This window comes from Microtus oregoni, unplaced genomic scaffold (assembly GCF_018167655.1).
Source record: "Microtus oregoni isolate MIOR12 unplaced genomic scaffold, Mior012 000233F_ref0000075, whole genome shotgun sequence".
Lineage (NCBI taxonomy): Eukaryota > Metazoa > Chordata > Mammalia > Rodentia > Cricetidae > Microtus > Microtus oregoni.
This window is the reverse complement of record NW_024544900.1, coordinates 122,756-185,327: the sequence shown is the minus strand read 5'-3', so window position 1 is coordinate 185,327 and position 62,572 is coordinate 122,756. Positions and strand designations below refer to the sequence as shown.

The 62,572-nt window shown below is 48.7% G+C and overlaps 2 protein-coding genes across 5 annotated transcripts; both read right to left on the bottom strand.

The window, feature by feature from the left end:
* Positions 1-2,510: 2,510 nt before the first annotated feature.
* Positions 2,511-24,015, bottom strand: Sema7a (semaphorin 7A (John Milton Hagen blood group)). 2 transcript variants are annotated; one of them, XM_041647783.1, is made up of 14 exons: positions 23,743-24,015; positions 10,509-10,651; positions 9,973-10,014; positions 9,554-9,646; positions 9,270-9,357; positions 9,010-9,120; positions 8,318-8,457; positions 7,633-7,817; positions 6,748-6,856; positions 6,458-6,656; positions 3,776-3,903; positions 3,436-3,590; positions 3,235-3,296; positions 2,511-2,919 (listed from the first exon to the last, which is right to left on the bottom strand). In XM_041647783.1, exons 1-14 carry the CDS (start codon positions 23,918-23,920, stop codon positions 2,558-2,560), a joined length of 1,995 nt encoding a protein of 664 aa, XP_041503717.1. In that variant the 5' UTR covers positions 23,921-24,015; the 3' UTR covers positions 2,511-2,557. The 2 variants fall into 2 exon arrangements, with proteins under 2 accessions (XP_041503717.1, XP_041503718.1); XM_041647784.1 differs by lacking the exon at positions 23,743-24,015 and adding an exon at positions 23,603-23,726.
* A 10,733-nt stretch (positions 24,016-34,748) lies between these two features.
* On the bottom strand, positions 34,749-50,841 carry Ubl7 (ubiquitin like 7). 3 transcript variants are annotated; one of them, XM_041647780.1, is made up of 11 exons: positions 50,762-50,841; positions 49,086-49,298; positions 47,351-47,470; positions 43,012-43,094; positions 42,302-42,386; positions 41,867-41,924; positions 40,899-41,032; positions 40,632-40,681; positions 40,244-40,414; positions 39,575-39,697; positions 34,749-34,996 (listed from the first exon to the last, which is right to left on the bottom strand). In XM_041647780.1, the coding sequence occupies exons 1-11, from the start codon at positions 50,799-50,801 to the stop codon at positions 34,859-34,861; spliced, it is 1,215 nt and encodes a 404-aa protein (XP_041503714.1). In that variant the 5' UTR covers positions 50,802-50,841; the 3' UTR covers positions 34,749-34,858. The 3 variants fall into 3 exon arrangements, with proteins under 3 accessions (XP_041503714.1, XP_041503715.1, XP_041503716.1); XM_041647781.1 differs by having other exon boundaries at positions 50,710-50,788; XM_041647782.1 differs by lacking the exon at positions 50,762-50,841 and adding an exon at positions 49,896-49,914.
* Positions 50,842-62,572: the final 11,731 nt, after the last annotated feature.

Genomic DNA, 62,572 nt, shown 5'->3' with positions numbered 1-62,572 from the left:
GGGGTTAGGGCCTTCCCAATCTTTCATAGCTCTCTAGAAGCTAGGTTGACTCACAGAAACTGTCCCAGATAGGCTAACCACCCCTCTCCAGCAGTTACTACTTCAGTAGGAAAGCTCCTAAGAAGCTCCAAAGACCTTGGTCCCTGCCCCAGATGGACAAAGACACAAAAACAAAATGGGGCAGACAGGGCTGGAGAGATGACTCAGTGGTCAAAAGCAATGACTGATCTTCAAGGACCCAGGTTCAATTCCCAGCACTCATATGGTGACTTATTACTACCCACTATCCAATGTAACTCCACTTCCAAGGGATCCAACACCCTCTTCTGGTCTCTGCAAGCACCAGGCATGCATATGATGCACAAACATGTATGCAGCAAAGCATCCATACACATAAATCTTGGGAGTGGGGGTGTTGTTGTTTTTCTTTTTTTTTTTTTCTCCCAAGACAGAGTTTTTTCTGTGTAGCTTTGGAGCCTGTCCTGGAACTCACTCTGCAGACAAGTCTGGCCTCGAATTCAGAGATCCTCCTGCCTCTGCCTCCCCAATGCTAGGATTAAAGGCATGTGTCACCACCACCCAGCTAAAATAATAATTTTTTTTCATGGGGTAGAGAAAACCAACCATAGGGAAGGTCATAAGGGGGAATATCTGGGCTCCTTTCTGAGCTGTCAGGTATTATCCCCACATCTATCCCGTAGCCACTGTCCTTAGTCCTGACTGACCTCCATCCACTGAGCAGCCTCCTCATTTCCTCCCCTTTCTCACCTGCCTCTGCTCTGATCCTTTCTCTAACAGGGGATGCTCGAGTTAGAGCAGAATGGCATGCAGCCCACTCTCTTTTCCAAGCTGCCTGACCAAGAGCAAACAACCATTCTTTGGTCCTATCCTGGCCCCACCAGCCTCTTGCACACAGCCTTCCAGCGTATCCTAAAGGTCCTCACTGGTCAGTTTCCCCTCTCAGATGGGAGGCCTGGTAGCTGCCTCTAGAGCCATTCTGGCCAGGTCTCCCAGGGGAAGCAGAGACTTGGAAGGTTAAGCCGTTCAAGCTATGGGAGGAAAGGGCTGCAGGCTTGAGGTTTGCTGAGTGGCCGCAAGTTCACATCCCCTGTTTCTTCCCTTCATTGGCTGAGGTCCTCTGAGTCGGCCTGCCAGCAGAATCACTTGGGAAAACTGAGACAGTGATGCTCGCAGACAAGAGGCACCGAGTGACCAACAGGAGGCTCACCCCACTCAGCGCCACAGACATGGAAGACAGGGAGCAGGCAGAGGTAAATAAATAGCTTGTTTATTAGTAATATGTTACATTATTAAAGTGCATTGAGAAGAGATAAGGGACGGAAGCTGGAAGGCCCCCGGCCCCAGGCCCCACCCCAGACACAGCTGGAGAAGGGTCAGCTCTCTGCTGAAATCCATGGACTGGGGGCAGGGAGGCCCACTTGGAGAGCTCGGCCTGGGCCATCTCCACGGGAATTTTCACAGTTTAGCCTAAGTTAGGACATGTCCTGAGCTGAAGGTGGGAGGCTAGGAGCATGGAAGCACAGCCCCTGGGGAAGGGGGCTGAAGGGAAGGGAGGAGTCTCCCCCTGCCCCCCCAACCCCCAACGCCAAGGGCAGAGTCCTGGAACCTCCCCCTGTGGACCCGGCTCCTCCTTCAAAATGACCACGGCAAATCTACCTAGGGCTCAGTTTTCTTCTTCGCTCTCCCCTGTCTCCCTCACCCACCCCTCCCTAACCACCCCATACTGGAGGCTCATGCCCTCAGACTGGGCTCTCGGGGCAGAGCCAGCTCATGCCACGCTCTTCAAACCCATGCCTATCCCTGGACTCCAATTCCATCCCAGGGAGCCCCAGCCTGGGATGAGCCCCCACCCTCCCTTCCCAAGCCCTCCCTCTACCCGCCCCCCAGCATGTAGTTTTGGTATTTCATACAGATGCAGTCAGAAGTAGCTATACATGAAATAAGCCTAACATAAAAATAGAGCTTTTTCCGTCCTTCCGTCCGGAAAGCAAACATCCTTCAATAAACATGCAAGGCGCTGTCCGGTGGGACCCAGGCTGTGAGGGAGGTGCAGAGGAGCAGCCTGGGTCTGCAGGAACACTGGCCACCCAGCAGTGGGGCAGGGAAGGAAGCAGTTGGGCACAGTGGTCCCAAAGGACCCAGGCCTGGGCCCCAAGGTCCAGAGATGAGAGCCCCAACTTCCTTCCCAAAGCCACTGCCAGGCTGCTGGGCTCTCAGGCCAAGTGCATCGCTGCACGAAGTCAAGTGTGAGGAGATTTTGAAAAATAGTCTTGGGAAGATAAAGTCTGGGGTCACTGATGGCCCAGCTTCACAGTCGATGCCTTCATTTTGCAGTCCCTCACTGTCCCTACCCCACCTGGGCCCCAGCAGCCGCCTGCGGCTGGACATCTCCATGCCCTTTGTCCCCCACTGGATTATTTAGTACCCCTGGAAGAATCGGTGGACAACGAGCTCCCGGGCCGGCCGGCTGTGAGTGTGACTTATTCTAGTACTCCTGGGTTACAGAAGCCTGGGGTGCCCCACGCTCCTAGAAGCCCTAGTGAACCAGCAGGCCAAGTATGAGTGTGGGCAGGACTCCCAGCCAGAAGGAGGCGGCCAGGGCCCGAGCATGGCCCATTAGCTGTTCGGCAAGGGCTCTGTCCTCAGGCAGCAGCTCCCAGTGCTGAGCCTCACGGAGGTAGGAACCCTCTTGGGCCTCACAGCGGTAGTGACCATACTGACGGGCTGTGAGGTTCTCGATGAAAAGGATGCAGCTAGGGCTTTGGTGGCCTGGTTCACAGCTCTGTTCCACATTCTCCTCATGGCGCCATAAGTAGGTGGCGTGGCGGGACTCCATGGGGCAGGTCAGGTAGTATCGAGAGTTTCGGGCCAGGGAAACCTTCTGCAGTGGGGCATCGTCTGCGGAAGAAGGGGAAACAGGCATGAGGAGGGGTCAAGAGCACCTTGGGAGCCTCTGAGTTCTGCAGATGAGGCTTCTAGAGCAGGCTTCTGAAGGAACAGGGTAGAGAGGGGTGGATCCTGACTTTTAGGTTTTCTTTTCTTGCATTCTCCCCCACCCCCACCCCTCTCAAAAGCACCCTATATCACGTGAGTTCCCTCAGCAGGACGTGGTACAGGGCCTCAGGTCAAGGCCATGCCTTCTGCAGATCAAGGGATCAAAGGTAACTGAGGCGTAGCTCTGCTGGGGCCCAAGGGTAGGATTAAATGAGATACCTGGTTTGGGGTTGGGGCAGTCTTTGTGTGGCTCAGCTGGGTTAATAGACTGCAGCACTGACCTAGAAGGAGGAGGAGCAGATATCAGCAGATGGGAGGCTGCAGCGCAGCACCCCACTTATCCTCATGTGACCCCAGAATCAGTGCCTCCCCATTCTCAGTTCCACCTTTCCTTGGGGCAAAGGGATTTGTCCAATGTACCGTTGGGAACTGTAGATAGACACGCAGCGATCCTGGTCCCAGCCGCAGTAGGGATCTCGGGACATGAGGCAGCCATGGCAGCCCCCGCTGTAGACCTCACACATATCCAGGGGCACCTGGCTCACTTCCCACTGGGAGCTCACGTATAGCTTCCGCTGCAAAGAGAGCAAGGCTGGGTCAGGCCAGAGCCCTCCACTGGGTTCTCGACCCTTGACGAGGGGTCCTGCCACCTTGGAGGTCCTTGAAAGGACATGCAAACTGCAAACAGAGTAGCCCTTCCCCCACTTCCCACAGCTCTCTGGGTGGTCCCAAGGGTGCAAGGAAGGGTGGGACAGCTCACCCGGTCAGCATCCAATGATATGGCCTGGATGGCAGCTGCACGGTGGAAGGGCTGGATCTCCATGATGTTGAAGACGAAGCTGTGTCCCTGGTCCCCTGATTCCACCACCTTGTGAACAGTGCCCCTGTCTATGGGTAATAAGCAGAGGAGAGAGTCAACATCAGCCAGACAGCCTTCTTCAAGGCTGGGCTGCTAGGAAAAGACACTGGCGGGGAGGGTTTAGGAGTCATGGCTCAGGTGAGTGTCACAGGACTGGGGTAGGGTGGGGGTGAGGACAGCTGAGTGAGAAGGAAGATAGAGGCCAAGGGCAGCCTGGAAGTTTCCAAGGCTGATCCCAAAAGGCCGTCCCCTCCATGAGTGCCCCCAATATGCCAAAGGCTTATTGGAGGCTGCACAATTAACAAGCACGACGGGATTGGCACCTCACATTACCTTGGTTACTCCTTCCCTCCCCTGCCCTTTGAGGTAGGCGTTACCTCCCTTATTCTGCAGATAAGGGAAGGGAGGAGTTGAAAAACTGCACTGTTTGCTCAAGGTCACACAGATGGTGAACAGCGGGGAGCAAATTGGAACCCAGATGGGTCAGAACCCCACCTCTGGCTTTCTTTTTAACTTGCCTGCCTCTGAGGTACTTAGGGGGATACACTGGCTTTAATTGTTTATTTTAGGAGTAATTTTAGATTTTCAGAAAAGTTGCAGTGATAGTATAGAGTCCTTGCCTAGCCTTCTCCCAGTTTCCCCAGCTGAAGATCTTACATAACCGGAGGGAATTTGTCACAACTAAGCAATTGACACCAGTGAGTTCCTATTCGCTCAACTACAGACTTCATTTGGGATTCTTGGGTTTTTCCACTGATGTCCTTCTTTTGTTCCCGAAGTCAATCCAGGATTCCACGTTGCTCTTAGTCTTAAGGGATATTTTAATTTCTGTAAAAATCTTAGATCTGAAAAGAACCTTGAATTCCATATGAGGGCTCCCAAGGTCACATAACCAGACTGTCTGTCTCTCTCCGTTGGCACCTGTTGGGGACTAATGGGTATTCTGACCCTGGTCCTCCTAATCCCACCTCAACTGCTGTCCCAGTTTCTAGAATAGCCGCTTTCTTTTCTCTTACCATCCCATTTCCCAGGGCATTATCTGCCCCAAAAAAGCAGTCAGATGATACCTACCTGAGACAGTTCCTCTAGGCTCAGTGTTTGAACTGGCAGGCTTTGAGATGTGGCCAAACACTAGTTGGACCGGACAAAGCCCCAGACACAGCCCCTGCTCTCACCCCAGACACACAGACACAGATACATACAGACAAGCAGACACACAGCTAGTCCTCACTGTAAGAGTTTCCAATCTCTGGTGAGGACCTAGAGAATTTTTTATTTTTATCTGGCCCCAATATTTCTAAACGCTGCAGGCTCTAAACTGGTCTCTCCCATGGGCCGCCAGGAAGATAAGAGATTCCCTCTCTGTTCCCTGAGTATGCTTGCAGCCCAGGCATGTAGGAAGGGAATAGCAGGGCTCCTTGGGCCCAAGTCCAGCCTTCCCCATCCTGCACTGTGTGACCTCTCTTCCCTTGTCCCCAATGTCCTGTGGGAAATTCCTCTCCCTAAGATTTCCAAGAGCCAAACAATGACCCAGGACTTTAGCCTCCAACCAGGCCAATGTGGCCAAGGAAGCCCCAAAGTGAAGCAGCAACAGGAAGCCTCTTCAAAGAGTGTGAACAATTGAAGGATGGGGCCTGGGCCCTGAAGAATGGTCCCAGAGGTGTGGGGTCCTTTCTAGTCTCCAGGAAGGCCTATGGCCAGGCCCACAATGGTCTCCGAGGCTATTTTCAGGACACCACCCCTGTTTTGACCAAGACCTGGGATGAGGAGGTAGAAACAAACTAAGCTCAGGGTGTAGAGAGGCTTTCTGGAACAAAGGAGCACCTCCAGGGCATTCACTCAGCCTCCCTCAGGGAGGCCTCTCCAGGAAGGAAAAGGGAGATGCTATCTCAGGCCTCTATGAAGCTTTGCCTTCAGCAACTTCTTGTGCCCTACCAACTTTTCAAATGCTTCCTCTCGCCTGCATAGCCCCAAAGTCTAATGGAAGGCCCATGCTCCTTATTCTGCAGGACAGAGGCTCCCAGGAGGTCCAGCGCTCAAGTCCCTCCCCCTACACACACACCCAGCTAGCTTTCCCTGTCTCTCCTGGTTCCTTCTCCGTTGAGAGAGACACCTGGGCCAGAGCTGTACCTGGCTTTGCTCAATCACCGCATTTCTGCCTCAAGCTCTAGTGCATGCTTTTCTCTCAACTCAGGAAGCTTCCCCTTTGCCTCACCCCCTCCAGGAAGCCCTCCCTCTCGGCCTGAGCGTCCACAGCTCAACACACTAACTCCTGGTAGCTCTGTCCACTCAATTCTCTGTTCACACCTAAAGGCCCACATAAATGTTACCTACAGGGTTCTTTATACCGTCCATAACTTTTGTTTTTCTTTTTTTAAAAAAAAACAAAACAAAAAACAGGGTCTCACTACATAGTATGGGTTGGTCTGGAACTCACTATGTGGACCAAGCTGGCCTTGAACTCACCGAGATCTACCTACTTTTGCCTCTTGAGTAGTAAGATTAAAGGTATGTACCATAACAAAGAATGGTTCCTATCTATTTTTACAAAGTAAATCAGAGAGTTCTGGGACAGCCCATCACCTGTGGTTAGATAAAGGACATGGAAGGTCTCTCTATTGCTGGCTTGCATGCGGTGGACGACCACCTTCTGGTAATGGTACTTAGAGTGGAACAACGGTGTTTTCAGTGGCCCCATGGGCTCCACCCTCTGTGCCACCTCTGGGTGACTATCAGCAACCTGGAAGGTTTCCGTTGGTATGGGTTGCTTTTTGGGGAGGCACTGGAAAAGAGAAAAGAAGTAGGTTAGTAGGGGACTGGGAGGTGAGACCAGGAAGGGCTGGGGTCTGGGCCGTGGTTGGTCAACAGCTCACCATGCCAGGTCGAGGGTTGGGAAGGCCCATGTGATAGCCCTTGAGTGAAGAGGTACGGAAGACTTTGTCGATGTCACCAAGAGAATACACACAAACAGCTGAGTAGTTCCTGCAAGGATAGACAAGCCACCTTAGTAGGGGGCCCAGAATACACCCACCTCCACTTACCCTGGTCAGCCCCATGCCAGACAGAACACAATCACAGTCCTCGGCCTGCAAGCTCTATGAGCCAGACTATTTCTGAAGCAGAGCCCAGTGCCTAGCATATCACACAAAGTAGAAACAGGGGAGGAACAAAAGGAGGGAGGGAGGCAAGTTCAACTAAGTTCTCCCCACTGCAATCTAAAACCACAACCTTGGGTTCTGTTACAGCATCAAGGAGTTCAAAGGTCGCCTTTTCTAGTCCACCTAAAGAAAGAGGAACCCCACCATGGGCTAAGTAAGTCATTCTCTGGGCCCTCCAGTCACAGGCTGCAGGGTGCTAAAGCCTCAAAGCCCCGACCTCCATGTCCTAGCCAGTATGTGGCTCCATCCACACATTAGCCTAAGCAGGGTTCTTCTCCACCCCCAACACTTGTTTGCTTTGTTTTCAATCAATGAAACTGATTAAAGAGTGTGAATTATCAGGCAGTGTTTGAGCAGGTGCGATCTCACCCAGCACCCCAGGAGAGGGCTCTCAGTCTTTTCCAGGCCTAGTATCAGCTCTGAGCACACACATGCCAGGACACATAGGCAGGAATACAATCAGGGCCCAGGGCCACACACCGTGTGCACAAAGGCAAAAACACAATAGGACACACATCACATTGCCTACGACAACCACACCTAGTAACAGCTCAAGCCTTACGCCTGCTGTCTCTGCTAATGTCACTAACTACTCCTCACCAGGGGTTAGAGAAAACACCATAGACCCTGGTGTCCCTCCACTGGCCACTGGGGTCAGGGAGCAAGAAGACATCCTGCAGTCGATTGAAGTTCCTGTTGGTGGCTGGGTCACTGCACACCAGCATGGCTTTCAGGAAGGTGTTCCACTTGGAGGCCGACAAAGAACTCTCACCACCCTGGTCGCCCTGGAAGGGCAGAAGACAGAAGATGCTCCTCAGTACTTGCCTGGGCTGCTTGGTACACCAAAGACAACTGCTGCACCCAGGCTACTGAGGAACAAGGCAGGTTACCAGGGGCTGATACCTGTGGAGACTTAGACAAGCTTTCAGGTGGGCTCCAGCCTGGTGTGCCAGGACCCACGTTGGGGTCTTGCGGGTGAACATTCTTGGGCCCCCCATAGCAAACATGATCAGACACATCTGCTACTTTCACCTATGCACACTTGTACAAAAACACAATACAGCAAATCCACACAAACACACACACACAGGTAAACACACGGGTACTTATGAACTCATATATTCGTATATCCGATATGCACAGACGCTAAACCACATTCATTCACAGGCACACAAATTCCCACAGGGCCATGCATGCAAACACACACATATGCACACTCACCCCTATTGTAGATATACAGACACATTTCTCACTCACCCAGCCACCCCTCACATATCTGGCTCACCCTGCACAACTGGGCCACTCGGGACACATTGAGAGGAGCCTCTGGGTTCTTGTCAGGATTGTCCTCCCGGAAGAAGTAGTAGATCTTATCATCATAGGCTTGGTCTTGGTGCACAATGGTGGCCTTGATGAACTGGGGGTCTGCCAAGGACATGGGTGATAGGGTATGAGGCCAGAAACTTGTGTGGGGTACACATTAACCTTGCACACCTCTCCCAGATATATATGAATCGAGAACAGCACTTAAGGCCCCATGGGGCCCTTGATTCTAAAGCAATACCCCACACCTGTTATGTCCTCTTCTACAAAGATGTCATGGGCCCAGGAGCAATGACTTCATGCCTGGGGACTGCAGGAAACCCCCTGGGGTGCCCATGTCACTTCTGCCTAATCAACAGAGCCTTAATGAGGAAGATGGGGCCCTCTGCCCAACACAGGCTCATGAGAAAGATGAACTTTGGCTCTTGAGCCTCGTGCTAGGTCTGAGCTTCCCCTGTGTTTGTTCCCAGAATAATTCAGACCTCTCTGGCCCGACAGCCTCTTTACAATTCCTCCTCCCAGAAACTCAAACTCCTCAGTCCTGGCTGTCCAGGTCTGTGCCTTTCAGGGAGTCCTCTTGAAATATATCAGGATAGAATCTGCCATCCTGGACATTCGCACCCCTTGGTCCACCCTCAACCCAATCTGACTCACTCTGCATGACTGTATCGCTGGTATACAGCTCACTCTCGCCCCGGATGCGGCGGAACCGAGGGATCTTCCCATTGTATTCCTGCTTCCGGATGGTAGAGTACACTTCATCCCCTGGAATAGTAGGAGGACATGTGGATAAGGGCAATAACTTCTATAAGTCCTCCTCCCAGGCTCGGGCCACTGAACAAGGGGCTGACCCTCCTACCCCAAGCCTGGTGCATTAGCCCCCTCCCAGGGCCCCGGTGGCAGTGCTGTTCTACCTTCAAACAGAACCAGGGAGTTCTCATCCGGGCTGAAGGGGGCATAGCCTTTCATCTCACCAAGTGGCAACACCACACTGTCATTCATCTGGAGGAGATCAGAGGTGCAGATGACCACGTGACCACCAGCCACTGCACCCAATTTCCCAGCCAGGACCCTATTTTCCCAGAGACTGTGCTCAGGGTAATGCTGGTCTCAGAATCCCCCATCTCTGTCTGGCCGTAAAGGGCTGACACCAACCCAAGAAATGAGGGCTGCTCGGGCACATGGGAAGGGTTCTCACCAAGTTCCAGCAGCTGGGCTTCCGGGCATTGGTGCCACAGACCAGCAGCCCATTTCCCCGCCTCTCTAGGAGAGTGATATAGTTCTCGCAGTCCTGTGTGGGGTTAGGAGACTGTTAGGTGGGTGGGAGTCGCTGGCAGGCCCAGCAGACACTAGGACCCTCAGTCTTAGGAAAGAAGACATCCAAAAGGCTGATCAGCCTTCTAGGCCAGCTGACTCTCTCCCCGCTCTGAACAAGGCCAATGTTGGGGGCCCATGTCTCCCCCTCTGACTAGGGGCCCTAAGACTTGACCAAACTCCCCCAACCCCACAAATCTGGAGAATACAAGGCCAAGCAATGTTTCCTCCCTTCCTCCAACTCTCAGGTTCTTTTTCTTCCCAGGGTCCCCGCCTTTCCCATGGTCTGTCCCTCCTGCTCACCTGCTTGTCCTGGCAGGACCCCTTCGGAGAGCCGATGTTCACCTAGAGGAGGGGAGAAGCGTTAGTCCCTCTTCGAGGGATGAGACTGTCCCTGAAAGGCTGTCCACGCAGCCATAGGACAAGCCCTGGATGAGACCATTATTCTCATCTTCCAGGAAAGTAATTGAGACTTGGCGAGGGTAAGCAAATTTCCCAAGGTCACATAGGCTCTTTGTGTGATACCAGGGAGCAGAGCCTAGCAATCGCAAAAGGCTGGCTATGGGTTCCAGAATCCAGCTTCCCTGCCTGGCTTCCCCCATCAGCACTACCTGCCTGGCCATGTGTTAGCTCCCAGCTTTTCTCCTGATACCCTGACTCCACTCCAACGTGGACTACCAACAGTAACTTCCCCCAGGAACCGTGTGTGAGGTTATGGAGATAGAAGGACCTCGGTAGAAAGATGTCCCAGCGCCTTCACACTCCCTCAGGGCCCTTACCAGGACCAGAAGCCTGGGATGAGGAAAGGGAAGGGGAGGGCAGAGGAGACCCAAGCTCACCGTGCGCACAGAGGCATTCTTGCCCTCGGGGAAGTTGAAGAGGTAGACCTTGCCACGTCCACCCACCCACACAGAGAAGCTGCCCGGCTCATGGAAAAGCACGGTGTGGGGCTCAGGCTGGCCAAAGTCCACATGGTCCTGCCCTGTGCAGGAGAGAGAAAAACACCCTGAGCCAGAGAACCCTTGAGCTTCCACAGGTATACCAGACTCTGCCGGTTAACTGATGTTCCACGCTCAGAGCCCTGAGGCTCAGAGACAAGGCCTCTGAGGTGAGCCTGACATAAAGAAGGTCACGGCAGGCTCCAGAAACCATGCGTCCACACCCAAAGCCATGGTCTTTTCCCCCACAGTGTGTGTTTTCTCAGAGTGAGGGGCATTTTAGGGACCCCGGGGAGAGCAGACACCTTTTCCAAACATACACACATTCCTGAGAGGCTGGGCAGGTACGGGAAAACCATCAGCTCTGTCCTGTGAAGGAATCTGTAGGCTGGTCCGTCTCACTCTCAGCCTTTCCAGAAGCCAACAGCACCCCACTTAGAGTCCCAATTCCCAGGCAACCATTGCATTCACAACTCCAAATCTTCCTTTGAGAAGTTGTCTCTAACCCCTCCTGGCTTACCCTCCAGCCCTTAGTGGGCACCATTACAGCCCTGGAGCAAATCTCAACATCCATTCCTCCCCATTATACAGTATTATACAGTCGGGAAACAGACCAAGGAGCAGACAACCCAGGAATACATGAAAGCGGGTGGGTAGCACCCCTAAACCAACAGTCCTGCTTCTGTCTCCTAAGCTAACCTTTAACCTGATTTCATCCACCCAGATGCCAGCTCTTTCTGGGGCTCTCTTTCCCAGCAGCTCTGGGACAGGGGACCTTCAAAAAGTACAGCCTATGCCTTTCAGAAGAGGGCTGACCAGGGCAGTTTTGCCCAAAAAAAGAAACTGTCTACAGCCGCCACCTCCAGAGAGAAGCTGTCTCATCTCTAAGGACATTGTTGAGGTTGTCCTGGTTGCAGGACTAAATTACAGGGATGGGATGGCCTCTGGCTATGCCCTGGGCACTCAACCATAGCCTCTGTCCCCTGACTTCTGATTAGCCTGGGCCTCACCCCTGAATTGTCTAACCACTGTTTTTTCAGCTGCTGCAAACTCCGAGACAGCCAGCTTGGCAGTAACACCCAGGCAGGACATGACCCAGTCCGAGCAGAAACAAACCTGCCGGTTCCTCAAGGTCTGCCCTGCATCCTCCTTGCTGCCGCTTAAGCCATTCCTACTGATCCTGCATCCATCCGGAGCAAGGAATGGGAAGAACATACTGCGTACGACTCGTTCCCTCGTTCCCTGTCCTGAACACACGCTTCTTCACAGCCAAGTGATCCCAGACAGACAGTAGGAGTCATTCAAATTCTGCATCTCTGCTGTGGCCTGGCTGACGGTGAAGAGGGGAGGAAAAGGAGGCCCCCTGAGGGACAAGGCTGGCTGGCCAAGGTCACATCAGCAAGCAGGACAGATTGGCTCGCCCAGACGGTATCAGCTCTCAAGAACATTCCTGGAGATGTGAGCCTGGCTGGCTACCGAGTGAAGTGCTGAGTCTGCTGCCCTCTGACTGGCCTGACTCTCCTGGGGCCATGTTACCCACAGCTTGATCCAGCAATGGGGGGGGGCGGTCAGACACCCTACCTCTTATACCCTGGACCCCAAAGCTGCCTCTCATTAGCCCCAGATGCGCAGGGCAGGGGATGAGAGCCCAGCTCTGTGCTGCTGTCCGCATAGAGGTGCTTAATGGTGAAGATCCTGGGCACTGTCCTCCCGCTCTCTTCCAGCTGGGATAAAACCGTGAAGTTGGGGTCAGCAGCTGGCAGACGCTCGGTCTCTCCGACTCACAACTCTCCTTCCACCCACAGCCTAAGCAGCAACCTGAGCAGCAAGTCCCAGGTGGCACAGATCCCCTTCCACTTCCCGGACATGCAGTCCAGGAGCCGGGGGGGGGGGGGGGGGGGGGGGGGGGGGGAAGGGCCACATCAGCACCTGGGGATGCTGGGCTACTGAGACCCACAGCCCCAACTTCAAGGGAAAGAAACACTCGCAGGCCATGTTGACCACCAGTCAGTCTCCTTAGCTTCTGAGCACCTGGATCAAGGTCACACCCCCAGGCCTCAGAGAAGAGCCAGGCAAGGCGAATGCACAAGTCAACTCAAGCGAGGTAAAGGCAGCAGCAGGGACGATGGAGGGAGCCTTTTTCTAGGAGGTAGCAGGGCTACGGAAAAGCAGTCCTGAAAGAGTCAGAGGCACCAAGGACAAAGTATGAGGGGAATACTTGGCTTTGCTCAGAAGTGTAGGTATGAGGCACCCACACCACAGAAAGCTCACTAAGCAGATAGTCCCAGGAGGGAGCTCGGGTTGCTCCCCAAAAGACCCACAGAGACTATGAAGGTCAGGGGTCAGGACAGTGTCAGCAGCTGAGTAAGGCCAGCACTCCATTGATCTGTGAGCCCGGTCCACTCAAACCCTGGCAAAGTCAGAGTGGGGGAAGGCAGGAACTGCTGGCCCCATTTTACAGAACAAACAGGAGCTCCTACGCTCTCCCAGGACTCTCATCAGCCCTCCAATGACTCCCAGGTTCCTGTCCCTCCCAGATCTGTGTCTGGTGATGTGTTACGGACTAGGGGAGGAAGGGGATGGCACCAGCTCAGCCCAAGGACAAGACCTTGGCCGATTCTCCACCCCGGCCCCAGCCCAGGCTCCCGCACTGCCCGAGGCCCTCAAAGGGCCTGATTGTGCCCGGGAAGTGTCAGGGCAGCAGTTCCATGAATACATGAAAGAAAGCTTTGTTCAGGTCGGCAGGAGCGGGGGCTGGGGGCTCCGGGCAGGAGGGCTGCCTGGAAGTGAAGGCAACAGCAAGGCCTCATGGCAAGGATCACCTCAGAGAGAGCTGGGCCAGGCGCTGCCTAGGTAGGGCTGAGCACACTGGAGTCTACCTTTAAAAGGTTCAGGCTCAGTGTTTCCATCCCTAAACACTTTCTTTTGGCTGCCTTGTGAATCCGACGATATGGGGAGACAGATAAAAGCTGGATTGGCCAGGAACGGGGAAGAGCTATGCAGGCAGAGGAAAGAGTGTGAGCAAAGATGGGGAAGCTGACTGTGGCAGGAACAGAGGACAGAGGCCACATGCTGACACCTGAGAGAGAAGTAATGAAAGAAGAATCCAGAAGGTTAGGCCTCAGTGGTGGGGCAATGGCTCCAGTTAACCCAAGGACATACTGACCCACTGCCCATCAGCCTCCCCTACTGCTTGCTACCAAGGAGCAGGGCCAGGAGTGGGAAAGTCTCCCATCCTCTGGCAGTCCCCCACCTCCCACCTCCTGGCTCCCCCTGCTTCCTTTCCATCCTGTGTGTCTAAAAGGAGCACCGTCTGGCACCGTGTCTCCCCCCTCACTCCCCAGCCTGACGCATTAGTGGCTGACTAAGTGGTAGCTAAAAGCTCCCAGAATAACCAGGGGTTCAGGCAGGGGAGGGGGCTAGGGGCACACAAAGAGGACATGGCCTCAAGGCAGGCTGGGCACAAGAAAGGCCACCTCCACCCCATGTGATTCAGAGCCAATCCTGGCTCTCCTGAGCAGAGCAAGAACATCCCTAGGCTGTCCCGTACCTAGCTGGACTCCATGGTTCCTCACAGTATAGGGTTCATAAAACCTAGCCCCAGTTCTAGCCAAATATAAGTGCTGGGAGGATGGACTGGGGAACTGACCCCATGCAGACACAGCACCCCTGCCAGGGAGTCAATGAGGCCTTGACTCTGTTGAGGGGGGGATCAGGCTTGATTCCTTCTGGGAGCCACTCCGCCATCACTGTACCAACAGCTGACGGACTATAGGAAGTACGAGTGTTTCCTTTGGGGAAGCGGTGGGCTTTCTTATAGCATGTCTGCCTGATTAAGGATCTGCCCTGCTCTCATTCACTCGGGATGCTGTTGCCATCTGCTTCTGTCATTCCCCATAGCCTGGATGCTTGTGAAAGAGGGAGGGAGGGTGGGAAGGGTGGAGTGAGGGGTACCATCCACAAAAGGAGCAACAAGGGCTGGTCCTTGACCCACTGAACCCATCAGCCTTGAATGCTGACCTCCAAAAGCCCTTGGAAAGTGGGCAGAGAATGGCAAGAATGTGGGCATCCCAGTAGGGAATGCCTGAGTCAAGTTGCCAAGGAGCAGGAGCCTGGCCAACCACAGACTGGGGACCCAGCCATGGTTGGCAGGGACCTCCTACCACACTTGTGTCCCGTTTTGCATTTATGGGCCCACTCCCAACCTCACCTGACCACACACGGGCAGAGTAAAGAACGAAGAGCTGTGTGGTGCTCAGGAGCCAGCCTGCAGACTCTCTGCCCTTTGGAACATCACTCCACACAAACAGTCACCAAGCCGGGAGGCTCAGAGGCCAGGGAGGCTATGCCACTGGCCCAAGGGCTAATACCCAAGGGCGGCTCACAGACCTGGGTGCCCGTCATGCCACTGCATCTCTCGAGAACCACACTCAGGGCTTCTTTGAGAGAACAATGTGAAGAGAAAGAAAAACTGCCCCCTCCCACTTCTCTGCATCACCCTCTTCCTAGCCACCCCCTCCCCAATCACCAGATGCAGAGTCTCTAACTTGATGAATGAAAGAAGTCATCCACTCACCTCCCTGATCTCCCAACGGGCTTTGGTGACCCAAAGGTATGTCTAGTGAATGGAATTGTGGGTGCTGAGCAGCGCGGTGAAGAGAAACCCTTCCACTGGTGGCAGAAACCCAGGGACAAATGTTTCATTGGCTCTGCCTCTGATAATGGCCAGGAAAGAAAGGCCATTTTTTCCAGATGGCACCAACCTGGTGCTAAGAGCCGATTATGGCTACTATCAGGTTCCTGGCAACACCTGCGCAGGGCTGGGCTCTGGCAGCTGCCAGATAAGTGCTGTGCCAACACAGGTGGCAGTCACCCTTGTAGAGGAATGAGACACCCACCCTTATTATCAGCAAGCTGTAAGTCACGGCCTACACCCACTGCCAAGGTCAGCCATGAGTATGTCTGAGGGTGTCTCAGGTGTTGATTTGGGCTTGGTTCTAAGACACCTCCCACCGTCTTTGGCATCCAGGCAGCTGGTTGTGGTTGTGAGCTGGGGCAGGGCCTTCCTGAGTTCAGTGTCACCTTCTGCGGCTGGTGGGGATGGGGGTTACTGGTTTGTTGTGGCCTGGGTTTTATGACCCATCATAATTCCAGGAACAAACACAAAATGGTCAAGACTAAGCTCACGTCATTTGGGGAAAATATGAGTCTATGCGTGCTGAAGGAGTCAGGTGCAACCTTCTGAAAGTAGAGGGACAGTAATAACAGCATTCTCATCGGCTTCCACTGGCTAGCCCAACAAATCCCCACCACCCTACCAAGAAGGCAAGGCAAAGGTCTGCATCCCCATTCTACAGAGAGGAAAACTAAGGCCCTTCCCAAACCACGAAGGGCTGGAATCGCTTGTATACATCACTGTGACCAGAGGATCAGAGGGCTTCGCTGCTGGACAAAGGAGTTGAGACAAAGTTCTAAAGAGAAGTACATTGTGGGGGAGGGGATCTGGACTGAGCAGGAGTCAAGGGTTCAGGTGGACATGGAAGGCATTCGCAGAGCCCAATCAGAGTGAAGAGCGGCTCTAAGTTCAACCCCAGGAAAGGCAGGAAGCCCAGAGCCAATGCCGCACCGTATCTAACTCCTATCCATTCTTTGGCCTAGCAGATTCCCAAAGCCCTAAAGGTCAGCTAACGGCTACTTCAAAGCAGAGGATGGGCAAAAATAGAGAGTCTGCTCTTGGGCCAGAGCCCGGGCTGGGGTGGCAGGAGGGCAGAGAATGGCTACCTCAGGCCAGCAGGGAGGGAGACAGGTGGAAGACTGTGGTGAAACAGAAGGTTCCCAGCCTCAGCTTTAGCCTGGACCAGCAGGGGACACAGTATGAGGGCAGCCAGCCAGCACAGCCCGTTAAGGAGAACTGGCAGGGGCTAGGGTGCCAGAAATGCATTCCAGGAGAAACCAGAGATGCTGCAGGAGGAGGAGGAGAGGGAAAAGGGCGGCAATGATGAGTGAGGCTAGCCCTAAGCCCAGTGCTTCAGAAACACCACCTATCTACCAGGTACTACCCTAAGTGATTTTTAGACCTATTAACTCAGCAAGTCATATGCTGCCTAGTCTCTCATTATCTCTGTTTCACAGATAAGGGGTATGAGGCCCAGAGAAGCTAAGAGACATATCCAGAGTCACACAGCAGGCTGTGTAGTAGAACAGAGGTTGTTGACTTGACACTCGTTCCAGACTAACCCTGGAACTTGGGCTTATCCTGCTGCACTCCAAGGATGGACTTCCAGAGGCAGTCCTTTCTATACAGCCAAGGAGACCGGAAGGAACAGAGGGAGGCTAGAGCCCGGCAAAAGCTACTTGTCATCAGATGCCTGACCTCTCTACTGTGACAGCTTGGTGAGTGTGTATGAGTGAGCATGAATATATGCAGGTGCAGGTGGGGCAGGAATATAGGGTGCAGCGAGTCACCTTCACCCTAAATGCTAGCCAGTATGACTAACTGGAAAGTTAAGTCTCCCGGGTTCTCCGTCTCTAATAGGAAACTTTGGGGCTGGTATGCACACCAGCCCTTCTCTACCACATACCCACACAGGTTCCTAGCCAGCCAGCGCTCACTAAAACACTCATCTTTGCCACCCTGACTCTAACCAGGAATTCACCACAGCTCCCAACTGCCCATCCCAGCAGGGCCCAGTTCCCCAAAGCAGGGCTGTCAAGGCTTGCCTATCTCCGGGCATCTCTACTATGGCTGATTCCCATCTCCACACAGCCCGCACTCACTGCCCTTGTCCTTTCTCTGCTGCGCATGGACCTCATCCGTCCTTGAACACCTAGCCCAAATCCCCTAGCTCTGGGAAGTGTTCCAGGCCGATGCAGCCCTCACTACGCTGCCCTGTACTCCCTGACTGTGCTCCAGCCACCATTTGCCCTTCTCTTAGATGACACTGTGTCTGGTGGGATTTCGCCCGAGGTGTAGGGTACTATGAAGAAGGGTCCATTGCCCATTGCCAGGGCTGGACAAGGTAACATCGTTCAGAGGTAGGAAGGAGCAGCCTCCTGCTACTCTTCAGAGGAGCAGACATCTCAGAAGAGGTTCCTGGGCCATCTATGGGGTGCAGTGCTTATCATGGTGACCCTACTTGACAGGCTGAGCCAGAGGGCGAGCAGCAGCTATGCCAGGCCCTGTGTCCCCACCCCCTTGCTCTAGCCTGGCTCTTTCCTCTCCTCTCCTTGATCGTATCACCCACACCAGCTTTCAGTTGCAGTCTTGGCTGTGCACTCCTGACTTCCCAGGGGCCCCTTTTCCATCACAGGCCTTACCCCTTAGTCACTAACTGCTCCCTGGGGGCAAGCACAGGGTTTCTTTTGCTTTCAATTTCCCAGGAGCTGAATCTAGGTGCAGGCAGGGGTCAAGGGCTGGCTGCCCTCTACAGTGAGGGTCCCCAGGATGCTGGCCCAAAGCCCGGGGTCTTGATTAGAAGCAGGGGTACAGGATCAGCCTAATCCCCAGGCTGCTGTGGCGGTTAAACCCAGATTAGCCTAAACCATGACACAGAGCAACCCGCCCCCTGAGACCTAAACTCTGCTCAGCAAAGGCCAGACATGAGGTCCACGGAGCCGGGTCAAAGTCTGAGGGTCTACAAGGAGTGTGTGGTCTTGGTGGATGTGGACAGAAAGTCTCTGGGCTCAGTTAAACGGCCAAGGAGGTAATAGGTTTTCGAAACTCTCCACCTAGAAAAGCACGTGTGTAGATGGGACATTGAGAAGGGGCAGACAGTTGGGCCACCAGTCAGCTCGGAGCAGAAAACGCAGCCCAAACTCCAGCTCTCCCTATTTTGCCAGTGACCTCGAAGCAAGTTCTGCCATCTCTGGGCCATAGTTTCCCCATCTGGGGCTGAGGTGGTTAGCCGCTTCTCTCTGACATTTTTTTCCTCACACCCTGAGCTCTGTGTTGTCAAGCTGGGTAAGCTGAGGACAACTCGGAAGGTTCCTCAATGAAACCGAGAAAGAACTGCCAGGGAGAAGAAGGGGGATTGAGGAGGAGGGTAGGCATGGTACAGAGAAGCAGCTCTGGAGCAGCAGTGACTGCTGGGAAGGAAAGGAGAGAAGGGCCACAGAGTGCCCATCAGGCTCAGTAGAATGTCACGGAGGAGCAGGGGGACCTTGAAGAGGGCAGAGTACAATCTACACATGGGACAGTGGGGCCAAGGCCTGCTGAAGGAAAGGTCCTGAAGAACCTTCCCTTGTAGGAGGGCAGCAACTTGGCTGACTAGGGAAGGTAGAAGTCTCCAATCTCTATGGGGCCAGGACTGTGGCCCTCCACTTTCTCCTTTCTCCCCATCTGCCTGGTTCACTGAGAGCCAAATGGTCATACACTTGACAGCCAGGCCTCCTTGCAAGGCCAGGGCAGGTCAAGAGTCAAGTCTCCTATCCCCAAAGAGTAGACAGGCTTCTGGGATAACCAAAAAAGGAAACTAAGAAAAGCAGAAGCCTTTTGGAGCAACTAGCAAGAGGTAAGGGAAGTATGGTCAGTCTCTTATGACACAGCTGCCCTAAATGAGGGGGTGTAGAATGACGATGTAGGCCAGGATGTCAGATGAGACTCCAGCAGGAAACTCTGGGGTCATCCATTCTCATGACTGCCCCCTGCAGGATGGGCCTCTCAGGCCACCTGGTCTGGTACGCCTCAAAGAGAAGTGTGCAGCTTATTCTGTTTCTCATCTTCAACCTAGAAAGTTATCTGTTCTCAAAGGCTCCCCCGGAAAGGGAAGCTGGTCAGAGGAACCGCGTCTGCTCTGTCCGCAATACAGGGCTTGGATACAAGGGGATTTCTTCTGCCTCAGAGGACACGCAGAGAAAGGGCATGGCAGGCCTCCTTCCTGAAACACCCTCCTCATAGTCAGGAGTGGATGGGGAAGGTCCTACTGTCCCTGGACCCCACCACGACTTCCCTGCCACTGTCTTCCTCCAGAAGACTGCCCAAGCAGGACAAGTGGCCAAGCTCAGATATCATCCCCTTCAAGAAACCTTGCTGAAGCCAGCACAGGATGTACATGCCTTTAGTGGAGGCGAAGACAGGTGGATTTCTGGGAGTTTAAGGCCAGCCTGGACTACATAGGAAGTTCTACGCCATCCAGGGCTACATTGTGAGAGTCTGCAGAGAAAGAGAGAGAGAGAGAGAGAGAGAGAGAGAGAGCTTGCTGGACCCCTGGCCAAAGCTGACTCAACACTGTCAAACAAGTACTTCTTTTGCCCTTCCTCATCCAGCCAACTCCTGTCTCTGCCATCTCAGCTTTGCCACTTCATCTAGAAAGCCGGCTGACTAGCAGACTTCCTCAGCCCCCATGGCAACCCTGTGCTCTAGGTCCTGTCTCACCTCTTCAGTGTCTGTACTGGTTTATCCACCCACTCTCCCTATCTACAAGGACACCACCTCACTGAATTTCTCTGCTGGACCCTCACGCCCAATCCCAGAACCAGCACAAAGCTGGACTCAGAAAAAGCTTGTTGAATGTGCGTCTACCCTTGAGGCCAGAAGCCAAAAAGCCGTTCCCTGGAACTGACCCTTGACTTCCGGCCCATGATAGCAAAGAGAAGAAGGATCCAAGACTCCAGGATTTCCCCCTGATTATCCACCCGGCAGTTTTAGTCACTTAACACTAAGATCTGAATGGGCCACCTTGGTCTCTGCTCCGCCCTCCTCGTCCCAGAGCAAAAGGAATCTGGAGGTATTATGGCCCAGCAGTGAATGAGGCATTACAGACATTACCTGACTGTTTTGGACATGGAAGGAAACTGAAGTTCAGAAAAAGGCAAGGACTCCCCCAAAGACACAGAGCAAATGAAGCCAGAACAATTAAGCCAGAACCAGGCTTCTGACTTTCCACCCATTTCTACCCAAGGTGCCAGGGTCAACTTGGACCTGTTCCATCATCTATCTGCGGCCCCACCCCCAACACCTGCTCTCAGAATCTTCAGTGTTCAGCACAGACCCAAGACAAAACTTAGCAGGGAGCTTCTGGGGACACCACCAAGCATCTCCTCCAGCTTAGGAAACTCCCTCTCCTCTTGGGGATTGCCCCCCCCAGTTCTGCAAGGGGGGTTCACCTTGAAGGTGATGAATTCATCTAAGTCCCCAAGAGGACAGGGATTTCCACTGGAAATGCTGATGCTTGGGGAGCCCCAGCTGTGACCTCATCCCCTGGAGGAGGTGATAACAACCCCCCTGACCCTGGGGAGCCACCCCTTAATGGCTACACAACAGCTCCCAAGTCAACAATAACATCCTGTTGTTTAATTGGGCCAGAGCGGGAAGAACCAGCTGGGCAGGTAGACTGGAGATTGGACTGTTTGCCTTCTGTGGACAGGCTCGCTTGCTCACTCTGACGGGGGAGTCACGACCTCCGTGGGCTTCTCCTTCAGTTATTGGCATACACGAGAATGCAGGCCTCCTGCCACCCACCATTCACTCATATCCCCCCCAGTCACCCACCCCCCACTCATACCCCCCATCACCTGCCACTCACTCATCCCCTATACTTCCCACCCCCACCTGAAGGAAGACCAGAGTCACACATTTACATGGCCAACTCTGTAACTCATGTGCTAGTGATGCGCTATGGGGACATCCATCCTCGGGGCTCTCCCTGCTCCGGCAACCTTTGGGGGTCAAAGACAGGTGCAGAGCCCAAGGAACCCAGCAGCCTGCGATGGAACATCCTTCCCCCTGGTCCATGCTCTTCTGCACCAGGAGTTCATCTGGTTGCAAAGGCAGCAGCTCTCTTAACAACTGCAGTCTGTCTGGGACCCTCTCAGAATCCCCTGTTTTAATCTTTCCCTACGGCTTGGAGTGAGGGTGGGGGGCCAAGCAAAGAAAATAAAGACATTTCTATACCTATCCAGTCCCTATTCTGTCTTAATCCAAACATGAAATCTAAATATATGTCTTGTAGAGGAATGGCTACAGGGCTATATCACCATCCCTAGGTCTAGTCATCCCTAAAGATTCCTGTCCCATCCACTGGTAGACAGAGCCCCAGGCGTACAGTAGAGCTTGGGAAGGTCTCCCTCTCATTCCACGCCTGGCTTGGCCCTATCCAATCTCCCTACTATCCGACTGCCATGTGTTACCCCATAGGAGGCAGGAGGCAGCTGTCAGTCGGGCACACTATCACCAGCTGGTGGCCCTAGGGGGTGGGGGGCAGGTGAATGGCAGGGCCTGTCTGGCCAGTGGGGCACCTGGCACTTGTGAAGGAGATTGCAGACTGTCCTTGGACAAGATTGGTGAGAGTCTGGTGGATCCCAGCCAGAGGGGGTCAATAGTGCATTACCAGTGTGGTCACAGCCGTGAAGAGCAAGCAAGGGAAGCGGGGCATAGGATGGGCTGGCAGAAGCGGGTAAGAGGGCTGAAAGCAGCTTTAAATAGCCCCGGGGTAAGTAAGGACTAAGTGCCGGGGATAGAAAGGTATGCATTAAGTGCTAACAAGTGGCTGTGCATTAAGTATGCGGTGGGGAGGTCAAGCAAGGAATTGGGGGGACAAGCGCAATCAAATGAAAGGAGTTTGGTATAGAGGGAGATTCCAGAACACTCAGACACAGCCATTTGTCTCCTCCGGAGTACTCGTGTACTATGCTGTCCGAGACACAAGGGGACAGGGGCAAGGTAAAATGCTGGCAGGATGGAGGAAAAGAGACTAAGTGGGTATAAATGCAGGTTGTGCAGGTGTCCAGAGCTCCAGCTAAGCTGTTCTTCTTACACTGAGTGCATCTCTGGCTGGATGGCGAGTTGGAGACCAGACTACCTCATTTATGGTTGGAGAAGCATCTAAATCCTTCTCTTCTCCCTAAGTCTGGACCCGGACAGGTTCAGGGTCAGATCAGAGCCCCCACCTGCACAATGAGCGCCCACACTGCCCAGTGACCTTGGGCAAGTCACACTCTCTCAGCTGCTGCAGCAGTTCGGGTCACTCATTTTATGTGGGTTCCCCCCATACCCTGCTAAGAATACCTGCCCCAGATAATGTTCAGACTTCCGCAATCCCTGAAAACTGCCAAGGCATCAAAGGGTTCCCAGTAGGGACAGACAGGACTAGTACCCCCCCCCCCCAGTCCCCATGTGAGTCTCCCTTCACCACTAGGGGAGGGGCTGCAGAGACGCCAAATTTGGGTACAGAGCTGAGTTTGCCTGGGGGCGGGGAGGCGTTTGTGTGCAATGCAGGGGAGGGGAGCTCCGTCCCTAGCGGCAGAAAGCCTCCAAACCCAACCTAGCCAGCTTTCTGTCCCACTGTACTGAGGTCTGAACTGAGATGCCCCAGGGGAAGACTCCAGTCTGTCAGGTTCTCAAATTCACCACAGCCCTAAGGCTGCACACCCCCCTCCCTATATATGCTGCTTGGGGGTCCCAATGGCCTTGCCCCACCCAATGGGCACTATCCCCCTCCTCGTGCTAGCGCCAATTTCTGGTGACAACTGCCACGTGCGGGCAAGGGGGGAGCGGCTGGTCCCAGCATTAGGGAGACAGCGCCCAGGTGCCCCGAGCCCCAGCACTGCACCCTGTCCGGGATAGCCGCAGGGTGCCCATCCCCTTGCCTGGCCCGCGCTCCGGGCCGGGGCGGGGGCGGGGGCAGGCGGCGGGGTCTTTGTTCCCGCAGCCCGAGCGCAGCAGCGGCGGCAATGGGTCCGCGCCCCCTTCACCAGCCCAGCCTGAGCCCCGCGTGCCAGCAGAGCCCGCAGCTCGCAAGGAGGGGGTTGGGGTGAGGAAGCTGGCCCGGGGAAGGAAGGGTCCCGCATAGTGGACCCCGCGGCGGAGAGCCAAAGCGAACCTTGGCGAGAAAGGGGCCCGCAACCTCCCCCCGCGCTCAGGCGCTGCGGCTCGGGCTCGGAGCTGCCGTTGGACTTGGAGCGCCACTTAGCCGGGCCCGGGCCCCAGACGCTCGCCCGCACGCTGCAGCGCTCCAGCCCGCTCCGGCGTGACAGGACGCACACTCACATACACTCACCCGGACCCACACGCTCCCTCCGGGGCCAGCTCAAGACCTGCAGAGCTGCGCACACGCACTCTCTCTGGGTGCCGCACACTCCGCAACCTCCCTGCACAGCGTCCGATCCCGCGCCCCGCCGGCCGCGCGGCGCCGCCTACCTTTCCAGACGGCAGAGATGCGGGGTCCACTCCTCGAGTGGCCTTGGGCGGAGGCGGCGGCCACCCAGAACAGCAGCAGCAGTCGCTGCCGCAGCGGGAGCCCGAACCGAGTCGGCGGGCTGAGGACGCGGGCGCGCGGTGCGCTGGGGGCGGCACGTCCGGGAGGAGGAGGCGTCATCCCGCAGCCCCGGAGCGACAGCGGCAAGCAGCCGAGACTGAGCCAGCGCCCGGCCGCAGGCAGAACCTAGCGCCAGGAGGCGGAGTCAAGCGCCTGACCCCACCCCACCCCTCCCCCCCGCCCCTCGCAGCCTTTTCTAGCTTTGCCTGTGGCCCCTAGCTTGTGAGGTGCTCGCTGCTATACGAGAATCTTTTCTTCGCCACCCGCTCTCAAGCAACTCCACTGGGAGAACCCAGCTGCGAAGAAGACAGACTTGTGATCTGTCATGAGGAGTAGGCCCCATCCCTCCTCTGGGCTTCAGTTCCACTTCCCTCGCCCCAGTGGAAGGAGAGGCCTTGGAAATCTATAAGGACCTCTCAGCGCATGGATGAGTCTAACACCGGACAACCCGACTGCTGCCAGCTAACTGGTCTGTAGTCAGAAAGCCATTCTCAGAGAATGGGCTTGCTGGAGTGGAACCCAGCTCTCTGCAGATCCTGTCAGCCCGGAGAAGGAGGTTTTCCTCTGTGGAGGAGACAGAGGAGGTGGATGATGTGTGGGGTGCCCACAACGCCCCACTATTGCTCTGCCTGAAAGAACACTGGGAATTTTTCATCTTGGCCTGGCTCCCTCCTCTCCCTCTCCTTTCTCCTCCCTTCCCCAGCCAGCAGCCTTCTGGGCTGCCTCCCCCCAGCCAGCTGGTGTATGCTCAGAAAATCCAAACTCATTTCCATGTGAGCTGAGGGGGATATAATTAGGAAGGCCCCTTCCCCAAGAAGAGCGCAAGGGGCACATCCTGCATGCCCAAGACTCAGTCAGGGAGGCAAGGTCAGACCATTTGAAGGCATCGCTTTCTCTGCCTAAGGCTCAGCTACCTACCAAGGGCAACCTGATGACTCGGTGGTGGTGGTGGTGGTGGCTCCCTCAGAGGGTCCAGGCCACAGTCCCTCTGCAGTCACTTGAACAGCCCAGGGAACTCTGTCGTTAGCTTATGGACTTGGAACCATTTGCCCTTTGTAAAAGGGTCTGCTGTCTGCCTTGGGCCAGAGATGGCTCACCTCTGCTTGTACCCCAGGGAGCCATGAGTGAAATCCATGCAGCCCAGCAGGTTCTTACCTAGTGCTTAGTGTCTAAGGTGGACAGAGTGAGGGAGAGGGAACAGAAGTAAACAAAGGCTTGACCTTCAGAACCCACAGACCTAGACATACTGAGCAACCTGCAGACACAGGCAAAGACACTGGGCAGGATACCCTGACCTCAGAGTCAGCCAGGAAGGTTTTGATAACATGAATCTTAGCCCTGCCAGCTGCACATTCTGCTTCTAGCCGTTCTCTCCGTTCCTAAAAGTCCCAAAGTACCCAAGCCAATAAGGTGATCTCCAGCATTGGTGTGTATGGAGCGGTCTAGAGACACTGAAGGTGAAGTGTAAGTTCCTTACACTATACCTGGAGCCACTAGCTCCATGATACCCAGGATCGTACAACCAGACCGAAGACAGCTGTAGACAGCCCTTGAACTCCTTCCCAGGCCTGCACTGAATCTTGTGGTCCTAAAGCTGGGAACCTAACTGAACCTGACCAGCCTGAGGCAGCTTCTAAGAATGCCGCTTGCTTTCTAGCCCAAGTACTCACTTGCTGGACAAGTATGGTCTCCAGTGTCATTTCTGTAAACGATTGAGGTAAGTTAAGAAATCACCTATCCCTGCCTTTAAGAACCAAGAACTCGAGCACATCTAAAATGAAAACAGTACCCATGTGCACAGTAACTCATAAAATGCAAAAAAAAAAAAAAAAACCACCGCTTCCACCTAGATCATTCCTGTCAGACCTACATTTATCTCCCTCTGAGTAAGAAAGCATAACTCCAACTTAGGGAGGAAACCGAGGCATACAGGACAGCAGGGATCTGTCTGAGGTCAACTGGGAATGAGTGAGTGGAGACAGGAAGTCAAGTTTTCTGACTGTAGTAACAATTGCTGATAGTGTGGTTACTATTACATGCTACGCACATTTCACTGTCTCGTTCTAACTCAGTCTTCATGATCCCAGGCGCTAGTCCTCTCTCTCTCTCTCTCTCTCTCCAAGAAAGAAAATTAAGGCATAGAAAGGAGATGCAGCATACCTAAGCTTTCTCAGGTGGATAGAGACAGAGCTGCGACTTTAACTCAGGTGGTCTCTCTAGGGCCAATGCCTTAGCTTCCATCAGTATAATGTGCCCTTGCACGGCTACCTGTGGTATGTGGCTGCCGTCTGGGTCCAAACAACCTCAGAAGGCTGCAGACAAGGCTAGGTTACCACATGCTGTGCAGAAGGGCAGGACAGGGGCCAGACTCAGCCTCCTGAGCAATAGACAACAGATGGAAAGCAGGGGTATAAGCCAAAGAATTTTTTTCCCAGGCTGCATGCTGTAGTGAGATGTAGCGGTACTAAAGACCACCTCTCCAAGACAGGCCCTGGGGACAAAGGGCCATGCCAGGTGGCAGCCCACTTGTGGGCCCGTAATCAGAAACAAGTTTTATGGAGGGAAAAGCAACTGGAGAGAACAGGTACCAGCAACAGTTCCGGGGTTCCAGAGTCAAGCAGCAGTGGGAAATGAAATCAGAACAGTAGAGTAGTGATATAGTGATGGGCCTGCCTGCCTGCCTGGTCAGAGTCCAGCGCTGACCCCTGCGCCTGGACCAAGGCATAACCCTACTCATGACCAGTGATGGAAAATGACAAGTCTGAAGGGATGACATCCCTGTGCTTCCCCTTCCCTGACTCCAGAATTGGAGGAGTGGGAGACAAGGCTGATAGAAGAGATGATACAGGGCTGCACCCTGTGGGCAGAGGAGGTGCAGGAAATCCAAGAAGGGCCCTCGGGGAATTAAAGGATCAGGACACATGCAGACTGGAACTTAGTGACCCAGAAACAGCAGAGATCCTGGGAGATCGTAATATTCCAACAGAGACTCTCACCTTTCAGGGCCAAACTCAGTCTGCTTCTCTATTCCCAGGCTTTCATCAACCCCGATCCCACAGCTAGACACAGCCTTGCAGGAATGACCGACCCCAGCAAGAGGCCTACGGGAAGTGTAAGGGTTCGGTGAGGAGCTGTGACAGGCACATACATTGACCATCATCAACTGCTCGTTTTCACGGATACAATAATCTAAGAATCTAAATTCTTGAGAGTATTAGGAACTCCAGTCTTCTGTGTAGCCTCCTTATACAGGAACCCATCCCTGCTATTAGGAATCCACCCAAGCCTGCTATTAACACAGGAACTATTTACTCAGCTTCATGTCCCCTTATTGTCAGAGGTAAATAGACCAGGCAGGTCACTCATGAACTGAGTGGGCTGGGCCTGTGGAGTGATGTTTACAGGGCTGCTACTACTCAGCTGCAAACCATGGGGCCACAGAAAAGTCAGCACATAGGCGGTGGTGGGCTGGTTTGTCATGTGGAGATGAAACTGAAGCCTTTGCTCAAACTCTCTGGTTTAAAGGTATCATCAAATCAAAGTACCACCAAATAATTCAAAAAAAGTTAACAAGGATGCATAAGGCCAAATAAAAACAGGTTTTAGGAGCGAAAGAGATGGCTCAACGGTTAAGAGCACTGGCTGCTCTTCCAAAGGACCCACATGGTATTCTCAGTATCCACAACTGGGTGTAACTCCAGTTCCCGGGGATCTGATGGCACTGCATACATGTGCTGAACAGACATGTAAACAGGCAAACCATCCATAGATGCAAAATAATAAATAAATAAATAAATAAATAAATAAATAAATAAATGAAATGTAAAGTTTGAAGGAAAAAAAACAGGTTTAGGCCACATCTGACCTCCAGCACACCATGTCTGTCTGTCTCACAAGCATGGCACAATAGCTTTGATTATCATTGTCCACATGCCTAGGAGACTGAGAGCCTAGGTGTGCCTGAAAAGAGGTGCAGAGAATCCCTCTTTAGGCTCTACAGATTCCAGGGCCGTATCTCACTTCCTCTACCCCAAACCCCCACCGAGTTGTTCTCAAGCTCCTGCTTCCTCTACCTAAGCCAGACCGGAGCCTACCACTGCCAGCTGTGAATGAAAGACTTCAAAATCACCGAGCACTACTTAGCCCCTTTGGTCTGCACTGCCCAATGTCACCCTAGGCACATTTTACTTGACCCTAAATGGTTAAATTTACCCAAGTCTGGCTAGCCACGTTAAATGAGATTATAATGTAAAAACCCACGGAGGAATATTTAGTGAGGACAGGGAACTGGCAGAGAAGAGTTAGTCTCTTTCACCTTCCCTTAAGTCAGCTCACCTCAAGTATAACTGGGTAAGACAGCAGCTCAGCATCCTTAGATGACACTGGGTTGTGGTGGGAGCGCCACCTGGTGTCTACTCTAGAAGAGACAAGTCTTGGGGATTGAGGACAGAAACTCAAACCTTCCCTGAGAAAAGCTCCTCCCTCCAGCCCATCCCTATGCCACAAACCCATCTCTGAGCCTTCATTCTTGTTCTCCAGGGCCTGGAGCTGACATAGTCACATGAAGTCACATAGAGCCTATCAAATCTAACATCCCCTGACTAGATGGGGATGGAAGGTCCCTGTCTCGACCCAGCTGCTAAGTTATTAGGCAATGCCCTGTCCCAGGCCAATCCTCCAGTTCTCCTTCTTCTCCTCTATTTTCCTCCTCCTCCTCCTCCTCCTCCTCCTCCTTCTCCTCCTCCTTCTCCTCCTCCTTCTCCTCCTCCTTCTCCTCCTCCTTCTCCTCCTCTTTCTCCTCTTCCTCCTCCTCCTCTTCTTCCTCCTCTTCTTCCTCCTCCCCTTTCTCCTCTTCTTCCTCTTCCTTTTCCTCTTGGCTGGGTATTACTCTCTTGTAGTCCAGACTGGCCTCAAACTTACAGCAATCCTCCTGTCCCAGCCTCTTAAGTGCTGGAATTACAGGTGTGAACCACCATGCTTTCTTTACAAAATGAAAAGAACTAAAGCAGCTGCTTTCCTGTCCTTTCTCCTCTCCGGATTGGGACAAAGCATCCTCAGCCCTCCTTCTGCTCTCTCTTCTTGCTTGGACAACAGATTGCATGTACTTTTACTATGCTTTCCAAAGGATAGGGTCTCCTGCCCACCCTCCGAGGTCTGATAAGATCCTTGGGCTAGCTAGGGCCCTATCAGTGAGATCACATGTAAACTTGTGCTCCCCAAAAGCATTCACCTTCGCTCATGAATGCAAGACTCCATGAACCACACTCCCTGGGGCTCGAAGTACTACTCAAAAGGCACACATGCAGCCTAGCTTGGAGGCTCCTTACCACAGCCCTCCTGGTCTCACAGTCTCTGCGTGCATGTTTCCGGGGACAATGCACTCTGCCATGGAGCAACCCTGCCTATTTTCTGGAGCGTTCCACAAAGGCTTCTTTCTCAGTGGAAGAATACCAAACAGCAGTCTGAAATTCACCCTCTAAAGCCATACAGAGTGTGTCTATCCTCTCTTTCTAAAATACAGCCCTTTACGAATTTAGGTCACATCCTTTGAAGTATTTTTTAAAGATTTATTTGTGTGTGTGAGCGAGTGTTGTGTATACGCATGTTCGTTTGTACAGGTCTGCTCAGAGGCCAGAGGTGTTGGATTCCCTGGAGCTAGAGGCAGCTGTGAGCTGAATACTTAATACATAACCGCTGGACTTTAACCCCCCAAGTTTTGTTTTGTATTTTTTTTTTCAATCAGGGTAAATTACCCCAGTTCTAAAAAAGGTCCTTCATGAGGCTTCCCTTGGAGTCTAGTAATATTTGACATGGTCAGTCAGTTATTTAAAAAACTTCTACTTAGTCCCTTAGATCAAAACGCAACCGTAGTAGAGGCTGGGCAGTGAAGACCGGCCTCCTTGCTTCTGATTTAAGCAACACTGGAGGCACTGTCTTCTAAGGTGGAGAAGCCATGTGTCTGAACCCTATCAACTTTACTCAGAGGTCATCGTGGCCCAGTTTCTAACTATGAACAGTTTCTGTAATTAAGGACTCAGCTGGAATTGGGTCCAAGAGGAGAAGTGAGAACACATCTTACACAAAAGAAATTTGTTTTCTTTCTATAAGATTTATTCATTTTTATATGGATGAGCGTTTTTGTCTGAATGTCTGTAAGTGCACTGTATGTGTGTGCCTGATACCTACAGAGGCCAAAATAAGGCATCATGTCCTCTGGACTGCAGAAGCAGCCAGTGTTTTTTGTTTGTTTTGTTTTGTTTTGAGACAGGGTTTCTCTGTAGCTTTGGAGGCTGTCCTGGAACTACCTCTTGTAGACCAGGCTGGCCTTGAACTCACAGAGATCCGCCTGCCTGCCTCCCAAGTGCTGGGGTTAAAGGTGTGCACCACCACCTCCTGGCTCAGCCAGTGTTCTTAATCACTGAGCCATCTCTCCAGCACTTTAGACTTTCCCTGTCCTGTCTTCTTTGGTAGGATTCCAACTCCTAACCCAGCTCTGGAGTGACACACACACTGTCACAACCTATGGACATAGAGTAAATTGTCTAACAGGACACAACTGAGGCTCCCAGGACGCAGGTCATTTGTGGAAAAGTGAGTATGGCTGAGAAACCTGTTCCCCTCCCACACCTAAGCTGCCACTCTCGGGATGAATGTTTAAAAAACCCTTCGGCCCAGGTAGCTTCCCGACTGGAAGGGGAACAAGGCCCAGGTGAGTGCAATGATGGGATTATGTCGAATACACTTCACCCAAGTCCTAGAAAGGCTAATTTCCCATCAGGAAGTCACATCTCCTAAACCTGCTTTTCAAGGTTGTTATAAGAATGTAGAGAGATGGTACAGTGAGTCCCCAACTCAGTCCCAGCACGGAAAGAATATCTGATCAGTGAGCTATTGCACTGCACTGCAGGCATCTGGTTTCGCCAAGGCAGAGGCAGCTAGTGCCTAGGTCATTGTGAAAGACACTTCTGGTCTGGAGGAGACTCAATTCTGTAACTAGCAACTGCAGGGTGTATGGGACCGAGGCAGGGCTAAGCCCAGGGGAACCAAGAGTGCAGCTATCTGACATGGCCATGGCCTGGAGCCAGAGAAGGCCCAAAGTGTGGGAGTCAGGGGAGGCAAACAGAGAATAAACTCCCCCCAACATCCTCACCAAACAGTCACTGCCAAAGCCTGTGGCAGAGGAAACAAGAAGCCACCTCAGGGGAGGGATCTGAACTTGGTCTGGGGCCCAGGCCAGATGGGGCTGAGGCGAGGAGCAGAACCCGGGCCCATGTGCCCAGCAAGCTGTGCCAGCCCAGTCCATGTCAGCCCAGCCAAATTTGAGTTATATCAGGATAAAGGATCTGTTCAGAAAGCTCACCCATCTCTGCATATTTGCATATTCTATTTTGGGGTCTCTCTTCCTTTTTTTTCCCCCCTTAGCTTCCTAGAAAAGTTCTCGTCATCAATTCCAACTTCACCTCTGTTGAACTGCAAATGCTCATTCAGTCATCCCATCTCCTCTCCAGTTATTCACTCACCTCCCCGTCACTAGCAAGGGCAGCCAGGGATCCCTGACCTCCTTGCCTCCACTGCCCACTACTTATTCAGGGCCAGTGCTTGCAACTCAGCTCTAGCTTGGCTGTAACATCCCCCCAAGGTCACCAAAGCCCTTCTGTGACCAGGCTTGCCTAGCATGTGACACCACTGACGGTGTCCTCAGTCCATTTCCTTCTACTCCCCTTTGGCGACCCCTGTGATCCCCTTCCCAGAAGCAGACCTCCTTCCCACAGCTCCCAGTCACCACTTCCCATACAACCCAGGTCCTTTATGGGTATCTACTTTCCTCCACATTTTCCTGGAGCGATGATTTACCTCCTCCTATGATGTCAACACAACCTTGAACTTTAAATTTCCTGATGACTATCTCAGCCCAAGGACCACTGCCTGGCTGTCTTGGAGCACCTCAAGCTCACCATGTCCAAACTGGTCTTGCATTCTCCATTGTAACCCCAGTTCCTTAGTCTTGGCAGCATCAACATCTACCTACTCACATCCTGCCTCTTCCCCTTCCCCACCCCCAGACCTGGTCTGTCCTTCACACCTCCCATCCCTCCCTCTACCCAGCTCCTCTGCCGCAGCTTTGGTTGCAGGCCCTACAACGTCCCATCTGGAGATAACGAACCTTCTCAGTGGCTGCCTATCCGAAGTCTCACTTCCCACAAATCCAACCTCCACACAGCTGTCAGATTATCTCACATACAAATCTGGTCCCCCACCCCCATCCCACTGTCCTGCATTAAGATACTCAAGGCAGGGCTCCAGGCAGATTATGAGGCACCCAGAAGCCTGCAGAGTCCTGAGTCTTTTCTGTCAGTGCAAATACCTCTCTCTCAGCATCAACCCCAGGACCATCAAGGAAATTTAGAAAGGTCAAACATTGTCAGAGTGGGTCTCTTGAATAGTGGGTTCCTCTGAACACCCCCCTTTACTCTGAGGAGAAAAACCAATGCTCCTCAGCCCGCTACAGCACTCACCACCTACTCTTCCCCATCTCAGAGACCACAGCTGAGAAAGAACACAGCTGTGGAGTGAGTTTCTAGCTGTCCATTTCCTAACCGTGGGATCGTTGACAGGATTTCCCCTCTGAACTTCGTTGTCTCTGTCTGCTTAATGACAATGCTAACAGTACACTCTCCAAAGACGGGAGTCAGTTTTAATCATGGCAACTCTCCCCCAGTCTCTTCTACTGCCAGGCCAGACCCCAGGTCAATCAAAGTAACCTACTACCTCAACCTTGTGTCAATTGAGTCACCAACCCAGAAGACAGAATGACCTTTCTGAAATGCAAATCTGCTTCCCCTGTTAAAAACTTTTGATTTCCTGTGGTCCCCAACTTTCTCTCCATATCAAAAGGCCCACCTGGGTGACATCCTCGCCACTCTTAACCACTCAGTATGTAAGTTTCCTTGCCTGCCGCCCCTTCTTCCTTACTCTTCCAATCTAGCTCCAATACGACCTTCTCCAGGCGGGTTCTCTTGACACACACTCCTAATCTAAGCGAGCTTCCTTCCCCATGAGTTGTCCACCCAAACCTTGGACTTTCCTGGTCCAGCTCTCATCAGGGTTCAGTGGGCAAGGTCTGCCTGTCTTACCAATAGCACAGTTCTTCATGAGCAAGGAGGTCACCATGTTTACACAACACAGAAGCTCACTATTTGTTGAAAGAGTGAAAAGCACAATGGCGAGGAAGGCATCCTCAGACCACGGAAAGCCCCAGGCGCAGAGGGGCACTTATCAGGCTCAACATGCACTGTTTAAAATATGACCACAGGAAGCAAAGCCAATGTGCCAAGCCCTTGGAGGAAAGACCTGACAAACAGGGGAAACTGTTCGGCTCAATTCTGGGAAGCTGGGGAACAGGTAGCAAGCGTTGTTGCAGAGAGAGCGAGGACACACAAATGGTCTGCAGCAGAAAGGGACGAGTGAGCCGCAGGCAGAGGCTGTCGCAGAACAGACAGCAGCGCTAGGCAAGCTTGAGCAAGTGGACCGACCGGAGCGGCTGTCTCAGCCACACTGGACCACCACTGGACCTTTGTTTCTACCACAGAGAAAGAGATATTGGGCTCAAATAGCGCTTCTAGGCCTTCACTGCCATTCACAAGGCAGGGCTCCAGGCAGATTATGAGGCTCAAAAGGCTTCTTGGCACCCAGAAGCCTGCAGAGTTCTGAGTCTTTTCTGCCAATGCAAATACCTCTCAACATCAACCCGGGACTGTTGAAGGCAATGTGGAAACATCCAACATTTTCAGAGTAGGTAAAGAACGGGCTGCTGAGGGTGTCTCTCCAGTAGTGTGTTCTTTTGAGCACCCCCCCCCTTACGACTATCACTAATATAAAGGTCATACGGAACAGGACGTGCTGGGGACCAAAATCAGGAAGGTAGTTCAAAGGGACACATGGGATGACCAAGTACTAAGACTGTACTGGCGGAGAAAATGGCAAAGACCAGTTCCATGTGGCTCCATGTGGTAGAAAAGATTATAGATACATTCATGGAGGACTTTCTGCCCCAAGAGGAGGCAAGCAGGAGCCAAATGGCTATGAGTGGAGAAGGTGTGAAGGGAATGTGTACCGAGGCCAAGGCAGGGCCAGACCTCTGAGCTCCAGCCCACCCACATCAGTTCCGAAGGAGCCCAAGCACTAACAGTAAAGACATTTTCCCCAAGCAGATGTGAAGCCCACGAAGCCCTTCGTCAACTTGGACACGTCTATGATGCTGCAGGAAATGCCCCAGGGAACAGTCACAGGGAAGGAGGGCACAGACAGATGAGCAGCAGCTGGGAGCTGGTGCCCGCTTCAGTATTAAAGCTCAGCTTTTTGTACTGCTGTTGGTAGTATTGTTTTCAACTGCGTCTTTATGCCTTTAGGACACAGGAAAGGGACACGCCTCGTGGCAGGCTGAATCCTGGATTATAGCGCGTACATCTGAGGATGATTGCTAAAATACCGCCAGTGTAGGGAGGTGGAATCATTTGACAAATATTCTCTGCTGCCACACCCAGAATCCACCTGGTCACTCCCTAGACTTTAGCCACAGGTGGTAGTCTCTTCTGGCCTTATCTGAAACTCAGCAGCTACTACGAAACTGGGTTGTAGCCTGGCTCCAGCCTTAGACTCTACACACCAAAGCACATGGGTGCTACTACTAGGGACTTGTCTCTAAGGTATACATGGGTATACACTACCCCCATGACACTGGGCCGAAACTTCCTAACCAGGGCCCAAACCAAATGTGGGGGGGTCAACCTGATCCCTGATGTCACAGCACCCAAACCATACATCTTGCTTGCCCAGCTGCTCCCACCAGTTGAGATCAATAGGAAGGTCAAGCACTGGACACAGCAGGTGAGTAGACCATCAGATATATTGGAGGGTGGGGGAGCTGGAGGCAACTTCACAACTGCCTCCTTCTAGGATTCGCCTCTGCAACTTGCTAGGCACTTGAGTACAAAAAGTTCATGGGGCTCCTCCAGCAAAGATCAGCTCCAGGGCTGCTTGGATATCCCCTCCAGTGGCCTGAAGGGCGCGGACGCTCAACTCGTCATCCTGGATGCCCATGTCACGCAACTGCTGCAGCTGAGGCTGCCACTGGCTCTGTGGAAAGACAGGGAAGGTAAAGGTGTTATCTGGGCTCCCAATGGAACAGTTAGACTCAGAGGCTGTTTTCAGGATAGAAAGAAGAGACCCACAAAGAAACTACTGACACTCAGGACGGTACCATAGGTGCTTCAGGAAGACTGAAGATATACTGAAAGGTAAAGAGAACAAATGAAATTTTATAGTAAAGAAAAAGCGCTGGGCGGGGTGGTGGTGCACACCTTTAATCCCAGTGCTTGGGAGGCAGAGGCAGGTGGATGTCTGTGAGTTCAAGGCCAGCCTGGTCTACAAGAGCTAGACAAGCTCCAAAGCCGCAGAGAAATCCTGTCTTGAAAAAACAAAACAAACAAAAAAAGCACAGACTACTCATATCTAAATTCCCAAAACTTATTATCTATACAAACTTACACACACACACACACACACACACACACACTGAGGAATAAGTTTTGAAATTAGCTTTAAGTCAGAGGTGAGGTAAAGGTAGGGCATCCCTAATTCAAGCCCAGTGAGCCTTTAAAAAAAAAAAAGTAGCAGTAGAAGTCATGAAACTATGGAGAGGGCCATTGGGAGGAGGCTGTCCTAAGACAGGAGTAAAGCAGTAGGCAAGTACTATGAAACCAGAGACGGGGCACCCTGGGATGGAAAAGTTTAAACAAGGAAGAGGTGCTGAGACAGAAGGAAGCTGATTAACCAGAACAAAGGGCATGAAAAGTCACACGGAGACCTAGTAAGCATACTTTTCATGGCTGGGAAAAGCTGCTCCTAGAAGCTACTGGTTATTAAACAAAATACCAATGCCAAAGGTGGGATACTGATTAGGGAGTTATTGGTCAGGGAGGCTCCAGAGTTCCCCAAAACAACACAGGTTCTTGCCATCCCTCTTGGTTACCAACCAGAACTAGACAGTAAGACCCTATTGCTGCAAACACCACACACTTTGGTAGCACAATACAGAGAAATAATGCTGGGACTGAGCCGGAAGCTCCCTTCCTACCGGATAGCTTTCAAAGTTCCAGAAGGCACTATGCAGGCTGCTGAAGGGAAAAGGCATCAATGGTTTTATCCGTCTGTGAACCCTACAATCTAGGAGACCATCTGTCAGGTAAGATGCGCCCCACTTGAACAACAGTGGCTTTGCTGTAACAAGGTAAAACAACTGCTCTATGGTTGGCTCTGAGGCTTGCTTTATAGGAGAGTCTATGTCTGGTATGGTAAAACCTGACCAAAAACTGCATGCTTGGAAGATCATAAGCCCCAAGAGAAGGGGACTGAATGTTGTCTAGATAAACTGACAATGCACTAACTGCCTTCTACATACTTATGCTTATACATACAGACAAATGTTCAACTAGAGAAGCCTCTCCTTCCAGGGAATGGTGGTGCATGAAGAGAGTCACGGCTGTACATGGTGCTCTAGTGCTCATCTCTAAAACTAGACACTTACACCATCCCTCTAAGGCTCAGAGAACACTTCAGAAGGGTGGTGGAAAGAAATGAAAGCACTGGAAGGACTACAAAATGCCATCTTCTAGGCAAGACACAGTCATTGCAGTAATGAACTCAAAGCAGCTGTGGATGCCTGCACTGACTGTGCCTGAGCAGAAAGGCTCATGAAGACTGGTAAGATGGCTCAGTGGATAAAAGTGCTTGTCTTGTGAATCACATGATCTGAGTCCAACCCCTGGAATCCACACAATGGTGCAAGACACACACACAGACACACACACAAATGAATATTAAGTTAAATAATATAAAAACAAAAGCAAAACAATGGGCCTACCAATAGTCAGCCAGAGGTGGAGGGAGGGCTAGGGGGCATCTCTCAAGGCTGAACTATTTACTATTGATAGAGTCAAGGAGAGTAGGAGTCATTTAGTTGTGTGTCCACTGGTGACCCCAGGCTCCAGTGGACAGTTCCAACCCATTGCTTACACAGAAGGCCTAGTCAAACTAATGAGACACAAACAAAACCCAAAGTCCTGAGTCTGGGAAAGACTAATAATAGTGGTGTTGGGCAGGACTTGATGGGATGAGAGTGGGACACAGGAGGGTGCGAGGAGGGCAATCAGAGTTACATACATGTGTGAGACTGTCACAGAACCAATGAGGAGGGTAATCAGAACGTTATATACAATACGTGAGTGAAACTGTCAAAGAACCAATGAGGGTAATCAGAATGTTATATACAATACATGCGTGAAACTGTCAACAAATGAACAAAAATAAACTGGGATTTTTTTTAAGTTTTTCTTTTCTTTTGGGTATTTGATCAAGGATCTCATGTAGCCCAGGCTAGCCTCAAACTCACTATATAGTCAAGGATGCCCTTGAACTCCCCAACTCCCTGCTTTCACCTTCTGAGTGCTGAGATTACAAGTATATGTCATCACACCCTGCTTAAGAGTTTTGTTTACTATGAGAGTAGTGAAAAGTGATCTATGTTGGTACACTGTATTAGTCAGGGTTTCTGCTGCTGAGATACAATATTATGACCAAAAGTAACTTGGGGAGAAGAGGGTTTATTTCATATTACAGCTTTTAAGTCCATCACTAAGGAAATCCAGGGCAGGAACTCAACAAGACCAGGAACCTGGAGGCAGGTGGCCATGGAGATATGCTACTTATTGGCTTGCTCCCCATGGCTTGCTCTGCTTGCTTTCTTACAAACTTAGGACCACCAGCCCAGGTAGGCTGACACCCCCCATCAATCACTAATTAAGAAAATACCCCACAGGCTTGTGTATAGCCAGATCTTATGGAAGGAATTTCTCAATTGAGGTCCCCTCCTTTCAGATGACTCCAGCCTGTGTCAAGTTGACATAAAAACTAGCCAGCACATACACACAGACACACACACAAATTTGTTTTTGTTTTAAAGAGCATTCCTATGTATATATAACACAGGCTAGCCACCAACTCATAGTATTCCTACCTCAACCTTTTAAATGTTGAGATCACAGTGTACCACCACACCTTAATAAAAACTATTTAGTAAGCAAATAATATTCCAGTTCCCGGTTGGCTGTTTGCAGTTTTCTGCCATCACAAACAATGTGACTCTTTCAGCATTGTCAGACTGTCATTTCCATATACACAAACATCTCCAGGACAGCTTCTGAGAAACAGAACTGCTGGGAACCCTGTGTGCATACAGCCACACTTCCTTCTCAGTGACTAGTCTATTCATAGCCTTTCCCAGTTTTCTAGGAAGTGCTGGGTCTTAAGTTGCTCTATTTTAGGAGGATGTGCCACTTGTCTGATAGGATTACAACTGTCAGCCTTAAGACTTTGCTTGGTTTTGCTGTTGATTTTTCGGCTTTGGTTTTCTAGGAATGAATTTTCACTTTGACAAACTTAAAATTTAGAATGACTGTATATAATGGCTCCTGGATTCTGAATTTCACCCATGAGAAGTTTTCCCTGCTGTAAGGACTGAAAAAGATTTGCCCATGTTTTTTTCTAGTACTTCATAGTTTCATTACTGCCCACTTCTTCCCAGAAAGGAAATGTACAACTTATGGAAAACTTCCCATGTCAGGAGAAGGCAGTGGGGAAGAAGCGCAGAGGCAAACAAGGGTAAGGCTATGGAAGGCAGAGAAACGCAATATGCCATCTCAGCTTTGCTTTACGCCAGGTAGTCAGTGAGAGCTGGGAGCTTTGGAGCCCAGTGAACAGGCATCTGGCTGGAGATGACATTGAAGCAAACATGGGCTGTCCAACTCACTTGCACTGCCCATGAGCACCACACACAGTCATGAAAATCACATAGCCTTGTGCTCTGTTTTCGGAGTCCATGAGAATCAGGCGTAAAGCAAACAGCTCATACTTAAGGGTGAAAAATACAATGCTGACACTTCTCAGTTGCTAGGGCGACCTATTTTTCTTTAAAGCTTCTAAGACTCCAATAACTACCAGATTAAACCTAACCTCCTTGGCCTCTTACACCCAGACTTCTACCCTCTTTCTTTGATCCCATCTCAGGATGTTCTATGCCAACACGGATTTCTAACTATATAGCTTCGAGTACATCACAAACACCTATTTGCGTCTGTTCTCTCAAGCATTTGCCTCTGTCTAGAAATTATCTCCTTCCCATCACAAACAACCCTTCTTCCCCTAGCTAGCTTACCAAACTTAGCTCTATCAATCAATCAGCTTAGACCTCTCTCAGTTCTGCTGGACCCAGGCCCTCACTCTAAGCAACAGAGCTTCTCACCAAGATGTTTCTCAAATGTGTTACTGCGTGGCGCCCCTCCAAGGCAGGGACAAGGACAGGCTCACTTTGAGCTCACCAGCTCAGCCTAGTCCCGATATAAGTGTGCTCACTGCTCAGTCAATGCTCACTAAATTAATGATTAACTAAAACTTCCTCACGATCACAGGAGTCAGGCCACAGTCACTCAGGCAAGAAGGAAAAGCTACAAGAACAACTGCCTCTTCTGGGAAGGCTCACCTGTCACACCCTGTCATCTGCTCCTGGTGTTCCTAGAGGGAAGGACCTCCAGTGTGCAGAAAAAGGCTCAGTGTGTCAAAGTAGGAGACTACATGAAATCTCAAAGTGGGGTGACTCACCTGAAGGCTGGGCTGCCCAGAGGCCTGCAGGGCCTGCTGGAGGGCTTGGCTGAAAAGATCATTGGTGATGGGTGTCCCTGACTGGACACCAGAAGACATTGGCGAGGTGCCTGAAGAATGACCCTAGATTCAAGTAAATAGTCAGCATTGCTCCACAGCCATTTCAGTTTCACAGCAGAGTCAGTGTTGTCACATGACCCAATACTACTCCTGGGGTACCTAACTCCTGCCTCCCAACAGGGGTCTGTTATGAGACAACCACACTATATTATGGGGTACCTAAAAGCAATCTATGTGGACATAAAAGGTTCCATGCTCTTTGACTCCAGGGAAAAGGACTCTGAGACCCCAGGCCCAATCTAGAACCCCAGTATTGAGAGAGACAGCTTTGAAGATAGCAAATCACCATCAGGAACCTTACTCCAGTGATATGTAGTCCCTGTTGGGGCTAAGAAAGAAAGAACACCCAGGCCTGTACTAAAACTGGACTTCTAAAGGCAAGTAAATGAAAAGGGGAGTCACCTGACCCACAGTTGAGAAATCCCTACCGGGCCCCAGGACTCAGTGCAAGGAGACCTAGCACCCGGGCAGCAAAGGCAAACCTAGTCAACTGCAGGGAGTTTGCGGAGGGCAGCCTGGCCTTAACGTTCCCAACTCTCTTCTCCATACCTGGGTGCCAGGAGTTGGTGTGTGAGAGCTGCTCTCTGGAGTACTGGCCAGGGCCAGGGCAGTGGCCAGCTCACTCTGGGTGATGGGGCGGGGCCCAGCAGCTCCACTGTACCCCAGAGAGGCCGGGCGGGAGCTGGGTGTACTGCTAGAGGGAGTAGACCGGGTGGTGCTCTGGAAAAGAGGCATCCAGAATCAGGATAAAGGAACCACACCCATCCCCAGTTCCCAGGAAGACTTCCTAAGGTCCCGTCTTTCGGAAAGAATATCACATGGTCTTGGTCCCCAGAGGTCCCTGTGACCACTTCCTAGCCTTGGGAATAACAGATCCTAAGGAGAAGCTGGATCCCAGGACCATCTTCCCCAAGGGACAGGCTGCCATGCCACTCACTGGGTGAAAGTCGTCCTCATCATCCGAGAGCCCGTCAAACAGGAAGCCACCTGGAGGAGAGTGAACAGATTCCAGGAGGAAGAACAGAAAGGCAATAGCGCAGCTCCAGATCTCAGCTCAAGTTACACTCCAAATTCATATTTCATCTCTCCCCTTGGAAAATTACAGGACAGATGCACTTCCTGACTCATGCCCTATGCCAACACTATACATAGCTGCTGAGTAAAGCAAATCCCTGGGCCACTACCAGCTCCTGAGGGGCCTCACCTGGCATATCTCGGTACGAGCTGGAGGGCATGCTTCGGGAAGAGGAGTCAGCTCCTGGCATTGGGGTGCTGCCTGCTACCGAGTGCAGAACCAGGATGATGGCATTGACCAAGGCTGGGTGAGCAGGCACCAATCTAGGAGTGGTAGAAAAAGAACGATTAAGGAAAGAGCATCCTTTCCATGACAGTATGGGTGACTGTTAAAGCAGAGCCTGCCCTTAATCCCTAGTCTTCAGCATCGTTTGGTTTTTAGTTTGGGTTTTGGCTTTCAGATAGGGCCTCACTCTATACCGCTGACAGGCCTACAGCTTCCTCTCTAGGCCAAGCTAGCCTCAAATTTATTGTGACTGCCTCTGCCTCCAGAGTCTGGGATTACAAGTCCATGCCCCACATTTAGCTCACTCTTCAGCATCTTCTGATGATCTGCTCTTAGCAGTGTCAGAAAGGATCTAAAGGCAAGGCATGATGAGAAATAGAAACAACAGTTTGGTAGGCTCAGGGTTCCAAACTGGGTGCAGACACCACCTCCTATACAATGGCAATCTCTGATGACTCCTTTCTCTTCCTAGAGCAGGGTTCATTTCTTCACTTGCAAAATAAGGACACACGGCCACTCCTGTCTGTCCTTCCAGCTCTAAGATTTTATTGTCCTATACCTAAGTCTACTTTCCTTAGCTTACAATCCCTGACATTACTCATGAAATTCACCTGGAACACAACTCTCTCTCTCTCTCTCTCTCTCTCCCTTCTTCCTTCCCTCCCCACACTGCTTCATTGGAACATACTTTATGTGCCCCTGCCCTTGGGCTTTTCTATTTCTTAAGCAGTCCTTGCTGCTCCTTCCATCTTGACACATTTAGAAAGCAGACCTGGTGACAGACTGGCTCCAAGAAGAGATCCCAGGGCAACAACCAGGTTTCTAACTGACCGCATGAGGAATGTCCTTTACAAAATGATGGTTATACTTACGTATCCAGCATGTTAGGATCAGCAAAGACAGAGAAGAGGTCCTTGTCCTGGAGAACCCCTGGAAGACAGCAAGATTTCTCTTAGACAGTGGAAATCTGGCCATATCCAGAAGGAAGAGGCAGCATTAAATCTCAAAGCAAGCAACTCAACGGGACCCCAAACCAGTCCTCCTGAGAAAGGAAGAAATGAAGTCGAGGGCATCTTATTCCAGTGGGAATGCTCCAGCTGTCCCCACATTCTCCTGCACTTAGCACACAGAGCTGCAACAGTGGAGGTCTGAGAGCCCTTAGGGGCTAGGTTTGTGGAATGAACCTTCATCATGTTCCCTCGTCCCTCAACAGCAATGCTTCTTCAAAAGATGGTCAGAGCCCTCTTTTGCTCCTAGTTTTTTTTTTTCTTTTCCTTACATTTCTTTAAATCTTTTCTTGTACTTACCTAGGGCAATGGGGTCACTGCTGAGACCTGGGGTTGCCACAATGATCTGATCTAGAGATTCTTTATTGCTGAGCATCTTAAAGACCTGCAGAAGAAAACAGGGATGGCTTAGAATTCCACCTAGTGCCATACAGTCACCAAGTGCCCACACTCTTCTTGACTTCCTCCCTCTGAATGTTTGTATAGAATGCTTGCATACATACCACCACAAGGGAACAGTCTCTATGGTTCCCCACTACCATCCCTATACTTCTAAAACAAGACCAATAACTATTTCTCCAGATCCACGTTCCATACAATGACTACTTTACACTGGTAAATATTAGGAAGGACGTTCACAGCTGCATTAATTCTGCCTGTCAACAGCTCATTTCTCCAGGGGGGAAATCCATACTTAAGAGGTGACAGGCAGTTCACCAAGAGTCAAAGATCAAGACTCATCAGTAAAGGTACAGGGATTCTGTAGCAGTAACCATACTCGGTCCATAAGACCAGCCTGAGGAGAGGCTGTCTAAGCAGCATCCTAAGGAATCAACAACCAATGCCTGACTGAAACAGGCTCTTTGAGGAAAGACGGATTCTGCTGAGGCCCACAGACATGGCAAGAATTCTCAAAGGAACTCTTGGTTGTCGTGGTGATGTGCTGTCAGCTCCCAGACTGAACCCTGGCCAGTGACAACACCATCTCCTGCAGTCTTGGGTGAACTCACCGCCTCCCTGTAGGAGGAGCTGCTGTGCAGGGCGGTGTGCAGCACCCGGAACTCCCTCAGGGCAGTAGCTTTGTCCACAGGTTCTAGAGGAGAAGATGCGGTTATCCAATAGCCCAGGCACTGTCCTTACCACAGATGTGGAGACACTTGCTCTACAGAGTCCCTCCCCTCATCACCCTCCAAAATTGTGAGCACCACCTCAGAAAAACCCATTTGTGCCACAAGTATGAAATTTGTATAATCAATAAATTATCTTTGGTACATAAAACAAACAAAGTTCCAGCAGAGGGGGATCTTACCACATGAAAGAGGCTTTTCTGATCAACAACCCACTGCAGGGATTCTAGACTTTTTACATTTGAGAAGGAAGAATGTATAATCAACTCAGTGGACTCTTACGTAGGGACTTAAAATAAGTTCACTCCAAGCCATCTTAATGATATAGCACTATGCTGACACGATATGTTAAGAGGAAGAAATAGAACACAAAGTTGGATGCGCATTCTCTGGTAAAACTATGCAAAATATGTCAGTCTGCATATGGTCCAAGGCTGGAAGGAGCAAGATAAAGAATAACATTTTCTAAGAGGGATAAGTCCATGGGTAATTCTTTCTTCTTTGTTATTTTCTTTCAAATTTCTCTATTTCTTTTTAGGCGTCTTTATTCTTTTTTATTTATTTATCTTTTAATTATTATGTGTATGAGTGTTTTGCCTACATGTATGTCTGTGTACCATGTGAGTGCGCAGCCATCAGATTCCCTGGAACTGGAGTTACATTTAATTGCAAACTACCTGCAGGTGTTAGAAATTGAACCAGGGTCCTCTGGAAGAGCAGAAAGTACTATTAACCTCTGGGCCATCTCTCCAACCCGTAAGACTATTTTAATTCATAAAAAGAGAGAAATTGGGCTAGGTAAAGCATGCACCTGACAACCTGTGCTAAGTCCTGTTTTTGAACCTAAGCACCACAAATAAGACAAATAAATAAAAAGAAGCCACAATGAAAAGAATCCCAGTAAAGACTAAGGAAGCACAAGACACTTGAAAGCACTGAACAAACTTTTATCATGTCCCAAATAGCAACTTTATGATTTCTGGACGCTGTGATCAACATTTCCAGCAAAGTCTAGCAGTAGTCACGCTGCATTTGGTCACCTGACTATCATAACCCATTTTACAAGGGAGGAATCTGAGGGACAGGAGCAGGCAGGAAGTTCATCTTGGGTCACACTGTAGTATGGTATCCTTAGGATAATCTAGGCTACATAATCAGACTTTATATAAACTACTCTGTATGCCTGGAGTTTAGCACAGCCACGATATTGTGATCATGAGGGCTGTCTCCTTTGGAAAATAGATACCACACATGAATTATCTAACTTATTCAATAAACTGAACAAAATAAGCATTTATCTTGTATCTAGCTTTGGGCAAGTCACAAGAAGGCAAAAAAAAAAAAGTCCATCCCATTAGGAATTCTTGGGGCAGTAGGAGAATGAAACTATGAAACTAAATCCAACACACAAACATACAATTATGAAATGCCATATTAAGGTCCTGGGGAGAGACACAGAATGCCAGTAAAGGTGCTAGCCATCACTACAAGTAAGACTAGGGCCCAATTTGTCTCCTGGGAAACCATACAAGAGGGGAAATTGGTAGATATTTACTGGAAAGACGGCTTTGACGTCTAAGTGAAAATATTCAGAAATGTATGGGAGAATAAGAAATAAAAAATAAATTAAGTCAACATAGTGGCATATACTTCTGATCCTGGCCTTTGGGAACAAAGGAGAGACTACAAGTTCCAGACTACAAAATCAAGGCCTGGCTCAACACACACATATAAAATAAAGCGAGAGCCTTAGGAAACAGCAGCCCGCAATGGAGACCCCAAAGTGATTCAGCCAGAAGAAAGAGGCTGGTGGGTTCTCCTCCCACAGTGCCAACTCTGGGGCAGGGTGCTGCTGTTTGTTTTATTTCTATTGCCTGACACAGAGTCTTACTATTTAGACCAGGCTGGCCTTCAGTGAGCAGCCTTCTCCCTCAGCCTCTGTTACTCTGTGACCACAGAATCAGATCATCAAATCGACCCACTTTTGGAAGAAGAATGCCGCAGAAGAAAATATCTAAAATACTATCATTTTAAAACTTCGGGGCTGGAGAGATGGCTCAGCAGTTAAGAGTGTTGCCTGCTCTTCCAAAGGTCGTGAGTTCAATCCCCAGCAACCACGTGGTGGCTCACAACCATCTGTAATAAGGTTTGGTGCCCTCTTCTGGCCTGCAGGCATACATGTACACAGAATATTGTATATATAATAAATAAATAAATATTTTTTAAAAAAACTTCTTTTCAGAACTAAATTTAAATTCACCTCCGAATAAAAACTCCATTTGTTTCAAAAATAAACCTGCAGATAACATGGGGAAGAAAAGGTTCTAAATATCCTAAGCATAATCTCCTAAGGGTAATGGGTGTCTCTGTAATATCCTTTGGGAAAGAGGCAGCCAGGCCAGAAGAAAACACAAAGGCTTCTAAACCAGAATAATCTAGGTTTATATCCCAGTTCTAACTCATTTTAACTAGGTGACCCTGACTATCCTTCCCATCTTTTTTCCCCACATATAAAATGCTAGAATGTGATTAAGTAAGATACTGAACAAAACCAAAAACTAGCTTGCAGAAACCATAACCACTCATTTTCTTCCATCAATGTCCTCTAGCAGAGGGACAGATCTGTAAATGAACAAGCTGTGTTCAGTGCTCACTCAGAACATAAGAGGAGAATACATACCCCAAGAATTGCAGGGCATTTCAATCTGAGGATATTAGAAAAGTCAGAGAATCTGGGCTTTGATGGATGATTCTGGGGAAAACATAGTTTTGCTCTGGGGTCAATTTTATGATTAGGCTCTTAATAGCTTTATTCGAGAAGAAAGGCAAACCAGAGCAAGGTGAAAGCTGTAACGGCAGAGGCAGCAGTCACTCCCATCAGCCAGGGTGAAGGGGTATGTAATTTCTTGTGTGTCTAGAAACGGTAAGAATCTTATTTTCCACTCGATCCACGATGGTCTCAGAATGTCCTTGTCTGATAATGGTTAAGCCCCTTAACAGTGGGACTTCAAAGCCCAGCTGTGAATGTCAGACTAATGCTGGGACGTCGGCTGCTTCTCTCTCTCTCTCTCTCTCTCTCTCTCTCTCTCTCTCTCTCTCTCCCCATATGGATACAAAGATGCTTTTGTCCTTAGCATTTAAAATTTAAAAAGATAACTTTCAAACTGATAACTATTCATAGCAGACACAAACAAGATAAAAGTATGTCAAACTGCTAGTTTAACAAAGCAAATCTCCGGGTGGTGGTGCACACCTTTAATCCCAGTACTTGGGAGGAAGAGGCAGGCTGATCTCTGAGTTCGAGGACAACCTGGTCTATAAGAGCTAGTTCCAGAACATGTGCCAAAGCTACAGAGAAACCCTGTCTCAAAAAAGCATAAACAAAAACAAAACAAAGAAATATGCTGGGCAGTGGTGGCGCACGCCCTTAATTCCAGCACTGGGGGCAGAGGTAGGTGGACCTCTGTGAGTTCAAGGACAGCCTGGTCTACAAGAGCTAGTTCCAGGACAGGCTCCAAAGCTAGAGAAACCCTGTCTCAACCCCCTTACACTCTCCCCCCAAAAAAGAATGCACAGGTTTAACACGGAGGGTCCTATTTGTTTGGGTTTTTGTCCTGCCCCGGGTATCCCACAGCTGTTTAGCCCCAAAGAAAATCACACATAGGTCTCCATAAATTATAAGCTGATTGGCCCATTAGCTCTAGCCTCTCACTGGCTAACTCTCACATCTTGATTAACCTATTTTTTTGATCTATGTTAGTCATGTGGCTCAGTACCTCTTTTTAGTGGGGCAGATCACATCCTGCCACTTCGGTGGTCTGGGCAGGAGTAGGAGGAATCAGCTTCCTCCTTTCCAGAATTTTCCTGCTTTCATTACATCACTTCTACTTCCTGTCTGGTTTTTCCGCCTATACTTCCTGCCTGGCCAATCAGTGTTTTTTTTTTTTTTTTTTTTGGTTTTTTCGAGACAAGGTTTCTCTGTGGTTTTGGAGCCTGTCCTGGAACTAGCTCTTGTAGACCAGGCTGGTCTCGAACTCACAGAGATCCGCCTGCCTCTGCCTCCCGAGTGCTGGGATTACAGGCGTGCGCCACCACCGCCCGGCCAATCAGTGTTTATTTATAACATGATTGACAGAATACAGACAATTCAACCCGCACACAGGCTCTTCCCTTGGTGACATCAGGAAGCTCTGCTTATCTAAGAGGACAAACCCTCACTTACCAGGTTTCTGATCAGGCTCAGGCCAAGATTTGCGGAGAACATGGACTGTGGACCCAGGCTGAATACCATAGAAGTCAAGGGTCTGGTCATCTTTTAGCTTCCGGCCACAATAGATCAGATCTACAAAACAAAACTAACGACAACAACAACAACAAACCCAAAACCCAAACTGCCCTTTTATACTTTGTTTTCTGTCCTCTGAGAATCTTATTTTAATTAGATAGCTCTCAGGGTCTAAGGAAATAGCTCAGTGGGTAAGAGCACTTGCTCTGCAAGCATGAGGACCTCAGTTCAAATCCCCAGCACCCACACAAAAAGCCAGGCATGGCTGCATGTGCCAGTAACCACAGCAGCTGAGGGTAGAGGCAGGCTGAAACCAAGAATTGCTGGTCATGTAGCCTAACTCAAACGGCAAGCCTCGGGGTCGGTGTGAGATCTTGTCTCAAGGCTGTAAAGTGGAGCAAGAAAGGAAACCTGATGTCCTGCTATGGTCTCTTCAGATACATGCATGAGTGCATGCTCTGCACACACATACATGCACCACACACATACAAAAGAAGATATTCTCTCAGTTGCAGTGACACACATCTGTAATCCCAGATACTTGAGAGGCTGAAGCAAATTTGAGGCCAGCTTGGGCAACTTAGCAAGATCTTGCTTTAAGACATAAAAAAAAAAAAAATCATAGAAACAGGCTTTGGGTACAGCTCAGTGGCAGACTGCTTCCCTAGCATATACAAGGATCAGGATGCAAAAGTCAGAACCTGTACGTGTTGCAGGGATATCAAGAAAACACATTTGTTGCACGCCACGCCTTTTATCCCATCAGAGGAAACAGGCAAACAGTAAGTTTGGGCCAGTCTGGTCTATAGTGAGTTCCAGGCCCCTCAGGAGTACAAAGTAAGACCTTATCTCAAAAACAAACAACTAAAACCCAACACTTTTAACAACTGTTATTAAGTACAAATGCTTACTTAGGAAATATATCCACAGAAAAGCTCTAGGACTCAATACTGTAGAGAGTACTTAAATCTAAATAAATGGAAAAAACTTTAGTAACCAAAAGGGATGAATCTAATTCACCTGTGATAAGAAATATGTTTTTCACCAGTTGGAACCCTTGACTATCATAAATTACACTTATAATCTAATTTGACTAAACTATACTTAAATCCCTCCTTCCTCCACTAGAAATGCCCTGCCAACCTCATTCCTAATTGGCTGCCTTCCCTTCAATCTGCAATTAAGACAAAGATCCTTCTAGTTATCCCTTGTCTTAAGTGATAGACTGAGAAATCTTGTCTCATCAGCAACTGTGCTCAACCTACTTCTAATTTTGTTCTCTCAGAGAAAAGACCTCGACAATGTCATAGTTAAGAGTCAAAACAAAGGAGTTCAGTGTAACACCTGACTAAGTGACAAACAATAGTTTTGTCATAGGTTTTGCATTTCTGCTCATAGAAAACTTAGTCTGGAGTGTTACCATTAGGAGGCAACGAATCACAAGCCCTTAATTTACTCTTTTTTGTTTGTTTGTTTGTTTTTGTTTCTCTTTAGCTTTTGGAGCCTGTCCTAGAACTAGCTCTTGTAGACCAGGCTGGCCTCGAACTCACAGAGAAATACCTGCCTCTGCCTCCCAAGTGCTGGGATTAAAGGCACCACCTGACTCCTTATTTTACTCTTTAAACGCTTCTCCCGGAGGAGGCCAGAGCAGCAACCCAGCTCCAAGACTCACCAATCAGCTCCGGGTCTGGAACAGATTCCTGGAGCTTGCCAGCAATTAGCTGCTTTAGAAACGAAATGCTATAGCCCCCTAGCGAATATTCTCCCAGTTCTGTCTCTGGCAACTGAAGAATTGATTTGGGGGCGAGCGGCTGGTCAGCCAGCTTCACTGCCAGATGAAAGTCTGAGAGAGACATCCTCTCTCTTTCGCGTGCTCTCTTTCTCCCTAGAAAAGAATAAGGCATTAAAAGCTAATGGCCAAACAACCACCCTACTCACCTCCTACCTGCAACCAGGCTAAGTGAAGGGTAATTTCTGTGCAATAGTGCTACAGAGCACAAGGTGTAGCATTAGGAAGTTAAAACTAGCACCTCGTGTCCTCTTATTCCTCCTACAGAGTGTCTCAGTTTCTTCACCTTTCAAATGGACACAAAAGGCCATTCTGACGAGAATGTTGTGAGGTTCAAGCATCATCACCCAGCATCCCTTTTTACACACTCGATTTCTGTTTTTTTTCTTCAATTTTTGATTTTGCTACTACAACAGCTTTACCAAGTCCTTGCCTTTCTTGCTTCTCCATCAAAGATCCATGGCACCAGCCACCTCTTATTTAAAACACAGGTCTGGCAATGACTTAACTGCTTTGAAAGCCTTCCTTAACCCCAAAGCACCTTTGTGAACAGGTGTGAAGGCCACAGCCTGCAGTAAGGACCCATTCATTCTGACTCCTCCTTGCTTTCTTCAACAGCCCCAGCCCTGCCCCAGTATAACAACAGTAAGTCTCCTTCATAACAAAATTGTCCCCAAGTATACCTCTGCTCACCTCCTGTCTTTGCAAGTAAGTTCTCTTCCCTTTTTGGCCTCTTAGCAAACTCCTACCAAGACCCACACAAATATATCGTTTCCATGCCCTCTTTTTTTCTTCTCTTGGTCACACATTCCCTGTTCCCTCAAGGCAAAAGAGCAACACAAATCAATAGATTTGAGGATACGCGGCTAGTCAGCCAGCTTCATTACCAGATGCCAGCCTAAAAAAGTATCTTCTCTTTGCTGCTTTTTTACTTGTAAGACTTACTTCTCAATTTCTCACCCCTCCCCTAGGCCTGTGCCCCCCCCATCTTGAATACCTTGGAAGCCAAGACTAGAGCTTTTTAAATTCACTGTCCCCAAGCCTCACATATATGAATATCCACGAATTAAATCGAAAAACTCAAAGAGTGCAAAAGCCTTGCAACGCAAGACAAGTCCTTGTTATAGACACTAGTTCCAAAGACGCCTCTTGAGGTATAGACAAGGCTAGGAAAAAGCTGTCATTCTACCCAGCAGACCTCAAGATACTGTCTACTTTCGGCTTAAAGCGAGGAAGGAGTGGAGGGTTTTTTTTGTTTTTTGTTTTTTCTTTTTTGGTTTTGTTTTTATAGCGATCTCGGTCCTCACAGCTGTCCCCTGGGGCAGGCATTGTCAGCCATATTTTACAGATCAGTAATCAAGATTCAGCTCACGTCACTTGGCCCAAGGTCACAGATACCTAGTCGTGAGTAGGGACACTGTTGGCAACCCCACCTCTCCCGTGGGGCCAGTTAGCTACTCCAGACCCACGAGAGCCCCGCGCGCCCAAGGGGGCCCAGCGCCCTCACCCGTCCCGCGGAAGGAACCCGGCCGCAGAGAGCCGCCGGTGTAAACACTCACTCTGGCCCTCTTGCCGGAAACCGGAAGCTCCGCGCTGCATTCTGGGGGTTATAGTTTTCTCTGAGGTCCCGTCTCTTTTAAATGGCCGTCCAGTAGCTAGTCGCAGTGCTTCTGGTTCCGGGAGGCGGGACTTCGAGCAGACTGAAATTCTAGGCGCGCAGGGGATCTAATTTCCTGTTAGACAAAATCCTACCAGCTGAGGTAGGGAAACAGTATGGGGTTTCTAAAGCAGTCTGCAGTCCTGTGGTTCTCGCACTTTGCTGGGATATTTATGAAGCCTGTTGGTTATTCCGGGACGAACCACTCCCCACCCCGAGGGGGAACCGTTCCTAAGTGGACAGGCTCCCTGCGGCCCTTCCAATGAAGATGCTGTCCTGCTGCGTAGTCAGTCAGCCTCCTGTGTTTTTTGCTCCTTTCACCCAGGGAACCTACCTTGTGGTAGCGCACTAGGGCTCCAAAAGTTGAGTTCTTACGAGGAGTGATTAAGTAGGGATTCTGGCACACCGTGAACATGCAACAATGGGGTTTATATCACAGTCATTCATAGAATCAGTTTGGGGAGGGGAATTTCCATTGAACTTTCATAGAGAAACTGTTTACGATGACTGAGAAACTTCTACTCGATCAAATTGAATTGTGTTTGCACAGAAGTTAGAATTAGCTAAAATCAGAAAGTACTGTTTGGACTCAGGAAATTAATTCCAAAACTAAGGAACACAATAGCCGAAAAAGAAAAGAAAGAAAAGAAAAAAAACACCTATGAAACTGAAGTTGAGGGACCAGGGAGACAATGAGATGGCTCAGTAGGAAAAGGCACTGGCCTCCAAACCCCAGGGCCTCCTCCAAACATGGTGGTAGGATGGAAGGATAGAACTGACTCCACAAGACTGTCCTCTGCCCACACATTCCCACTGGCATATATGCACACACACAAAATAAATAAATAGATAAATAAATAGTAATTTTTATAAATGAAGTTGTTCATAGTAGCTGAACACTGATTCTGTGTACGCAAGCGTAAAAGCTGTATTCTTGCATAGTTCACTCTAGGATGGAACTAGAGCAGTAACTGAGCAGAACAGCTTGACAGAGAAAATCAAAACTACACATAATTACCCCCTCCCATTCTTATATGTGTGCTGGGGGAAGGTTTCACAGTTCCCAAAGTCCCTCTTCCCTATTATATCCATCCTGAGCTGCAGCTCCTTTTTCAGGAATTCTTAACTGAGCAGCCTTCTAGGCAATTTCCTATCTACTAAGGTACTGACACTTAAACTTTATACTTCATTTCATTAAATTTGGTTTAGTACTTAGCTTTAACTGTTTGCCAGACATGTCAGGAATTCTATCTCCTTTTGTGTTCTCAAAATGGAGCTGAATGCTCGTGAAATTCTTTTGGTTGATGTCATCATAATCTTCATGAAAAAAATGGAGACTGTCCTGTTTATTTTGTCTTCCATAGTTGACCAGGACCTGAAACATAGTAGGTTAGCAATAAATAGGTGTTAAATGAATAATCCAGGCCAAAGCTATTTATCAAATATGGCTGCCTTATTGTATGTAGCCTTTTGCTCCCAAGAGGAGATGTCAATTGCAAGTGATAATGTTGTAAGTAGGCAAATTAATGAAGGAACAAGCTAGGGTCAACCAAATAGGTTCTGTGGAAACCCAGTTATCAAGTAAGCACTGTGCTGCAAAGCAGAGAGAGAGAGAGAGAAGAGAAGAGAAGAGAAAAGAAGAGAAAAGAAGAGAAAAGAAGAGAAAAGAAGAGAAAAAAAACCTAGGCACAAGACAAAAATAGATATTTGGCAAGAAGGAAAGAGTTCAAGACCAGGTCCTTCAGCCAGTTCATATTTGGAAATATTGATACCCTTGTCAGCTCTAAGAAAATGCTGAATTCATTAAACATTCAAGAAATTATTGGGCCTAGTCAGTAATTCTACTGAAGAACAATTTGTAGGGATGGACATATAAATTTTTATTAGTATTATTAGGGGGGAATGCATTATGTTCTTGGGTGTAGGTGTGAATGGGTGTGTGCCATGGCAGAAGTGTAGAGGTCTGGTGAAAATCCAGGTGATGGTCCATGCCTTCCCATCCTGTCTGAAACAGGGTCTCTTCAATGCTTTCTAAACCAGCTCGAGAGCCCAGGAGCTTCTGGAGAGTCTCTTCCTCCTGTCTCCTGGTAGGGGTGTTCTGGAATTACAGATGCCTACACTGCTACCTCTGGCTTTCTGTGTGTTCTGGAGATCCAAATTCAGATAGTCACGCTTTTGTGGAAAGCAAATGCTTTTATCCACTAAACCATCTCCCCATCTCAACATTTTTATTTTTGAAATAATGTGTAATAAGCTTATAAAACATGACGATTTCTGAGTCTCACAAAAAAATAATTGTAACTCATCTATAATAGTTCCTGCTACAAGTATAAATGTTGGAGCTGGACAAATGAATCAACGATTAAGAGCAATGGCTTGTGTATTATTATTCTTAAAGGCTTGGCATCTCCTTCAGTATCATTGTCCATTTGTTTTTATTCAGATTGACGTCCTATTTGATATTTTTTAGTGTTGACTATTGTTTTCCTTCTGACTTTTTTTTTGAGGGATGCATTTTCTGCTCTTTTTTATGGTCTATCATTTCAATGAATATTTTTGTGTGTGACACTTCTTCGAATATATGGATGTTGCTAGAGCTATGCCAGTGGATTAATACTTGGTTTGTCAGGGACAGACTATGGATATCCCTGCATGGTCTTAAAAGTTTGAACTCAAGCGGGCAGTGGTGGCACATGCCTTTAATCCCAGCACTCAGGAGGCAGAGACAGGCAGATCTCTTTGAGTTCGAGGCCAACCTGGTCTATAAGAGCTAGTTCCAGGACAGGCTCCAAAGCTACAGAGAAACCCTGTCTTAAAACAAAACAAAACAAAAAAAAGTTTGAACTCAGTTATATGCAAAGTACAAGCTTGAGGGTTCACATGGTAAAGAAAGACAACTCACACAGGGGCCCTTTCCAGACCCCATCCTCAAAGCCAAGCAGAGAGAATGTCCCTTGTCTTCTTGTAGTGCCTAATTGCTTTTTTTTTTTAAACTAATCTGGCCTTTCTTTTAGCAACTATTTTAAGAGTTTTCACTTCATACTGAGATGATCGGTTTCAATCTCTGAGAGGCCCTGAGCCCCCAAACCAAAAACTCCCAAGCGCGATGTCCAGAACCACAGATCTTTATAGGGAAATACACATTACCTCTCACCTCCGCTGGTATTTTCACTTCCTCTTTTATCTCTGACATCTGAGAATTTCCTGATTATCCTGTAATTACAGCCATGTGACTTTTAATAAATGCATTTTGTATAACATCTGGGGATTTTAAAAATTTTGTTACGTGCATTGGTGTTTTGTCTGCATGCATGTTGGTACACCACGTGAATGCCTGGTGCCCTTGGAAGACAGAAAAGGATGTCAGATTTCTTGGGATTGGAGTTACAAAGGTTGTAAGCTGCCATAGGGATGCTGGGAATTAAACCTGGGTCTTCTGGAGGACCAGCCAGATCTCTTAACTGCTGAGCCATCTCTCCAGCCCAAATTTCTGTACCTTTATATTTTTTAAGATTTATTTTTTGCCAGGCAGTGGTGGCACATACCTTTAATCCCAGCCCTCAAAAGGCAGAGACAGGCAAATCTCTGTAAATTCAAGGCTAGCCTGGTCTACAAGAGCTAGCTCCAGGACAGGCTCCAAAGCTACAGAGAAACCCTGTCTCAAAAAACCAAAACACAAACAAACCAAAAGATTTATTTTAATTTCATCTGTAGGGATAAAAATAAATCTGTATAGATTTATGTATGTATGTCTGTATGCCACATACAAGCAGTGCTAGAGGAGGCCAGAAGAGAGCACTGACCCTTGAGAACTTGAGTTACAGCTGATTGTTAGCTGCTATGTGGGCGCTGGGAGTTGAACATGAGGCCCAGGAAGAGCCAGTGCCCTTAACTGCTGAGCCAGCTCTCCAACCCCCAATCCCTGTACATTTAAAGTAGGTCTTGATATCTGGTAACACAAATTCTTCAACTTTTTTTTGTTCTAAATCGGGCATGACTATTTCTTACCAACAGATGACAATTGTTACTTTTTTATGCTCCTAAAATATATATAAACTTTATTTTTGAACTAACTGTGCATGAGCAATATATCCAACTAAATATATGCAGTCAACAAAATTTATACTGCACATTTGTTTGGTAATCTACATATTTCACTTAACTTGAATATTTTCACACATGCTGAAATTGTCTTTTGAAAAAGTGATGTTTTTACCATTTTCAAGTTATTTCAAGTTGATAGTAAAGTTGCAAAAATTATACAAAGTGGGGGCTTCAGATATGGCCCAGTGGTTCAGAGCGCTTACTATTCATGCAGAGAACTAGAGTTCAGTTCCTAGCACCCACATGGTGGTTTATAACCATCCAAACTCCAGTTCCAGAGGCTCTTACTCCCTTTTCTGACTTCTGCAGGTAGAAGTCCAATAGGGTAAACATGCATGCAAGCAAGCACTCATATACATAAAAATAAAATATTTCAAAAATTTTACAAAATAACTTGTTCCTACATTTTACCCAAAGTTCCAATTGTTAAAATTTTAGTTTGCCGTATCCTTTCTTTATATATGTTAGGCAAGTGCTTTACCACTAAACAACATCCCTGGCCTTCTTCCCCCTACACACACACACACACACACACACAGACACAATTTAAATGATTTGTTTTATGTTATGCATACTTTACCATGTTTTTACAGAACATAAAGAAACACTTGAAAGCTTGACAGATGCCACTTATCAGCCATTGGGCTAGAACTCCACTGATTCTTCTTTTGGTTGGGGTCTAGCCTAAAACTAAACAACGAGATTTCAGAAATGCTTATAAAATGCAGAGAAATGTGTCGCTGTGTATGTGGGTCTCTTTCTTCTGTAGCTGGAAATAAAATGGGCAAAGATGTAATGAATGCCTTTTGGCTGGAATTTTCTTACCAAAAGAGTTTAGGTGCCTGTCTGTTCTATGCAAAGGCTCTGTGCCAGAAACTATAAAAAAAAAAAGGAAAAGAAAGAAAAAGAAAAAGAAAAGAGAATAAAAGAAAAATTGAAATCAAAAATCAAGTAGCTACTGGAAATTTCATGGCCCTAAAAAGGACATATCCACACATAAGCTTATGAATGAGATAAAGCAATGGGCTCCATCCCAGAACTACAAAATGTGAAACATGCCCTATTCTGTGACTCTCACATGCTTTCTGCTAATTATTAGGTGATTTATTGTATTGTCTTAATATTCCCTTTTCCTTCTTCATTGTGATGGATTATGTTGATGCCCAAATTATCGCCCTCCTTATATTCATTCCCTTTACCATATGACATAGCATGACCCTCTCCCTGTGAGTGAAGTATTCTGCCCCACACCTTAATCCCCGCTTCTCTTATGTGACTTGCTTTGGCAAAGCTTTGCTGGCAGATATGCAGAAGCAGAGTTTTGAAAGGGACTTGCACATTGGAAGGTGCCCATTTGTATCTCAGCCGTCACTCTGAGAACATGATAGACACATCTTGCAAAGCTAAATCTCCTGATTTGCCCCAGCTAAAAGGACAGCTGAGGTTAGGTGATTCCATATCTCATGTAGCTACATGAGGAGGCCTAGCCAAGAAGAGTGCACAGATTATAGTTATACAATTTCAGTAGTTTTCACAAAGTGAACACATTCACATAATCACTGCCCAGATACAAAATGAGAACCTTAATATCTGAGAAGCTCTTCCCAGGATGCCCCATTGTTATTCACTCCTGTTCATTGTCCATGACTTTTAATGCTGTAATTTATTTCGTTTAGTCCTAGATGTGTTCTAGCTGGAATAATACCATATACACAGACTTTTGTGTCCAGTTTTCATCCAACATTTTTAAAAATCATGCTGGAGATTAAATGTAGGGTCTTACATATGCTAGCAAGCTCTCTGCCGCACTGTCCTCATTCAGCACAAAGTCAACGAGATGTGTCCAGTTTGTTGAGAATGGTAACCCTTTTCTCATTTTCATGCTTGATAGTATACAGTTCAGTATACTTTAGTGTATGAGTATAATACAATGTATTCTCATGTTGGCAAACTGTTGGATTATTAACCACTTAAAGCTATTCTGAATAATGAAAACTCATATATGTGTTTTGGTGAGCATACTTATGCATTACTATTGTACACTATAGTATTATGTATAATACTATGATGTTTTTTCTTTTGTTTTGTCAAACTGACACAAGCTAAAGTCATTTGGGAAGAGGGAACCTCAATTGAGGAATTGCCCCAATTAAATTGGTCTGTAGGCAAGTCTTGGGGCGTTGCCTTCATTTAACGTCTGATGTGGGAGGGCCCAGCCTACTGTTGGCAGTACCACCACTGCGCAGGTGGTCCTGATTTGTGTAAGAAAGGTACCTGAGGAAGCCATGGGGAACAAACCTGTAAGTAGTGTTCTTCCCCAGCCTCTGTTTCAATTCTGCTTTGAATTCCTGCCCTGACTCCATCATGATGGATTGTGATAGGAATGTGTCAGCCAAATAAAACTTCCTTCCCAACTAGCTTTTGGTCATGGTCTTTATCACAGCAGTAGAAACCAAACTGAGACAAATACTTAGGAAATTAACCATTGGGATATTAAATTGGTCAACCTTAACACATACTGCCAAACAGACTTTCCAAGTTATTAGGCCAATTTGCATTCCCACCAGAATTGCATGAGGTTCTGATTTTCTCTAGGGCTCACCAAACACTTGTTTTTAGGTTTTATTAAGCAATTTGGGTTTTTTTTTTCCCCCAGGGTCTTGCTATGCAGCCTAAAACTAGTTTGAAATTCACTATGGACCCCCAGCTGGCATCAAAGTAGCAATTCTGCCTCTGATTCCTAAAATGCTGTGATTATAGACATGTGTCCCCCATGCCTAGCTGAACTTTTAAATTTTTAGAGATTCCAAGAGGTATGAAATAGTATCTGTTAAGTTGGGGGCATAGCCCCAGCCCCTGGCCTGGTAGTTGCTTTGTTCTGAACTCCAAATCCCAGCATGCAAGGTCCTGACCCACCCCCTCCCACCCCCAGGGTCAGGGTGATATTTAAGGGGCCTCCTAGAGGAGGAACACGTGGTTTTCGGGTCTGTATGGGCTCTCACTGTCCTGTCTCCCCGTCATGCACTCAGCCACCCGAGAGCTTCATCCTTAATAAAGCGATGGGCATTTTGATTTGGTTTGATTTGACCTAATTGGATTTCTTGCGCCGGCGGAGCTGCTCTTATTCCTATCAGTATCTTGTTTTGGTTTTCATTTATATATTCATTATGATAAATCAGCATAAGTAAGATCTCTTACAAACATACAAACACGTGGATGTCCCGTTTTGTAGATGAAACATCTGTTCATGTAACATTTAAGTCTGCTCATCTAACATCAGAAGGGCAGCTAAGCAGATCATGAGGCTGAGCAAGAGATGCTGAATCTAAAGAAGCACGTGTCCGTGCAGACCCAGGCTAGTCAATAGCAGGAAATGCGGCATACTGCGCTGTTCTAGTAGAAGATACTGAGGCCTCAAACTAATACCCAAGAATTAGGTGACAGGTTGTGTACACAGCAACGTGTTTGCTCATGGATTCACAGGTTATTAGATGCCATGAGAATACCAGGGCTTCTGCATGCCCCAGACACACAAACTTGTAAAAGAGCTTTTGCAGATGCCATGAGTCAGAAATTCATGTAAACAACAACAACAAAAAAAGATGGTGATGGATTAATTCACGCCATAAACCCGAGCTCCTAAGCCTTCCAGTTTCTGATTAAAACCCTCCCTCCTTACTAAAAAACAGCCTAGGAACGCAATATAATCAGTAGGTTTCAGAGAATTACATTCAGAGCACCAGCACAGAAAAGGCCTAAATAGGAGTGCATAACAATACAGAGGATCAGTCACAGGATATGACCTTGGACCAGGGTGTGCTGGGATTGTAGGCACAGGCCACCACTGCCTGGCTAGGGGTTTTTCTTTACTCTCTGGAATCATCTATGTGACCTTGGGACTTTTTGTTGTTGTTTTTTGTTTGGTTCTTGGTTTTTCAAGACAGGGTTTCTCTGTAGCTTTAGAACCTGGAACTAGCTCTTGTAGTCCAGGCTAGCCTCAAACTCACAGAGATCCGCCAACCTCTGCCTCCCGAGTGCTGGGATTAAGGGCAAAGGCCACCACCACCTGGCGACCTTGGGACTTTTTGAGGGATAGTTATTTTAGCCTTCTATGTTTGCTGTGGTCAATGTTAGCAAACAGTGTTTTCCTAGGAAATTATTTAGTGTTTTTCTGATATGTTCTCTAGACTTAAGAAAAGTAGTATATTAATTTTTATTTACTTCTTTCACAATTCCATACATATGTATTGTATTTGATCATGGTACCTTCATTATCCTCTCTTATCACCCTCCTCCTTTCACCAGCCCATTCTTTTTCCCAAGTCTTCTTCCTACTTCCATGTGCGTTTGTGTGTGTGTGTGTGTGGTGTTTGTATGTTGTGTATGTATGTCTCTATGTGTGTGTGTGTCTGTGTTAGTGTGTGAGGTGTGTGTATATGTCTCTGTGTGTATATCTGTGTATGTCTGTGTATCTGTGTGTGTTTGTGTGTTGTAGTGACATATTATTTGTATTTTGATAAATAAATCTTGCCCAAAAACCAGAAAAGCAAAGCAGCCAAGCCCCTAGAGAATTCCTACTTCTACCAAGGCTGGGTGACTATAAACTAAACAGCCTAAACTTCTCTCCTCCCATTTTATGTTCCCTCTAGTGCTGGGATTAAAGGTGTGTGCCACCACCACCTAGCCTGGTAGCTATTTTTAAAGTGGTTAAGGTTTTAATATGTCGTAAGTATTCACAGATGTTCCCCAATGTCCCCCAGCAGAGAGTGGTGTGAATTCCCAGGCTAGCATCTACTCCTTGTGGGACAGTGGAGCTGATGCTGTACCATCTGAGCACTTCTAGGCCCCAGCTGCACTCCACACTCTCACCCTTCTGACTTTATTGGGCTGTAGCTTTAGAGTTAGCTCTTCAGGGTTCAGATGTTCATCTCCCATTTACATGTAAATTGAAGTTTGAGGTTTTCTATGTCTCTTGATTGATGTTGTAGGTGAAGGCGGAGGTTATTTAATTGATTCCATTGCTGGTGTGTCTAGTTTTTGAAGGATTGTGGAGGGATTTAGAAAGTTGACATTATTCTACAGGATTCAGGAGGCTGTGTGTTTTCATTTTTATCATATCTTTGTGTTGCTGTTTTTCCTTATGTTCAGCTCTCCACTGGTTTAATTGGGTTCTCTTTTTGGCCTGTTCGTTTCTATGGATGCTGGAGTCAGAGTCTATTTCTGTCCTCTTAACAGCAACCCTTAGAGTGTAGTGTGCATGTTGTGTTAATCCGTGCCATCACTTTCCTCCCAAACAATATAAAGACGTTGAGATGCATAGGTGCCGATCATCTTACAACCACAGGACTATTCTTTCAAGATATACCAACAAAGAAAAGAAGGAATTGGAAACAACTCTTCTAATGATTTGTGCTTTAGTGGGGTAGATAAATGACATAAAAGTTTTAAATGTGATGTATTGGTTAGTATAAAGTATTAAGGGATTAAGAAAGAATGGCGAGTGCTCTCAGTTACTTCTCTTTGCTGTGACCAAATACCTGACAGAAGAAAGTGAAGAGAGGGAAGGTTTACTTCAAGAGAGACAAGGCCTCACTATGTAGCCCTAGCTAGCCTGGGACTCACTATGTAAACCAGGCAGGCCTTAAGCTCACAAAGATGGACTTGCCTCTACCTCCCTAGTGCTGGGATCAAAGATGTGCTCCAACCATGTCCAGCATTGAAAGTGTTCTTCGTGCTCCCGGTTTTAGAAGATTGCCATCTGTCTCTGCAGGGACAGCAGCGGTGAACTTCACGGCAGCCAAGTGTGTGACTAAAGGCAAACCGGAAAGCAGAAGTTAGACTGGAACCAGTGTGGGTATGGTATACCTTTTAAAGGCCACTGCTTGGGACCTACGCTCGCTATTCTCAGCCTGCCTCCTAAAGGCTCAGCAGCTTCGGAAATAGCAGCACCACAAACAGAGACCAAGAGATCAAAACACAAGTCTGTGTATGACATTTCACATTCTACCATTAGTCAGGGGTTTCCAGGGAATAGAACGAACTTATAGAGTGATTTTATTTATATACACACACACGCACACACACACACACACACACACACACATTAGAATGACTACAGACTGGTCCAGCTGGTTCAACAATGGCTGTCTCTACCAATGGAAGATCCAAGAATCCAGCAGCTGTTCAGTTCACAAGGGTGGATGTCTCAGCTTATCTTCAGTATATGCCAGAATTCCAAAGAAGTAGTATCTAATGCCAGTGAAGGAATGCACTTGCCAACGAGGGCAAGAACAAGCAGTCCAAGAGAACAAAATTCCTTTTTACATTCAGCAAGTATGGCCCAGATTAAAGGTGGATCTTCCCACCTCAAAATATCTGGATTAAAATTAGTTTTTCCTACTTCAAATGATTTAATTAAGAAAAAAAGTCCCTCACAGATGTACCCAGCCACTTAGGTTTTCATTGCTTCCAGATGTAGTCACTTGACAACCAAGAATGACCATCACAAGCCATACAAGTAGGAAAATAAAATGTGTGTTAGCTAGGTGTAGTGGTGCACACCTTCAATCTCAGCAATCAGCAAGCAGAGGTAGGTGAGTCTCTGTGAGTTCAAGACCAGCTTGGTCTACATTGAGAGTTTCTGAACAGCTAAAGTTACATAGAGAGACCCTGTGTCAAAAAGGAAGGAAGGGTAGCGTGGTAGACATGAAAGGCCACACTGAGCCAGGAGGTGGTAGCACATGCCTTTAATCCCAGCACTTGGGAGGCAGAGGCAGGTGAATCTTTGTGAGTTTGAGGCCAACCTGGTCTATATAGAGCTAGTTCCAGGACAGGCTCCAAACTACAGAGAAATCCTGTCTCAAAAAAAAAAAGCCACACTAAAAAGATGAATTTTGGAACTGGGAGTGGTAGTGCATACTTTTAATCTCAGCATTTAGTAGATGGAAGCAGGAAAAGCAGGAGTTCAAGACCAGCCTGGAATATTAAGAGAATATGAAAACAACCTGAGCTATATAGTGAATTTGAGGCCAGCCTGGGCTACATGAGGTCCTGATTCAAGAGCAAAAAGAAGGAGAGGAAGGAAGGACAAAAAAGAAAAAATTAATTTAGAAGCCAGGCCTAAAGGAAGTGAAAGCCTTATTTATGCTGATATCTCTTTTTTTTTAAAAAAAAGATTTATTTATTTCTTATGTATATATACAACATTCTGCCTCCATGTCTGCTGCAGGCCAGAGAGAGTGCCAGATCTCATTACAGATGGCTGTGAGTCAACATGTGGTTGCTGGGAATTGAACTCAGGACCTCTGGAAGAGTAGTCAGTACTCTTAACCCCTAAGTCATTTCTCCAGCTGATATCTTGAGGAAGAGCATTCTAAGCAAAAAGAAGAGCAGGCAAAAGTATTCCCAAAGAGCTTTGTGGCGTGGCTGAAGAACGGGGCTGTGCTGTGGGCTTCCGTGAAAGGATGAGAGCAACTTGGTCAAATATGAAGTCACTGAGCTAACAAGAAACCCCACAGAACCTTGTTTTCCATAGTGAACGGTTTGGTTTTTCTTATCTTTTTGTCTGCACCCTGATGGAGGAAGGTCATTGGTTAAAAAAATAAAGAAA

Excerpts from the sequence above, each read along its gene's own strand:
- Sema7a (XM_041647783.1), bottom strand. The coding sequence starts at position 23,920 with ATGACGCCTCCTCCTCCCGGACGTGCCGCCCCCAGCGCACCGCGCGCC. Across the intron at positions 10,652-23,742 it reads CATCTCTGCCGTCTGGAAAG|GGCAGGACCATGTGGACTTT; the intron begins GTAGGCGGCGCC and ends TCTCCTGCACAG. Across the intron at positions 3,904-6,457 it reads TGTCCTTTATCTAACCACAG|ACAGGGGCACTGTTCACAAG; the intron begins GTGATGGGCTGT and ends TATTACCCATAG.
- Ubl7 (XM_041647780.1), bottom strand. The coding sequence starts at position 50,801 with ATGCAGCGCGGAGCTTCCGGTTTCCGGCAAGAGGGCCAGA. Across the intron at positions 49,299-50,761 it reads TTTCCGGCAAGAGGGCCAGA|GGAGAAAGAGAGCACGCGAA; the intron begins GTGAGTGTTTAC and ends ATTCTTTTCTAG. Across the intron at positions 41,925-42,301 it reads CAGTGACCCCATTGCCCTAG|GGGTTCTCCAGGACAAGGAC; the intron begins GTAAGTACAAGA and ends GCTGTCTTCCAG.